The 72,089-nt window shown below is 35.5% G+C and overlaps 1 protein-coding gene across 4 annotated transcripts; it reads right to left on the bottom strand.

The window, feature by feature from the left end:
* Positions 1 to 17,972: 17,972 nt before the first annotated feature.
* Positions 17,973 to 69,927, bottom strand: POT1 (protection of telomeres 1). 4 transcript variants are annotated; one of them, XM_026051666.1, is made up of 20 exons: positions 69,873 to 69,927; positions 66,812 to 66,948; positions 63,729 to 63,801; positions 63,032 to 63,123; positions 59,719 to 59,829; positions 57,987 to 58,031; positions 57,185 to 57,299; positions 53,477 to 53,607; positions 44,027 to 44,317; positions 41,422 to 41,577; positions 36,738 to 36,898; positions 35,942 to 36,030; positions 33,864 to 33,908; positions 32,820 to 32,976; positions 29,679 to 29,884; positions 27,160 to 27,295; positions 24,720 to 24,814; positions 23,914 to 24,005; positions 20,113 to 20,218; positions 17,973 to 19,166 (listed from the first exon to the last, which is right to left on the bottom strand). In XM_026051666.1, the coding sequence occupies exons 2-20, from the start codon at positions 66,932 to 66,934 to the stop codon at positions 19,054 to 19,056; spliced, it is 2,337 nt and encodes a 778-aa protein (XP_025907451.1). In that variant the 5' UTR covers positions 66,935 to 66,948; positions 69,873 to 69,927; the 3' UTR covers positions 17,973 to 19,053. The 4 variants fall into 4 exon arrangements, with proteins under 4 accessions (XP_025907451.1, XP_025907453.1, XP_025907452.1 ...); XM_026051668.1 differs by having other exon boundaries at positions 23,914 to 23,972; positions 24,777 to 24,814; XM_026051667.1 differs by having other exon boundaries at positions 23,914 to 23,986; positions 24,779 to 24,814.
* Positions 69,928 to 72,089: the final 2,162 nt, after the last annotated feature.

Raw genomic sequence — 72,089 nt, 5'->3', positions numbered from 1 at the left:
TGCCTATTTTGATTTTCAATTTACAGTGCAAGTGATTGACTGATCTTGCTAGATAACGTAGTGAATATGTTTCTATATGTGTTTTACCTATGCAGTTTAGGCGGTATGAGAACTGCATTCACTTACAATGTTAACTGTTATGTGGAGTGTACACAGTCTGCATGGAAATGTGAATTGGAAAATAAATTGAGAGAGGCAGAGATAATTTCAGCTGTCACTATCAACATTTAAAGTTTTAAATACATATTTCTCCTATTTTAAATGACAATTTGGAGCTACATAAGGATAAAACAGAAGAACATTATTCACTGAGATTCATTTCCTCAAATACCACCTAGATGGACAAACTGATGGACAAACACAGAGTCAAGACAGCGTTGCTCACAACATGATGTGCATAGAAGATTTATGCTGTCTGCCCTGTAAGAAACATTTGCAATTTGCTCAGAGATGCTATTGTTGTAGACACTAGATTACCAATATACAAATGATGACTTCTCTCTTTTGCAGTTCTCCACCTCATGTTTTGAGGTCCCTCACTGCAACCACCCTGTGTGACTGACTTGCTGATGGTGCACAAAGATGAGATGGGAACCTCATCCTTGCATTGCCACATGCAAACAAATAGCCAGAATGTGGTCTGATATGTGGCTTGGAAAAAGAATGATATTTAGTTTTATATTTACATAAAAAGATTGTGACATTACCACCAAGAAACCTCTGCAAAGAGACCCTGTTGGCTCTGCCTCTGTAGAAGATGGGGAGTGCAGAGACAGTGTGAGTGGCTGGAACATGCCTCCAGGTTGCAGATCTGCAGGAAAGAGCATCTCGTCTGCTTTTATCTTTTCTAATTATCTCTTTTGATCTGGAGCACAGAGGTGTTTCACAAGCATCTTTAGCGTCTCCTGCATAGCTGAGCTTGCTGTGTTTTTTTCCAGCGCACTAAATGATTTTACACATCCTAAAATGTGTAGGGAAGAGCTCCCTCCCCTGCAGAATAGAAGGCATTGCTGAAAACTACAAAACACCAATCTGACACCCATTCACTAAGTGCTAGAGGGAAAATCAGCCTGTTTAATTGAACCGCACAAGTAAATTGCGTTTGTTTTTTCCTTTGTACAGGATTTCCTATATTTAGAGCATGTAATTTGTGAATTAAAGTCAGACATCTATGTTGTAACTTCATTTACAAATATAATAAGAGCTTTTAAGAAAACACAATAGAAACAGCTCATTAAGGAAAATTCTTCTCTGAGAATAAAAAAATTTGCATCACGCAGACTTTCTTTCTCTCATTGGAATGCTTGCATTTTCTTCCATTGATAAGAGGATAAAAGAAGTGTCTATTTCATAATCAGCATGTAATTAACATGCCTGTTAGTGCAAGAATACAATTACTATACGAATTGCAGATGCTGGGTCACTGCATCTGGCACAATAACTTATCTCTAAAAGAGATTTCATGACCAAAACTTCAAACAGAGTGTAAGACTAGCATAGACAGAGGGGAATCTCACCTGAAAGATCAGGACTTGATGCTGTAGCTTTTTGATGAATCTAATACCTAATGTGTTTTCAAGAAAACGTGAAGGAGTTTAAAAGATTAAACACCCTGCATAAAATGTATGATCAATGTTACATTCTAAGAGGTAGACTAACTAATTAACAGGATTGGCAAAAGCAAGGAAAAAGTACTTTATAGAATATTTTCACATTTCACCTGCTTAATTGCTGTTTGGAAAAATCCCTGGTAATTGGGGTCTTTGTATGTCAAAGCAATACAAATAATATATAGAAATAATATTAGTTTTGCCGGTCATATATATCTTGAAGATGCACAGCCGTAAGGTAGGTTATAAAGCACACTAACACCTGCTGAATGTTTCATTATTTTTATTTTGCAAATGTATTTTTGTAGATACAGAAAATGTGATTGTAAGGAAGCATTGCTTTACCCATAGAAATCTAAATGCTGGTTCTAAAAACATCTTCCTCAGAGCCACAGAAAAGGAAACTGAGTCTGCTTTATTGCAAACAATTAATAAATGCCAATTTCAGATCCTTGTGGTTAATTTCCAAAAAGAATCTTCCCAGTGTTTGCACACACCATTGTCAACATATGTTTAACGCAAATAGTGAGCAATACACTGCTACTGAAAAAAAGTGGCTCCAGACATATGCTATTTTATTAAGGAGCTATTAGATCTGTCTGTCAAATGTGAATGCCAGTCATTCTGCAGCATCCGATCTGCAAATTACCAAGGAATGCTTATGGCAAAAGCATATTGGTAGGCTTTTTTTTCTTGACCGTGACATATGGCACCTGGGAGCAGTAAACAAAAAATCTTCACTCTCATAACTGGTGAAACATTTGCATGAGGAAGTTAGCAGGAGGAGATTCATATATTTTGAAAAACAATAACAAGATAGTGATGAACTACAACATATTGTCTTTGTTGCTGTTTTCTTGAGAACTGGGCAGGACTCAAGACATACAACTCATTAGGTTTCCACCTGTTTTTACTGGCACGTAATATTCCCTCACTTCCCTGCTTTCTGAAAAATCTTTAGAAAAGACAAAGATACAATAAGATTTAAGATCTGACCAAAGTCATAACCAAGTTACTATTCGCAGAATCACTAATATGGAACTTTTGCACTTTTCCCTCTTTTCTTTCCTCTTTCATATGGCAAGTATTTTAAAACACACACTTACTTTTCAGTATTGTTGATACCATAAGTTGCACATCATATTTTTGGCATCTGAAATGTCAGCCACAATAAGGACATAGTTCTAGTAAGAATGATCTGGGCTGTGTGCTATCTTATTTTTCAAAGACATCACTTTAGCAAAAACAAAATAATGAGAAAAGGCACCGATACAGATCCACTTTATACTACAACGACAAAATTTGATAAGACGATTGAATAAATGAATGTCCATTTGCTTTATTAACTGAGAATAAAAAAAACACCATCCATAAGATAGTGGCATCTGCTTGCATTATAAGACTTACTGGTAAAATATAATGAAACCTACTGAAGATTTTGTAAGAAATGTAAGCTAAAAGAATGATTTGTACAGTTCGCACAACTTTACAAGGAGAGGCAATTGTAAGTAAAAAATGTTTTCAATTTTACTCCATGTAATTATAAGAAAATTTCAAGTTATTTGGTTGTAAAAATCTGATAAGATAAAGCTCTGTCTCTTTTGTTTAAAGAAAGCTGAAGAAGAGTGTAAGAAACAACATCAACGAACAATGAATACTCTTCCAATGTGCCTTGTGCTGATAGGGTTTTCTTGTGCTACATATTTCATACTTTTCATTAGTCATGAATAGCTTTGTTTGTTTGCTTATTTTCATCTATATGTATCCACTGCATAATTCCCCTCCCACTTCGAGCTATAAAGGAAGTATGACTCAAGGCTGTTTTAATTCTTTAGAAAAAAAGGTAAGAGTTTCAACAGAGGACCTAAAATCATCATGAGATGCACCTGATGTCTCCTGCAGTGAAGTGTCATAGTTGCAGTAGGATAATGCTTCCTAGCCTTGGCTAGGGAACAGTCTTCATTGCTCATGGCCATAGGAAATGAAAAAGTTAAGAGGGAAAGGAATAGGGCAAAGATAAGAATGATGTCACCTCTGATGAATTGTCTTAAAAAATCATTCTCTGAGACACCACAAAGAATTAGGACTCCATGCTGGGAATAAAAGCAGTGGTGGGTTTGAATTATTACAACACTTAGGCAACAGATCTCTGCCCTTTTTTTTTTTTTTTTTNTTTTTTTTGTGCATAAAACCTCCAGAAAGACTCTAAATGTTTATAGGAAAACTGAAATGTCTTAGAAATCTGCACAGTCTTTACACCAGAAAAACTATGTGCAACATTAATCTTAAATTGATTTTCAGTGTTTGAGCACTAACCTGGACAGTAGGCCTAATTAGTATCTGTAATTACTCAAGGAAAGGTATTGAGTACCTGTTTTTCAGAAGTTCCCACTTTGACTTGTTTCCCGCCTTTGTTATGAAAAATCTCCCTTCCCTTTTAAGAGATGATCTTAATGGAGAACTTAAACAACCACCACACCTTACTTTTGTTATTCAGACAGTAATAGTTTTATCTGAGTATTCAGTTGAGAAAAAAAATCATCAAAACAGAGATTGAACCAACAGAGAGAACTGTCTGCTGATAAACACATCTAATGGGAACCCAAAATCTTTTTTTTTTTTTTTTTTTTTATAAAGGCTTTAAGTTTGTTCTTGTTTTGTCCTTTGGGAATAAACCTGGGTCTCTTTCCTATTATTTTTGCACAAAGTAGACAGAAAATTGGCCTGAGAGTTATCGGTAGATCATCAGGACACCTGACACAGGTGTTATTCAAGAACAGTGTTTTTTTTTTTTTTTCTTAATATATATATAAGCAATTGCAGAGCTTGCCTTAACTGGTAAAATTAGGCATGTTACACCTTTTCATTATGTTATTGTGGTTGCATTTGCTTTGTGAAAGTCTTTTTTTTTTTTTTTTTCCCCCTCTCCCTCCACAAAGTGTTCCGGAATTACAATGGTAGAATAGTGTGTAATTTCAGCCTCTGTGCTTTGAGTGATATTCCTCTAATTTGCAATCACTTAATTAAGGCCTGACATCGCTCAGCTATTCTTTACACTTATGGTGGGTGGCCATCTGGACTTCACTAATAAATAAGCACTTTAATGGCTAAGCCACTTAATAACTTTCTGTGAGAGAAGAGGGATATTAAGTCATTTCTTTCATTATGAAAATATGCTGTGCCATTTAATTGTTCAAAAGCAGATGTCACTCAAATTCAATTAAACTGTTTAACGACTTGCATGCTTATTACTGTCTTGACTAAAGGTCTGACACGATTAAAATAAATACAAATGATTAGCAAGATTTTCACAGCTCACATATCTACATTTCACTTTTTTCCCAAAATATTCACTTCGATAACCGTTTTTTTTTTTTCTTTCGTTTTTACAATGCATCACAAATATGCGGATTGTGGTCTGAAATAAGGATTTAAGTAGAATTTTATCAAAGATTTTTCTTGTCCTCCCTTCTTAAGAAGTATTTTGTCTTCATGGAAAGTGTGTTAAATGATTCAGTTGTGAGGGATGTGATCCCTGATTTTCTTGTTTGGAAGGACAGAAAGGTTCTTCAAGCAGAATCTTTGTTTAAGAGATTTAGTTTTTTCTTCAGTGACAGAATGGAGGAGGTATTAAGTCTGTACTCCCTCTCTCAACAGTATCTTACACTATGCCATCTTGTAGGATATATGAATGAAGCCTATGTCAACTATAAATTCTTCCTTTATTAGGAAAAATAAGTATGAACAGATTATTGAAATAATATTATTCATTTCAATTTTTATAATTTGCTTCCATCTTCCTTGTTCTCATCATCATCATGTTTTAAATTAATGATGTACATTTACATGTATTTTGTTACTTACAAAAAAGTGAGAATTCATTGGCTCCATTATAGGCTCAAATCAGGGTTGCAGATTTCATGGCAATAAATACACCATGAGGTGACTCACCTTGTCTTTCCTGATAAAAATATAATATTGTATTGATTAGGTGTAGGTTATCCTGGCTATACAGGACTAAATCATAAAGGAATTCTATAAATGCAATGTCTCTCACAGCAACGTGCACATGGTAACTACTGCCTTTCTGCATAAGTTATCTTGCAATATTCACTTTCCGAGTCCTTTTCTCTACCTTGCCATAGGCATAAGGTCAATTACCGCTGGTCAAAGCAAACATCTGTAGGAATGGCCTAGACATAGCTGGTTCTGCCCGGGGGTAAGAGAAGAACTAGATGGCCTTTTAAAAAACGATTTTCTGCTGGATTCTAAGCAAATATCTCTTCATTATATGCAAATGAAGTATTGCAGATTCACTGAAAATTCCCAAATGATGATTTAAAAGCAAAAAGAAACACTGAAGTAACCCCTAAAGCAGATGCCACGGACAGAGGGCTCCCTGCTAAGGAGTGGGAAAGCTAGTCCTTGAGACATACGTCTTAGGTCAAGGCTTTCTTGATTTCCAGGCTCCATGGTGGGAAGCAGATAACCTGGGAGTCTGGAGACCCAGAGCTATCCACATGGTGATGTAGCCCTGAAGCAATAGACCCTGAAAGTCATGGTTCTTCAGCATCTGGTCCTGCCTGCTAGCTGGCAAACCTCCAGCTGCACTTTGTCCGTGTTCCAGCAGAAGGCTTTGAACACGGTGTGTTTCTGCAAAATATTGATGTTTAGACTAAAACAGACTTTTTCTTCTTATTAAGTAATTTTTAGCTTGCTCTTGCCATATCACAGCCCATATTTGAGTTGGGTCAATCCATAGTGCGACTTGTCTCCATTTCTCTGTGGCAGGATTGGGCTATGTGGAAAGCACTTCTCCACTTTCTTTTTCCTAAAAGTGTCTGTGTGTTTTGAAAATGGCCACCACTGTTGTTACAGAAGAGGATTTTTCCACTTGGGTTTTGAGATCCATACAATTGCTTTTGGAAATTGCCATAGATTGTTTTGAGTAGAACTCACTTCATTTGTTCTTTCCGATGTTCAAAGGCCATCCAGCTCCGTCAGGAAGTGAGTATATGTATTTTCCTATACACATACTAAAATTGAACTTGTATTTGTGCCAAGCTTTCAGTTTTGTCTGAGTTAAAATTGTGGAAAATGTGGAAACAAGTGGAAGAGTGGAAAATGTGGAAATGTGGAAAATGCAATAATATGTGGAAAATGTTTCAATCTGTAGAACCAATACAGACATTTTAACTCAGAAACATGTGAAATAGCATAGCCAAACCTGACCCACTGGATAAGCAAATATCAGAAATTTACTGGATACCTTCCTGAACAATTAGAAAATAGGATAAAATCAAGGGTCACGTCATAGAGCAGGACACCGTCATCCATACCATTATCATCACCATATATCATTTTTCTCCACCTTCTCACCTCTGTGGCTGCTATCACTTGTTGGAATTCAAAGGTTTTTCTGGAAAGTGAAGTTTAAGGCCATGTTTTTATCCACTTCATATACTGTTCTCTTTTCTTCCCATCTCGTTTGTACCATTTATACTCTGGTCAAATTCTCAGAGGTTTAGCTAATACAATTCTACTGGATTATTCTGATATACAGATGCTGTTGGTTTGGGGGTTTATTTTTTTATTTTTCCTTAAATTGCTTTTCATTCCTCGCTCCCTGTTATTTTTCTTTATATATAGTCAAAACCTAACACCTTGGTAAAACTCTGCATGCTAGAGTTCATTATAATGATGGCCATTTCCTAGGACACATCTTAAAAAAGATGATACTGTCTGTACTAAATACTGTAACTCTATATAAATGAGGAGTCAGTCTTTGACTTACGGTCTTGCATAAGAAGACACAAACTTCTCCTACCAGTGCTCAGAGTTTAATAAAAAACAGGTGAGATTATTATTACTCTGAACTTTATCTTGAATATTCCCCTGTACCAACACATTCACGTGGCTTTTGTCCACCTCTAACTACGGGCTGTGAAGTAATGTAACCTACAGTAGGCTTTTTTCTTTTTTCTTTCAATCTCAAGAGAAGGTGTGATATTATCTGAGAATATTCTTTTGAAAACTACATTGAAATATGGTGCATTAACAGGTGCAGCTCCATGCTACAGCTGCTACCAATATAAAGCTGGAAGTGAATTTGCTGCAAACAAAATAGCAATGTGTGTGGAAAGAGGGCTGCTTTCCCTTGACAGTTAATTTAGTGTCATTTACTGTGAACCGCAAATTTACAGTTAAACACTCTTTTTATCAGGTTGCAATGAGGGAATTCTCAAAATTCAGGAAAAAAGCTAACAAACAGGACATTAAGTAAGAGCTGCCAGGTTCTTACAGCCTCTGGAAGCGAGAAGTAATCCCATAGGTTTCACTGACAAATTAATCCAAAACATATTAAAGATTAAACCTCTTTCTCTGCTTATTTTAAGGACAAACTTACATAAATAAATCAAAGTGCCTAAGGAAAAAAGTCACATTTTCTATGCACTGAAGGAAAGTGCATAGATCTAGGTGCTATTTTGCCCTTCACTGCACAGTAAAGGAAAAAAAGACAAAAAAAGCAGGAAGAAAGGGGATTTAATTTGGAGAACCTGGAAATCAGGGGATAAGAGTTCAAAAGAATTTCAAGAACCTCAGCATCCTGGAGTGGGGGAATACCTGCAGACAGCGAATGAGAACTTGGATTATATGTGACCTTCTGCACTTTTAGTGGTTAATGAGTTGCCTAGGAATTGGGAAACAGAGTTTCAATTTTCTTTTCAACCAAAGGCATATCAAAACCGCATATTTCAACTGACTATGGAATGGTTATAGTTTCAATAAGAGTCTCCATCATTTTCACCAAAAAGAACTCATCGAGATGAGAAGGGTGCGAATGAACCTGAAATTTTAGCTTGTTTTATAATACATTCACTTCAAGGAAAACTTTACTGAACTTGTCTATAAACATTTGTTTTTCTGTCTGCAGGTCAACACCTGAATACAAGTATTTTCTTTGAGATTCAGTATCTAGATGTTTAGAGTGTCTAGCAGTTTTGCTTTTGGCCAGAGGACTCTCTGTTTGTACTAAACAAATCTCCCATTTCCATTGGGAGAACAAGTCCATTTTGACTCCATTTTCAGAAGTCTGATCTTAAGGTATATTATATATACCTTAAGATGCTGCATAATTGCTTGTGCACATCTGTCAGCAACAGCAGAAACACGTCAGTTGGCCATGGTGCCATGAAAGGGTAGCCTAGGACAGAGGTAAAAGGCTTGCTATAGGTTAAAACGTTCTTTGATTTTGAAAAGCGGATGTGTGAAAATTATCTCTACATCCTTACCCTCCTCCTCTCTCTCCCCAAAATTGCTTCAGCTACATCAGTGATCTGACCAGGCACATTATATGGTCCTACGGGCACTACTGCTCTACTACTACTGCAGAGGAGAGATTGGGAACCCATGACCAGAGATGAATGTAGTACTGATCTTCTGGGTGGCAGCATAGGCTTACTTGGGCTTAACCAATGTATGAATTTGCATTTTCAGAAAGAATTGTATCTATGCAAAGCCTGCTAATGAACAAGAGCTTCATGTTATGGATATATCTGTCAATCATTTTCAGGATCCTCTAATATGAGTGGTGATATCTGAGAGCAAAGAAGCAAGATAGAATCACAGAACCCAAAGGGGGCTTGAAGGACCAGCCACCAGAAACTGAATGTCAACTAAGCAGCATGATATCAACCCCAGACAGGAGAGATACTCTTCCACTTTCACAGAAGTAGCTGTCAGAGTAGAGCAGTATTTGCAACAACAGTTAGACAAACAGAACTCAGAGGATGCTCCACAGAGTTTAGTGTCAGGGCAAGCTCCTTTCACATTCAGGTGTACCAGTTCAATCAGTTTTCATTGTTATAGATGAGGCAATTGTATATGAATTTTCTGCAGCAGCACTAGATCTGTTAAATATATACACACAAACTCGTTTTTCGCCAAAAGGTAAAATGCAGTGGATGGATTATCTGCTAGAGGGACAGATCTATTACAGGAATCCTTTTCTGTGTACCAAAACAACGCATAATAAATCAGAGGATCTTAGATATAATACTTTTCAATACTGGGACGAATTGAGCTATAGTCTTTTGCCAATTTAGTAAGTTTAGAAATTCTTTTGCCTGTACTGCTATAATAACCATACTTTCTTTCTCATGGTGGCTTTGGTAACTGCGCCCCTCTAAGAAGTTTAACATCAATGATCATTAAAACCTTAAACTTGGTATTGCACTATTGCACTCGATAACAGATATTTCCTATTGACTTCAAAATGTTTCATCTGGCTACCAATTGGACATTTGGCCTTAATAACAACATCTCCTATGAATGCAGAAAAAAGCTTTAATGATTATGTTGGGTCTTTTTTTATATGCAGTAAATAAAAAGGTAGAGTACTGAGAATATTTGTGACTCAGAAGATCTCTTTCATGCTTTGTGCATGATGTCCTCCTACTTTGAGTCTATTTCTTTAGAAAAAGAAATAATGCACTGGAGCTTTGCAGCTCTGAATGAAAGGCTCTTATGAAGTCATGAGGTCCTTGCCAGCTTCTCAGATGGCAAGCTGCACAACTCTCAAAAAGGTACTCCTGAGAATCTACATACTTTGTGAAGTGGGAAAAAAGAAAGATCGGAGACCTTGACAAAAATCCTGCAGCAAAGCTAAGAAAGGCAACAAAATCTCTTGTGCTCAGTGGAAGTGCAGCAGAATGAAGTTCTGTCGGGGAAACAGGCCGTGATGAGTAGGCCCTTAGCTTCTATGCAAGTTTGTTAAATGGATGGTTACCTTGACATCTTTTATTTCACATCCCCTCATTCATCTGCTTATGTTTGGCATCGGACCATAAACTTGCATGAGGTAGGACAAGTATATTCCCCGTATTGGCGCATGGGGAGCACCACACAACAGGTTCCCAGCTCTGGCTGTGAGCCCTGCCTCCACCGTCTTACAAACAATGTGCATTACTGAGATATTTTATGTCCATGCAAATACTTCAAAAACACTTTTAATACGACCACATGATTATTCAGGCTGAGGTCATTTTTAAGTAAATTACAATGAAGTATGGTTGCTGCTGTGGTTGTCTAAAACCAATTTTTCTGACTAATATGTTCACTTTCAACTTGTGTCATATTTTATTTTTTCAATCTTTCTCTCAGTGTGTTTGCATATCACTTGATCTTCTCATCTAAGTTTGATGACAACAACTTGGAATTATAATCCTCCTCCCTAACTATGTTGACACGGATTAAAAAAAAGAAAAAAAGGCAAATAAAAATCTTGCTTTCCTAATAGGGCCATAGCTAACATACTTTTCACTCAGCGCTGCTATTGTTTATTTCATATAATAATAATATCTTCAGATATTGAGATTATAGTGATAACTTCAGATATAGATTCACCTGACCACTTGTTTCATTTATCTGGTCTGAATGACTATCTGATTTACTAGTTTACTTATTTACCCCTTGAAGCTTCTTGCTCACTTGTTTCACAATTGTTTCACAAATGCTTTGTGCAAGGTGAAAATATGGCTAGTGAAGTGAATGAGCCTAAAAACATGACTTAAAAATAAATGTCACAGCTTTGCTGGACAATGCTGTGGAAGAAGTCACAATAAACTTACTGGAATTGTACTTAAAGTTGTCTCTAGCTATAGACCTGAAACTATACAACCGGAACAATAAAAACAAACAAAAAAAAATTAAACATTCTCTAGATATATACCAAAGAGATTTCTATTACAGAAGGAAAGGACAATCAAGGACACAAACTGACATGAAAAGCAGTTATTACACAATATGTACAAATTATAATAGAATTAATGATAAAACAGTGACGCAAAAGTGAAAGCTGTAGAGAATTTTTCAACTACTTTTATGTGTTTAAAAATGAAACATGTTCTTCCAATGTGTACATACCCTTTTAGTGCTTCTGTAACTTTTCAGTAACATTAAAAGAAGAAATGTGATAATCATTTGCTTAATTATTTGAAGACCTTTTCATTCACTTGTATGTTGCTTAGTATTAGATGGATGGTGGTGCCACCACATAAAGTACAGATGGTAAGAAGTGGCAACAGATTGCCTGTTTTTAAGGGGTTGCTTTAGCCTTAAAATAACACTGCACTCTACAAAACAAAATGGGTTATTTATACAATTAGACCTTAAGTGTTAAGATCTTCTCTTGATTAGAGTCTCCAGGGTCTTTATTGACAGCCACCATTTGAGTTGTGCACATCTAACACAAGGAAACCTGCAGCCCTAAGTTCTTAATATGTTTTCCAGAGACCTGGAAACCGTAGGGTACTGCACATTTTGACCTCACATTATTTCAACTCCGTATTAACTTTGCTCTTGATTTTGAAATTGTCATCTATGGATCATAACCAAATATATATTTTTTTTACCACAACCTTATTTCTCATGAAAAGTGAATCTATAAGTGAACGAACTACAATTTTGTATTAATAACTTTTTATATAATTTATTAGAGTACACTTTGTAGTAATTTATTAGAGTACACTTTGTAGTAACACTTAGGGCAAGATTTTGATATCTTATACCCTGGGAGTTCGAGCTCTACCTGTATTAATCTTCTTTTACACAACTGGATATACAGGAACAACATACTACTGAAAACGATGTCCATCAATCTGTACCACCCTCACTTAGCCACTTCCCTACAAACAAATAAATTAACTTCACTGTCGTTTATGAGCATGCTCATATACTTTTCCCAGGCAAAACGACAGGCTCTCCCTTTCATTTCTTCTCTGGAGTCAGTGCAGATGTGCAGGTCTGGAGATCGGTACAGATTTGAGCACTCTGTAAGCAAAGGTGAACAAACTTCTTTGTTCCTGGCTTGGTTTAAAAACCCTTATTTCTTTGGAGTAGGAGGACACAATCAGAAAGAAATTCACTGTGATAAAATCCTGCTGTCTAAAATATAATAATAATAAAAAAAAGTCTCTTTATACTCATCTTTCCAGTGTCCATTGCACAATGGTGCCTGCAAGACAGCTCTACTAAATTTTCAGGTTGCTTTGCAATTACTGCAAAGCAGCAGTGCTGCTTGTACATCCAAATCCACCATTTTAATCACAACATTGACAAGCTTTGATTGTTTTTTCCTTTAAATAAAAAGTGATAACTACAGTATCATGTGAGAGTAGTTTGGAAGCAACTCCTTCAGATGGAATGGGAAGCACTGTTGTGGTCCTGGCTTTGAGAGAAATTTGAGAGAATAAGAGACTAAGAGATCATGAGCTGAAGGTTCACCAGTGTTCTGGGGGAATATTCTGTACACTTACTGCTGGCTTTCCTAACCTACAATAAATTATGTTGGATTGTAGGCGGGCCTACTGAAAATATAACTATTTACATTGATCCTGTCTGTTAGAGCCTAGTTCCCCATAGTATTTAAAAAAAACCCCTAAGCTCAGTGGCATTCAAACAGTGCCAGGTGGCAATTGCCTTCATCTGCTTTCTCCCTAAAAATGAGAAATGTATTTTTCTACCAAGAAAATTGGTTAAAAGCATTTTTTTTTTAGCCAAAGAGAAAACGATTTTATAGCCCTCAAGGCCAGTACAAATTGAAGAGGAGGAGTTAGGGGGCTATACCATCACAGTACCATCTGACATGATGCCCACTCTCTTTGTATCAGTTTCACAGAATCATAGAATCATAGCATCCTTAAGGTTGGAAGTGAACTTTAGAGATCATCTAGTCCAACTCCCCTGCTCACGCAGGGTCACCTAGAGCACGTGGCACAGGGCTGTGTCCAAGCAGGTTTTAAAGATCTCCAGAGAAGGAGACTCCACAACCTCTCTGGGCAGCCTGTTCCAGGGCTCTGCCACCCTCACTGTTAAGAAATTTTTCCAGCACTGAAAAGAGGCCAGCCCCTTCTTCCTCACTGTCTCCCTTGAGGTATTTATAGACACTGATCAGGTCCCCTCTCAGCCTCCTCTTCTCCAGGCTGAACAGACCCAGCTCTCTCAGCCTTTGCTCATACGGCAGATGTTCCAGGCCCCTGATCATCCTCGTAGCCCTGCGCTGGACTCTCTCCAGCAGCTCCACATCCCTCTTGTCCTGGGGAGCCCAGAACTGGACACAGTACTCCAGATGTGGCCTTACCAGGGCTGTGTAGAGGGGGATGATCACCTCTCTCGACCTGCTGGAGATGCTTTTCTTAATGCACCCCAGGATCCTGTTGGCCTTCTTGGCCACCAGGGCACACTGCTGCCTCATGGTCATCTTGTCGTCCACCATGACACCGAGGTCCCTCTCTGCGGGGCTGCTCTCCAGCAGGTCCACCCCTAATCTGTACTGGTGTCCAGGGTTATTCCTCCCCAGGTGCAGGACCCTGCACTTGCCCTTGTTGAACTTCATGAGATTTCTCACCACCCAGTTGCCCAGTCTATCCAGGTCTCTCTGGATGGCAGTGCAGCCCTCTGCAGTACCAGTTACTCCTCCCAGTTCGGTATCATCAGCAAACTTGCTCAGGGGGCACTCCATCCCTTCCTCCAGGTAGATGATGAATAAATTGAACAGGACTGGACTGAGGACTGACCCTTGGGGGACACCGCTAACCACAGGCCTCCAGCTGGACTCAGCGCCACTGATCATCACCCTCTGAGCTCTGCCATGCAGGCAGTTCTCAATCCACCTCACCATCCACACATCTATCCCACAGCTCCAGAGCTTGCCCAGGAGGATATTTAAGGGCTGGTATCAAAAGACTTCGCCTGCAATCGACTTCCATTTCTGACTTGATTTGCTGCATAGACTTTACTGCATGTGTTTTTGACGTGCAGTTTTATGCTCTCCTAACACATATTAGCCAATGACCTCAATGTTTGAAGCGAGACTGTAAGGACCTCTATTACCGCCACTAAGAAATGCGTTTAAAACACAAGCACTTGCTGCCTCATCACATCCGATCAGTGACCTCTTCAACCAGCTTACAAAGTAGGCCAAAGACATTCATATTCTTCTAGGACCTACAAAGGAGCTAAATGAGCTTTGAAAACTATTGCTATTTTTACAGGCTTGCTGTGAAAAGGTGCATTTTAAAGCAGCATTGTGCAATACAGTTCTTGACAGAAAAACGTGACCTACTGTAAACAGGACTTGGTGAAGTGTGAGATCATGTTTAATTCATGAAGGATAGTGTAATTTTGCCAAGATTTTTTTTTCACATTCAGTATTTAACGGAAAAACTAACCTAAGAATGAGGTCCTAAGAATATAACCTAAGAATTAGGTCCAGAAGAACTGTACTAGTGTGTAAAAATTGTGAACTACTATTCCAGCAAATCCATTATGTTCAGACAGTAATAATATTCAAAAAGTTAATAAGCATCAAATCATTTTAAGTATCATGGCAAAAAAGTGATTTGCACCTAGATTTTGAAGTTACAACAGCCAACTTTTTGCAAGAGCACTGTCAGACATTTAAGGGGTCTTTCTCCTCCCTAACTTCATGGTTTTATGTGTAGGTTCTGATATTTCCTATCCCTTCTAATAGTTTTTTTTACAAGTCTGTTTGCATCTTTTTATTGCTAGACAGACTAATCAACAGCACGCTACTAATAAATGTACTAACTGATATCTAGGGGGAAAGGATTTTTCTTCTTTCCTGCTTCTGAAGCTCGTTAATTTAGTTTGTGTGCAAGGCAAACCATGGAAGATGAATTAAAAAGCTATCATGTCCCCACAAGGTGCAGCTTTTTGAGCAGTTGTGACCTTACACATACCTCCGTATGTACTAGGTTACCTACACATAACGAGAACCCAAAGGGCAGCATATTAAGACTATTTTGAGGTTTATGCCAACTCCATCACTGAAACTACTCCATTTTTAATGGAATTTTCTATCTTTAGCATATTAAATGGTGACAGTATCTTTCAAGGTAGTGCAGTTATGCAGGAATAGTAGCATTAAATACTACCTGGTGCAAGCCCCTTACCCTCCCCCCAGAAGTAAAACCCCTCTAGTAATATACATCCTGCCCATGACTGATCATATTTGTCATTTGAAACATTGCTTCGGGGGGGACTTTGTATCATCTAAGGGCTCATTTGTTGACAGAAAAAGGATGTAAGAACTATAGTTATCTCTTCTATCAGAACATTTCATTGCTCTATTTTTCTGCTCTTCTAGTCACAAAACTGAAGCAGCATTTCTAAATTGCCATCATTCAGATAATTCCCTTCTGTGAAATAACACCTCTAAAATTCAGAGCTACCTCTTAGCTAGTCTTGAGAAATTAGAATTAAATGTGGACTGAATTGTGAGAGTGTAGCTTGTGCTTCACAAAGCTGCATTTTAAGCATCAGCAGTCCACATGCCATACTCATGCAGGAGAAGAAATTTATGCTCAGAACCTAGAAAGAAACAGAAAAGTATTGACACCAAAATATTTTTTTTTTCTTTTCTCCACAGAGAGTACTCCTTTCCACCAGGGAGCAAACTCCCTAGTTCACTTGTAATTATTCAATCTTTCTGTTTAAGTATCTAAATTGAGAGGTATTCCTAGAATTTCCATTTGCTGAGTTTATGCAGTTTAGGCAGTTAAATGTTGAATAGCTGAAAAGCTTTTTTTTTTTTTTTTTTTTTTTAAACAAAGCAGAAAGAACAGCACACTATAGCACCCTCAAAACTCTGTTCTTTCCATCTCTTGTCCCTATCTTGACTTTCCATGTTTCCATTTTTTTTAAACTTGTTGCTCATTACACTTCAAATTATGCTTTTTTTTGGAAATTTCTTCTTTCTTCTCCTAAATATTCTGCGGTGTCTCCATTCCTTTTTGTCCATCTGAAAAACTTAAATATATGTATTTGCATTTCCCAATTTATGCCAGTTCCACACACTAATGTAGGGGCTCCGGCCAAAAAGTGGCCTTTCATGAGTAAGTCCATCAAGATCTGATGAGCTGAAGGGTTCACGTCTGCTAATACACCATTCTCTCCTCCTCCTGCTGCAAACGCCAGCTTGTTGGCCACAGCTCTCCTGTCCTTTCTTCTATCCCAGTTCCTGCTGTTTAGCAGACATGGCATCAGTCTAAGCAAAGACTCTGTAAGACTCTGGTAAGACTCTGGTTCCTACAACAGTAAAAGCTGATGAAAAAGAACAATCATCCACTAAAACAGGAGACCACCTAACAAGGAGCGCTTCTCTGACTCTGCAATATTGGTTATTTATGTATCTTTTCTCTTTCAATATAGAATTCAAGAGAGTGTTAGGCATCCAAGAATTTAAATTCAAGTGACTTGAAAGAACTTCCAGTCTTAAGGATTTGAACCATTTTAAAACAAGGACTTCAAGAGGCCAATCATACAGACATTTTGGAAAATACAATTCCACATTTATTTTGTTCCTTTGCTGTTTCTGAAGCAGCTCTGAAGACTGAACACTGAAGACTGTTACCATGTCTATGCACTCTCCCTGTGTAATGTTTTTTTCCTGTGACGGTTTCATATTTCTTTATTGTTTAAATACACACACACACACACATATTTTAATTTTACAATGGGACCATTGCCTATGGTGATGCTGTTGTGTTGTGTTGCACTTCATGCAAATATGTCATTTACTGTACAAATCTATCAAAAAGCAGATTTTTGAGGTAGTTGCCCTGCATGCTGTGATATGTGAGGATAGAGGAAGATGAGGCAAAAGGAAGAAATATCTGCACTTTTCTACAGTTCTGAAAACTGCACAAAATTCTTTGGAGCTTCATGTACTAGTGTTACGCCCCACACCTGCATTCACGTGAATAAATTGTTAGTATCTCAAAATTTGGAACACAGATGATCTTTAGCATTTTTAAATATATTATCTTCCATTATGAATTAAAATCATTTTATGTATTATATTTCAAAAGAGTTAAGGATGCAATTTCAATACAACAAATCATTTAAAGTATTCTGTTGAATGAAAGCTATTTGTGAAAAAGCTTTCACAGTGTTATGAATTAAGAACAAAAAGTCAAATACAAGAAAATTCATTACTTGGAAATAAAATTTTTATTAAATATTTGAAGTACTCAACAGCAGAAAGCTTAAGTGATGTTTATGAAACTATAAAATGCCTTCAGAGTGTTATGAGACAAATCTCAGACATGAGATATGGTGGAACCAATTACATTGCATTTCAAAATGCATTCTTTTATCTATTATTTCTATCTTCTATACACTTTCTTCTATCATGATCTAAAAAAATGAAAACACTTCCCCCGAAAGACCTTAATTTATGAAATCATTTGGATACCTCCAGTGTTTAAAGTTTTGAAATAACCAATCATGTTATTGTCTTATTCACTGCTTTTCTCTTATGGAGATACTCAGATTTAGGCAAGCTTCTATTAGCCAACACTACTCTTACATAAACTACTTGTTCCATTCTGAAGTTTATTTTCTAAAGCAGCAAGAAACTCAACACTTTTAAAATTGGTTCTTCCTATCAGTGATCAATAAAGAACACAATCTCCAGGTTTATGACACAGTCAGCGCAAAAAAAAATTAGAGCTTTGAAAAATTATCTGAATTTTAAACAATTGCATAGTTTACTCTTACTGTACAATCCTGAAAAGTTAAATAAGAAAATGACATATATCAAAATAATAATCTACTCGCAAATATTGTCTTCTTAACTCCCATTAAAAATATTAAAGTGTTTTTGTTCTGAAAAGAATTTGACTTGACAGGAATATCTACATTAATTATCATTAAAGAAACATGCCTTGAATTTGTGTAAAACACACCTAAGTGCAAGTAGAAACCACAGAGTATTATTTTCTACTGTTAGCATTTTCAAACCATGGTATCACTAGATCAGTTTGCTATCTCCAAGTTCAGTAGTGTAATCTGATTATGGAAGACATAAAACACAGATCTGGGCAATATAATCGGTCAGTAAATTTAGAGAAGTATATGAGTCTTTGACAACACAGATCCAGTTAATAAGCATGGTCCCTTTTTGGGACACTTTACATTTCTAAAAATGTACAACATCCTTCTCAAATTGTCTGAGAACAGCAACGCACACTTACATGAGATAGTGTGAGAGATTAAAAGTTTACTCAAGAGCTCCTCTGGCCCGATTCTTCAGAACTCATTTATTTTAACAGGAAAAGCAACAAATTAAAATCATTCTGACTAGAGTCAGTGCACAGTAACCTCATCACTAGTTTAGAGTAACCTGGATAAGAGCTGAATACTAGACGATTTCATCAGCCTGAGCCACACAGCTTCCAGCAACAATCTGACCACTTCCACTTGCATCAGCTCACAAGCCTGTATGGCCAGGCAAGGAGCAAACACTCTGAAGTGCAATTTCTATACATTTTAACATACATACAAACCCTGGATTTCTGAAGAACAGAATGTTTCTCTTTTTTTAATGCCGTCTTTGTGGTCCAACTGAAACTGGACATCATTATACAACATCTTCAGCAACCGTAGTATCAAAAATCTGGTAATAAACTTGATGCTTCATTCCATCTGTCACATTATAGGACCTGATGAAACACTCCAGCCACGGCAAGTCATCTACAGGCAAAAATTTTTTTTGTAATTTTGTATTTTTAAATAAAAAATACAAATAACTAAAAGTGCAAAAATAAAAATATCTAATTTAATTTATTTTTAATTTAAGTATTTTAAAAATACATATTTTTAATTTTATATGAAAGACCTAGAACATGAGGGAGATCTTAGCTAGGTAATCTGAACATATCCAGCAGTTAACCGGAAGAAAAATGAACTGCTCAGTTTGAAGCTGAAATTAAGAAATAGCATTCTAATTTGTATTTTACAATTTTCCTGCACTATTTGAAATTATGTTCAATGACAATTCTCCAAATAATCTCAAAATTTGATACCAGTAGCTGTTTCACAATATAGCACACACAAAGACTTTCTAATAATAAAACTGGTCTCAATGACAGCTATGAGCTTTGAGATACTGCACTCCTAAAAAGCCAGAGCTGTGGCAAAGTTGCTTTCTACCACAGCAGGAATACTGTAGGAAAACCTTTAAGACTGGATTTGAATGGAAGCTTTTTGCCCACTTTCCAGGGATGTCTCCTGTAGCAAGAGGTGCTCCAAAGCAGCATGTGCACTCAACAGCAGAATGTCACCCAAAGCATGGGGCATAAGCTGAATTTCCTCTCAGTTTTCACTAACGTGCTGTGGTCAGGACAGAGGTGCTCTGGTTAACCTCCATATGAACACAGAGGACATGTGAGTGCCTGTCTAGACGTGACCGTGCTCACACATAACTGCACATTACATGAGAATTTACTGAACCATTAATTTTCTCAAAAGGAGCTTTTACTATTACAGAAATATATGAAAATTAATTAGTACCCCCATAAAGACTGATGCACTTTTTAGTTCCGAGTTTTACCATGCATGACTCTGAGACTCTGCACGTGCAATAGCAGCCTGAAGGACCCATTCCCTGTCCATCCCTTTACAAGCACAACAAACTAACCTAGTTTTCTTCCTGGAGGACAGAGTGTGTTCATGGTCATTTGCATCTTTTGTTGAAGAAAATTACTAGTTAAGATTTCAGAGGCAGGAATTTGGAAAAACTTTTCCTGAAAGAGAACAAAAAAGTCAAAAGTGGTAGAGGAAAAGTAAGAAATCATCAGCCAGAACACTGAATGCATATGTTCTTATCATTTAAGGAGCCTAAAAATATTCCAGGTATTTCAGATATTTAACAGAACAGAAAAAACATCAGATTTTTAAAATTATGTAGATAAAAAAAAGTAAAACCTGTATAAATAAATTACAGATCTGTATTTCAATATTCATGAGTATTCAAGAACTACAGTTAACCATAAAGCACCAGATGCTACCAAAACACCTACACACCTATATATACATGCACATAAATATATAAGTGTGTATATATATATATATATATATATGTATATCTATCTCACTGGCAGATATTCCTCATGAACGTCCATATTCGGACAATGTTATGATGAATTGAAGTGGTCAGTCTCCTCAGTCCTCCTCAGCAGCCCCTTACTACAGTGATCAAAACACTTGAGGAACAAAGTCATTCAATAACAAGAGGTCATTGGAATCTGGTTTCATACAAGTGCACTTGGTTTTTCTTCTTTTCCTTTTTTTTGATAGTTTTAGAAACTATGGAGAAAGGCTTATACTTTAAGATACACTTCTGAATGGAAGGGTAAAATAAAGAATAGAATAAGAAAATGTTATATACATATTTTTGTGTAGTTTAAACATATATAAAAAATGACTCACAAAACTCTCATTTTATTTTCTCCAGGTTTGTTAACTAAATTTGTTTTATTTCCTAAACTGAGCTCAGTCTCTCAATATTACTGCATTAAACAGCTAAATTACAGTATTTGATAGCGGTTTCTCCTTTTTGCTAAAATATGTAAGTGTAGAATAATCTATCATTTATATAATTTAATGGATATGATCAAAATCTAGAGGATGATCCAACAGCAAAAGGCAAATATAACATTTTTTTCTGACTTCTCAAATTGTTATTCTCCCGTTTCTAACTATGTAACTTTTCAGTTTTTCCTTTCAATGACTACATAAAGAAATGAAAGAAAAGAAATTGAGAGTATTCTTATAAAAGTGTGACTGGAAGCTAAAGTTACACTTCAAAGCACCCCAGTTCCTTCTCAGGTGGTGCTAAGGACCTGAGCTTAGACTTGGAAAGCACTGGCTTGTCTTTGAAGCACCACCAGTAGAAAAGCTGGCAACAGACACTTCAAAAATTTTTTTTCTTTATTTTATTTTCCTTATTTCTTGCAGTTCAGCTAAAGCAGTGGGCTATTCTGAAATACAAATTTCTGGAATTCTGAACCAAGAGATGGTTTAACATTTTTTCCCACTCCTCTTTTCTATGGTTTAGTTTTTCTTCATAAAAACAGAAGGTACAGAACAACAACAAGAGTAGCTGAAGTAGGGATCACAGAGTTGGTATTCCTTTGCTGCTTACACTCTGTGGTTTATTAATTTAAGAAAAAAAGCACAAAGCAAAGCAAAACAAGCACAAAATGCGGATGTATATTTTTGTTATTATTAAGTGTTAAAACTAAAACCAAGGAAAACACTGAGTCTCCAAAGTCATTTAGTATAATGTAGTATAATGATGAAAATATGCACCTATATACCCATTACACAGTGAAAGTGCAAAAAAAAAAAAAATTTTACTCTGCCCATTTTAGAGAAAATTTTAGCTCTGAAGTGCCACTACACTGGTTTATTTTCCCTTGGGTAGATGCATTACTCCAAATACATGTTCTCAGATTCTGATATTCCTAGCTGTAAATTGCTGGAACAAGAAAACACAACAAATGTACTTACATCATGATACGACCTAGCTGTAATATCATACAGGTTTATTTTATAATTCTATCATTCTTCTAATTTTGATTTTTCTTTTCTTTTCAAGATGGCCAATGTACCAACACAAAAGGCTAATAACCGAAATGTGTGTGTGTGTGTGTATGTGCAAATAACCGAAATGACACATCATATTTCTTCATCAAAAAAAAAGTTTGAAGGAGCAAAAGAATGAAGCAAAGGACATAGGATAAAGGAACAATAAAGAAGCAAAAGCAAAAGGAACAAAATTATCTTTCTCACTGACATGGGGAAAATCTTAATCCAAAAAAAGTTATAAAAACTTTTGGTGTTACATGTATTTGAAAATGTCAATGTATATATAAATAATAGTACTTCGCATTAATATTGTACTTTACAGTCATTTAATCATCCTCAGTTTCCTGTGAGATATGACATTATTCACCTTTGTAGTCAGGAAACTAAGAAATTAAGCCAGAGATCAACTTATATGTTCAAGATCCATAATCACATACTAAAATCTGTAACGGAATTCAGAAGAAGAGCAAACTCCTTAAGGCTGATGCTATAGATGAATATAATTCATCCTTTACCCTCCACTGGATACTTGAGTATTATCCAGTGTAATACCTCCTATCAATTTCTTAGAGAAACCACCTTTGCATATAGATTGCTAATCTAATAGAAAGTTTTTAAACTACAGTAAAAGGAAAGAAATACTAAACTTATGAGAAGCAGAAAGAAACAGTAGCTATTCAGTTATCAGCAGTTTAGTGGTAAATTGGGAGAATGTCTGAAGGTGATTATGCAGGGGATTGCAGACTGTCCTAGGTCTAGTGCTTTTCATTAGCAACAAGACTGATCTAAAAATCAATAGGCTTGCAAGGCTACAGACAAAAACAAATCTTGAAGAACTTTAATGTACTAGAGGAAGGAATTGAAGTTAATTCTGGAGAGGTATTAGCACAAAAAAAAGCATCTTTTCCACCAGACACATGTATAAGGGGCTGCATTTAAGCAAGGCTAATCAAATGCTCAAGTAAAGAATAAGGAAAAACGTCTTAAAACAAACATTCTGAGAGATGAAGGGCTTATAAAAAGTATGTAAGAGTAAGTAAAAAAAATTGAATGAACACCACAATGGATTATAGACATGGAAGCATAACATGGCAATACCTCAAGTGAGGGTACTAGTTTAGCCCTTCACAGAAGATGAGAATCCTCCAGAACAGCAACGAGAATGATGAGAGTTGATAAAACATTGCTCATGAAAGAAGAATATTAAGTTGTTTAGTCTTGAGTACTGTACAATGTCTTTAGTGTAGTGTCTCAGAAAGGTCTTAGGACCCCTCCTAGGAAGGCTGAAGATAAGGGTTGCAAAATAATGCAAACCTTTTGAATCAAAGACAAATATCTGTAACTACACATCCTGTTTAGAAGAGACCTTCCTTCCCCTCCTCCTCTCTCAAAGGTCAAACAAAAGAAAAAACATGAATTACTGAGAGGATAACTCATAGATTCTAGTTTTAGGTAAGAAAGGTCATGAGATTTTGAACTAATACAGAAGTTACCCTGATAAAATTTGAAATACAGCATCCAGGCTGCCTAACTTTGCATAGCTAATAAAAAAGGAATTCAGTCATAGAAAAGTACAGAAGCCTACAGAAACATAAAATGATCTATAAGCTTCATTTTTTTTGCCTTTACATTTTCATATGCTATATTCTTGTATTTTATTGAAAAAAAAAAAGACCTTCTCTGTATCTTCATCAATAGAGAGCATTAATAACATTGTAACAGTTACACTTGCCCCTATAAAAACGCTCAGAGTAATACAGAATAAATACATCTATAGATACATTTTTATTTAAAAAAAATCAAAAAAATCCATGTAATCCAAATAGATCCCCTTATCTAGTATACTTACATAATCAAAAAGGTATGCATTTAGTGCTCCTGTTCCATCGACCAGAGTAAACTTCATAATAAAAACATACTGGAGTGGCACAATACCTAAAACTGAAGAAAAAAAATCTGCTTCATATACAGAATATACACAACAAACCATAACAACTCAAGCTGACAATATCCCTCCTGTAACGGTAACTTTAAACCTTAAATTTAAAGTATAAATTATTAGATCAAGACTAGGTATCAAAATATGGTTCACATTTTGATTTGTGTTTGAATGTGAACTGCAACTAGACCATAAACCTTTTTTTCTCTAAAAAAAAAAAAAAAGAAAAAAAAAAAGAAAAAAAAAAAAGGAAAAATGAGGCTATGAAGATACAGGGCTTTTTTTTTGGATAAACATCACAGAATCACAAAATGATTGAGATTGGAAGGGACCTCTAGAGATCACCTATTTTTCCTGAACATGTGAACTGGTACCATAGCTTTGAGGTCCATCTTCCCTCCATCAATTGAACACACTCACTAACAAAAGCAACACACGGGACACACAGAGCAAAACATTTGTATACACCTTTTATTCAAATACTACTACTTTCAGATTCTTTGTAATATGCTTTGTATAAGGCCTACAGAAGATAAAAACCAAACTAGTACTCATGGTTAAACAAGATTTTCAGATTTCCTTTAACATTTAAACTGTGACTTCAAAAGAAAAAGCTCTTACTTCTGGCGCTGCATCCATCCAAAAGGAACTACTTTGTATATATTCTTATGAATCAAGGCACAAAAATATTTTGGGACATAAATCTGTCAGCTAACCTTCTGCTATTTCAGTTGGTTCCCATGATGGTCGTTGCTCTGCTGCAAGGGTACTTAGGTTCTTGATGGTCTTTGGAGTTGAGCACTGCTTGCACCTAGCATTCAAAACAAAATACTGAGACTACTGAAACACTTAAGTCCTTATATTAGTAATATTCTGCATATAAAAAAATCTTTCAGATTTCTCAATGGGAGTGAGCAATGCTGTTTAAAAGATTTATTTTTAAGCACTCAGAAGCTTTAGAGTACAAAAATCTAATGCTGCTTATGAATTATCACTAACAGACAAATCATTTGGGGCTGGAAAAGGCTACATCGTTGAAAAGAAAGGAAGAACAACTGTACATCAATACATGGCTAAATACAAGTATGCTGACACTTTATTTAACAGCACACATAACGCATCCGTTTGTCATAGTGGAAGTATATGAAGTTGTAGTATGCACTAAAACATAGCAGAGTTAGCACAGGAACTCAGCTTCACCTATAGTCAAACATATTTTAAGTACTAGTTATTAAAACAACTTTTTCTTTCTAGCACTGGAGTACTTATGTATAGTTATAAACTTTATACATTGTGAGATAGTAAGTAAAGGCTGCAGGTAAGTAAAAAATACCAGAAGAGCCGTTTTCAAAGTTGTTTTCATCTGCCCCAGGAAAAAAAACTAGAACACTACTATTTTTTTTCCAAAGTAAGCTTCTGTGCCAGTATATCATAGTTTGAATTTAAAACAGACAGGTATTGTCCTTTTAAGTTATAAGTAAAGCATGTCATACAAAAATCGGTAGTCCTAATTCTACTCACAAGTGAAAGCCCAAAACTAACAAGCAAAGCTTGGCTTTAGATTTTTATATTATTATAAAGAAAAACATATGTATCTAAATGCAAAACCTCAAGGCAAATAATCACGTTGCTTAAGTACCTATTTAGTCTATCTGATAGACTACACCAAACTAATAGTACCAAATTTTAAGCAGAATATCACAAAATAATTCCACATTAGAGATTTGAGCTCATTCTTAAAGCAAAACAATTTGCATTTTAGTTCTACTACAAATAATCTTTAGTTACAAAATATATGCAATTGGTAAAAGCAGTATGCAGGACAAGGTTCCGAAATCCCAACATCCTTTTCAAGTTCTTTTCTAAACTTGCTATCCTGTAAGGAGCTATTCCACTCATGGAATATCATATGGAGTACTGGCATTTACAATACAGCCCTTTGAGGAAGGAATAATCTCTGAAGATGAACTGTGAGTAGCTGGGGAAATATATGCATTATGAAAGCACAAGGGGAAATACATTGTCCTGTAAAGATCCACTCCCAGCAGGAATTCCCATATATTGCCTTTATTTCAAAAAGCCATAGACAGCTGTATCTGCAAAGGTCAAGACAATATATGAAAACCAGAAATACTTATCTGTAATTCATTTTCTCAGGACCTTATAAGAAACTTTAGTGTTCAGTAAAATATGCAATACAGTGCTGCACAGAGAAAAATTTACTACAGGACTGGAAACAGTGCAATAAAGCGAACTAATTAAAACTCTGGAGATGGAGGACTCCATAGCTTACCTGAAGCAGACTAATATTTCTGAGTTTGGAAACTGCATGTTACTGTGCTGTACTGGGAAAACATATTGATGTTGGCTCTCAAAGAGCAGAAATTTCTAACACGGTATTGCACAGCACAGACGCCAAATACACCTGGGCATATCGTATGTCACAGGTCTGAAAATTCAGAGGTCAGATTCTCCCTCTCCTCTTCCCTTTTTAAAATGTATTATTTATCTATTTTCTACAGTGACTGGCATCCACAAAGAGGTTAAGCATTTTGCAGTGTTGTGGATCTCAATAAACGTCAAATAGTGAGGAAAAATCTCTTTAAAAATCTTAATCTTCTTTCAAAACCCTATTTTGCTCATCACTAGGAACAGAGGAGAGAACGACATTTGGATTGATACCCTGAAATTATTTTGTGGGCCTCTATTTAAGCAAGAACCTTGGGGGGGAGTGGGGGGGGGGGGGGGGRGGGGGAAAAGMCCCCCACAGGTTTACACTTCAAATACACTTCAAATGAAGAAATGTTTCAGTTTAATTCTATAATTCTAAAGAACAAGGCCAGCCATATAGAACAGGGAAATATAGGCTAGGAGCAAGAGATTTAGGCTTCTTGTAACCTAAAAATAAATAAATTAAATAAATAAATAAATAGATAGATAGATAGAAGACAAATCCTAACTGTAGTCCAGCAGCAAGGATCCTTTGATATGAGGTATGACAGGCATTTCATGCCTGCTCTTACTACTGCTATTTGTTCTATGTATTTTGCATCATAGGATCTTGGAATAGTTATACCTTGATTACTGTCATTTATTATTGAAGTAAAGGATCTCTATTTAGTATTGAAACCATATAAACAAGTATTTTTAACCTACCCATAATATTTTACACTCCCCTGTAAAAGAAAAGGAGCAGAAAGATCTAATAATGCAAGATCATCTTCAGAGGATCTCACAGGAATAACACATTTAAATCTTCTTGAAAGCTTCCAGATTTCTTTTAGTGTTCCACCTATTAAAAACAGAAAAAGTTTTTAAGTTGCATCCAAGAGTAAATTGAACACATTTCATTTCTCGGGTACCTCAATGACAATTTTTGGGCCTTCAATAACAAAAATTATGAAAACAGAAAAAAATATCCTTCACTTTCTGACCCTTAGCACCAGAATCAACATAGAACCAAAGACTGCCAATTATCACAGCACTTACTTTAATGTCTTTCCAACAGTTATAATTACCAAGATATATATTTAATTAGCACTATCGTGCTAATTAGCATTATTATGCTAATTTAAATAATATGCAATTATCATATTCATTATGATTTTACTAGTTGTTTCTTTTTTTCAAAAAATAAAGAATACAGTGATTTGGTACATTTTTTTCTCAAAAGATCTGTTATTCATTTTTTAACCAATAGCTAAGAAAAAAATCATTACAATTAACATTAAATGCAGAAATATAAACGTGATACGAATTTAGGATCCATGGTTAAGAATATGGTAGAAATATTAAGACTGGAACCATTGGATTTTCCAACTCTAATGACAGGAAAAACCTCTGTAAAATTTATTATAGATAATACATCTACAGTAAGTTACCATGTCTTCAACCTCTGTTGTATGGACTGCAGAACTGATTATAGAATCTGTTCAACATTTTACCAGTTCAGTGGAAATGTAGTAAATTTATTAAAAGTTAGAAATAGTTTTCGATTGAAAACAACAACTTGATAAAAATAAATGATTTAATCAGCTCATGAACAACAGATATTAGAAAAAAAAGGAAAAATTTTTAAATAAATATTTTATATGATGATTGCATTGCTTACCACTAACTATAATTAAGATATTTCAAAAACCTTTAAGACAGTATGGCACTGGGCTGTAAAATATGCATTATACTTATTCATTACTTGTCTAGTAGAAATAATCAGAGAAGAAAATGAAATGAATAAAGCTGCATTATCACTGGTGTTGTAAAAACACACTACTGTAAAATCTTTTTAATAAAGTTACCTTCTAATGATTAAAAAGAAAAAGCAAATAAATGAAATAGCATAAATGTTTGAAATGCATTCTCAAAGTCAGAAAATAAACATCCTCCAAGCCTACTGACTCAAGCAGTTCTGAAATCTCATTTAAGAAACTAAGAAACTAAATCCAGGGCAGCCTGCGCTATAGCATTTCTAAAACACTTGCAGAATTTCAATGTAGTCACAATAAAGTCACACCTAGAGAATGTATTCCTGTTCCCAAGAAATCAGCATAAAGTGTACAGAATTATCAGTGGTTAACTGTGATGTGAATCAGAGGGATTTTACATGAAAGAAAACCAAATATATGCAATATATTCTACTTGTTAGCTGTGACATTTCCTTTTCCTCAGCACAAGTCATCTGTAGAAACCATTATGGGTCCCCCTCATCCCCTCATGTAGGGTCACCTAAAAAATCTGTCCTTTAAGTCTTCCATTTCAACCCTACAGAGTCCAAGGATTCAGGATGAATCTATTTATTCAGCATAATGAATACGGAGAAGAATATAGCTTCGGTTGTAAACAGCAATTTGCTTGTATTAGCAAATAAAAGCAGTTTCTAGATCACATCACTAACAACTGCCATAATGCATTCCCTTTTCTTTCTTTTGTTTTCAGAAAGATAAGATTATACTGAAAACTCATTTTCAGTAGGTCAGAAATCAGGCAGATGTGAGAATCAAAAACAAACAAATAAAAAACCCCAGAAGTTTTGTCATTGATCCTAATGCAAAGGACCAACTGACTGACTTCTGTTTATTCATCACAACGTTCGAGTACCACTGAGGACCTTGCTTTAAACTCAGAATAGTATTATGTGTAATTATTTATTAATCTCGTTCCATTCAAAAACTTTTCTTATTTGTAGCCTTACTTAAACTGCTTTGTTTAATGTTTGATGGCTCTTTCTCTGCCTGAGGCAAACATAACAGGAGGGAGAAAAAAAAAAAAAAAAACAGCAAGCTGTAGGAAGGTTTATTTATCTGAAACAACACTGACATCCAGAGGCTGGCAAAGTTCCTTGTACCTTGCATTATCCAACGCCTTCCAAATTTCCAAACCTTTCTTGTAAAAATACTAGAGTTTAGCCAAATAAGAACTGAGGAAAAAAAAAAAAAAAAGAAAAAAACCCAATACAGTAGGCACAGATGGAAAAAAAAAACATACTCAGATTTGAGTTGCAATTGAACTAACAATAATCTTGACTGTGGTAGATGACTTCCTGTTCACATAAAATTCCAGCTAAGTTTTTTTTTTTCTTTGAAGTTGCCTTTATGATCATCATTGTTTGTACTGAATATAAAGCAGAATGGACTCTGTGCCACAGAAAGTGGTATACTTGCAGTTGTTTATTTTACCTTCTATCATAAGCAAAGTATCTTCTGGCTCTTGAAGCATTTCATCATGTTTTACAAAATGTATAGCTATTTTCCTTTGGTTCTGATCTTGTGTAGTCCACATCACAGAATCATACCAGGATGTATTGTGTAATTCTGGGTTTGGGGCAGTAGCTGCAGATTCTTGTAAAATTAAGTTGAGGTCATCTCCATTTGGAATTTCTTTCCTGAAAACATGTCCAAAATGAGTAAGTAAATAATAACAGCTTTCGTAACGACATCTCTGAATCAAGAAGGCAAAATTCTGGATAAATACTACAAATAAGAGCAAGAGAAATAAAACATACACAGGAAAAATAACTTTGCTATCTTTGTTGAATCAGCGTATGAATTAAGGGCTGTATATCTCCTGTGTGGATGTGTCATGTAAATTAAATTAAGAGAATTCAGCCCATGTTATCACACATGCCAAGTAATCCAATATTACTTGGCAGCAGTGCCAGCTTAGTAACTTCATTCACATGTATGTAAATCAATGAAAATGAAACAAATCAGTTTTACTGGATTTCAAATGGACTGTAAAAAAGTACAACTGTATAGTACTTTATGAGATTGAATGTATAAGCCCATATAAATTTAAAATTTAAGTTCTAGGCTATTTCATTTTGCCTATTATGAAGGGGAAAAAAAGTAGTAGAATCAGAATAGCTTCACACCCAGACTTTAAAGGGAAAATCTACAACTGTGCATCACGCCATCTCCTTCCTGTCTGTGTACAGTAAGACAATAAAGCTTCTCCCCTCTATGGAAGAGCAGCACAGGCCAGCCAAGTCTTATGAATATTATCAACAGCAGGCAAAAAGCCAGAAGCTGGCACATCAGTTTTAACCACTGAAGTATTTTAGATCATTTTCTCCTATGCAAGACAGTCCTGCAGGATTCAGGTGGGATATGAACTGTGACAAAAAACAGAATAACTGAGAAAAAAAAAAAAAAGTTGAAGCTTGAGCTACTTTATAAAACACTAAAAAAAAAGTAGGTGGTAAATTCTACAGTGGATTTAAGGAGGAAATAAGAGTAATAATTCCTGAAGCATATTTTCAAGATCACTCTGTCCTCAAAACAGCTACTTTTAGCAGTGAATGGGATAATTCCTGCCAATGAAACTTAATTCCGATATTCTTCTGCTAGAGCTGCAAAATTAGCATACAAGAAGTCTTGCTGAAACTACATTTTCTTTTCATGAATGCAATGCCATTCACATAAGCTCTTTCTACCATATATACAAAAGCAATAGATGCAACATAATAGGTCATCTTCCCATTTAACTCTTCCAGGCTCCAAAATCTGCCTGTAGAATCCACACACAGCAAGTAGCAGAGGCAAGAATGCAATTAATGTTTTGAATCAAACTAAGCACCATGGTTATAACCTGTTCAGTATGGGCACACGAATAAAACTAGGTCCATCTGTACTGATATTCTGCTATTTACAGAGAACCTCTCACTCTAAGCACAGGAGACAAAAATACACATATCTCTTATGAGAATATGTGAATCTTAACGCACTGGGTATTAAAAGACTAAAACTTTGCAAAACTTTGTTCAGCCAAATTCTACAACATATGCTAAAATAGGAAATAACTTATCTTTCTCCCCTGACAGAATATGTAGTAATTTTTTGGGGAATCCTTCTCTTAATTAATCCCTTAATTTACTCAACCCAGGCTGCAGTACAGTTCCACTATATTACACCAATTCCTTCCACATAATCAACAGCGTTGAAAAAAAGAGGAGCTAAATTTACAGAAAAGTGCTGCAAATAGTCCTGTCATCGAAGTGGGATAGTAGAATGACAACGAAGAAATACGCTAATTGAAGCTTTACAAACTTTAAAATCTGTCCTAATTCTATAGCCAAGACAAGGGAGCAAAATGTGAACTAGGAAGAGACTCAAAAGAAGTGAAAAATATGACAAGGGAAAAACATATATAAAAAGGCTATGAAAGTCAAGGAAAAGTGTGGAGTTGTGATAAAGGTCATAAGAAACATACAAATTTCTATCAGTAGACTCTTTTCACCATACACATTAGGCAAATACATTGAAGAAGAAACACAAGTGCAGGGACGGTTCATCATTATGTGCCTTTTGCATTTGATAGGAAAGTCCATGCATGTACGGTAGTAAAGTCACTTGCATTTTATGAAGATAATGAAGCAGTTTCTCATTATGTTAATATCTAAAAAATATTATAATGACATGTGCTATGGAAAAATACTTCTAAAGCAGCAAGCATGATAGTTTGTATCCAAGACCTTTAAGAGAAAGTTAGTATGGTCATTTTCTTATCTTAATGATGTATCTAGGAAAACTTTTGATTATGTGAGAAATTCCCAAAGGCTAGGAGAATGTGAATGAACTTGCCATGCTGTAAAAACAGCAGTTTACACCAACAACTACAAAACTGCTAGTGCAACAACAGCCCTAAGCAAAACCAGTCAGAGGGGAGAAGAAAAAAAAAAAAAAGTGGAATTGTATTTTGATGATCATGAATAGCAGTATAATTCACGTCACTCAATACTTTCATTGAAAACAGGCCATGTCAAACAAATTTACTTTCATTTTTTGATGAGAATACAGAGTTAATATTTATAACTCACAACAGATTTTTTTAGTAAGATTATTTGACTGAGAAGTATATGATCCAATGACAATATAGAATTACAGGTAAAATAACAATATATTGGAATGAACTGAGTTGGTCAGAAAAAAGGACCAAACTAAGAAGATGACCTGTATTTCTCCAATATATTTGAATCAAGATGAAATACTTTCCCTGGAAGGTGCACTTTAGTCAAAGTTATTTTACTCTTCAAGACCATAAATTGGGAGACCATAAGACCTCTTCTCATATTTAGAAAGGCATTATGGAAACATATTTACATAGATCTTCAGTACGGAAATAACAAAGGGTTTGGAAGCATTGAAAAGAATCCTGAAAGCATCACCCATTTCACTGATTTCAAATGTTGCTACCTGATATCAGTGTACCTCAAACCTTTGCTTGAAATGAGAATACATAGAAAGGATGCAAATACACTGCAAATCTAAACATTTTAAAACACACAGAATAATTTCTAAATTATTGCATAAAGCACTTACAAAGAATTGCATTTGGAACAATGAAGTTTAACAGACTGATGGAGCTTCTGAGGTTTAAAAGTTCTCAGCTTTGCTCTAATGCGGTACTGTTGAGGAGCAGGGCTGTTCAGAATAGTTCTCAGTCCTGTGTTATTCAAATCCTGATGATCTGTTAATACTGTAGAACAAAAAGACCCCATGTACCCTATTAAAATACATGGAATTTGAGGAACAGATATTACAGGCGCACAATTAAAGCGTTTTCTCTTGTCCTCTTTTTCTCTCCAACCCTTGAACAACTTACCTTAAATCCTACAATTATGGCATCACAATGCCCTGATTTCACCATCAGGTGAGATATACAAATATAAATAGTCCCTTTTTTCCACAGGAGTAATTTCTGAGTGCACAGAACAGCAAGATGATCAGGAGGTCACAGTCAAACACACGTCATGATCCTATGCTAAAATGCTACGCTCACCTTGTAAGCCTTGCTACAGACCAAGTATGAAAATAACATAAGAAAAAAAACCCTGCTCTTATAAAACTAGCCTGTCTTCTTTAGTTACAACTGGCATTTTGGTAACTCAGCTAGTAGCTACCATGCAAATTAAGTTACTACCAAGTTAGATTTGCACGCAATGGGTAAAATGAAATGGTCACGCAAAATATTTGAACCATTTCTGTTTGCTTTTCTGAAATGGGCTGCAATATCAACTATTAAATAACTAAAAGAAAATCCTGAAGACTATACACAATTGCAGTCTTAATTTCATCAATATAGATTACCACAGCCTTTTAGAAAAGCCACAACAGGCTGTAGGAACAATGTGTATTTGACAGTATGGGAATTTAACATTCTGAAAAAAAAAAAAAAGTACAATATATAAAGATATTTTATTCCTTAAAAAATGGAGTGAAAACAATTCAACATTCATAAACTTAGAATCATAGATGATAAAATAGATCTTACTATGACTTCAATCCTTTTGAGTTCATGACAAAATCTTTTCTTGTTCTGCAATAAAAATAAATAAAACTCATCTTAAGATCAATGCTTCTTACCTGTTACTGATAATTGCTGACATCTCTGTAAGTGGGACTGAAAATCTAAAAATCAAGAAGAATTTTCTAATTATTTTACTTCTTTATCATACAGACACACGAAAATGCATATGTGTACTAAAAGAAGTTATGCATAAGACAGTGTAAATCCTAATGATGTAGGGAAATAATGTAACAAGAGAAAAGAAAGCAAATGGGAAAAATAAATATGTTAAAAGCTCACACATTTGAGGAAAAATTACTGCATGTATTACATGGCATTCCCATTCAAAATGAACACTTACTCATGGTTGCTGTTTATCTAAACTACATTCACTCTCAGCAAGCAGCCTTCCTGGTTAATAAGGTAAATACATTACTTAAGGTTATCTCCCAGGTCTTTCAGTATAACAAATATCAGTTGCAAGTACCTTTATTCATATAAAATGGCACGCGTCATAGCTTTAAGTTTGATTTCACAGACCTGCACCCAGCACAGACTAGTACAACTATCAACTCCAAAAGGAGTCTAGTGAATTTTTCAGAACCTAATCGATTTTCTTACCCCTGAATATTTTTCATTTCATACATCTTGTAGTCCAGACAGCTTTCACAGACAGGCCTCTCTGTCTGTGAAGTAATGCCATATAGCCCAGTATATAAGATTTCTCTGAAGGAAGAGCTTTCTGTTAATTACCAGAACATTTGTTCTTTTCATTAGCAGAAGCTGTGGACACTAACTCTAGGAATAATTAATGCATCACTGATGTAGTTTTTGCTCTCATTCAAAGGTCACAAATTAGTATAATTTCTTCAACGAAGCAAGTACTTTGTGAAAATTAAAAGAAATCTTGGATGCCTTCTCTGGGTCTGTATTCATTCGAGTATCTTGTCATTGCAGTACAAACTGTGAGCTGTCAGGATCTTCTAAATATTTGTTTTCCTATGGCATTCTATTCACTACAAAAAGAACTTGTTGTGTGAGATAGTAATTTAAAATGTATTTTGTAGGTTGATCCAAAATTTACTCTAAGTATCTTCCTTCAGGCAATATTAAAAAAAAAAACCAAAAACAATAACAAGAAGTACAGCAGTTCTTAAAATCACGTAATCTGAAAACATAAATTTTACCCTACAAAAAGGCAGGGTTTTGACTAATGCAAGATTTATGAATTAGTTTCCAAAATAAAAAAGAAATAACATGGTATGAATAGAAAACAGAACTGAATCTAGAACTACATTTTTTCAAAGCAGAGGTGCAGACCATTATTTTGTTACTATTCCCACCACTTACCATAGAAAATGGGTAGTTTTTTCTTGAGTAGGCTTTCTTAAGCCAGAATTCTGATTTTATCAAGAATCTTTTTTTTTTTTTAACTGAAGCCTTCTTAATCATCAACATAAGACAATAAATAGTCCTCAAGTGTTTCCTTGCTTTTTATTACTGTTATTCCAGTGCCTAAAAGCACACATTAAAGACTCCCATTATATGTTCTGTTCTCTATGCAGACAGAGCAGAAAACGTGCCAAAAAGTTTAGCACCTAGATGCTAATACCTCTACAGATACTGTAAAATCAGCTTCTTAAATATCATTAGAGGATTTTTTTCAGGCAAAAGAAGGGACTAAGATTGATACAGCTTTTATCTCGTAAATGGCCCGTGAGTTACTATTTTTCCATTGCACTGCCCCTCACTCCGCCATTATAACATCATTACATCCAATCGCTTCAGAAGAGTTCCACAGCAAGCAGCTGTATGGAGTTTTCAGTGCCTGTGTTCAAGGAATCTTCCTTTAGACATAGGGAGCTTCATGACTCTGTGCTGTGATCTAATATAGTATAATCAAGAATAAAGTTTGTGGTTAAAATTTTATTCATTGCCTTTTATGAAAAAGTTTTTATCTGTAAGAAAGGATTCCATTGTGAAAAAAAAGGATAATACTAGATTTCTGTCCAATAATCCATAGGAATTCTGAAATGCTTTTCATGAGAGAATAACATTACACATCATCTTCAGAGAAGCAATAAACATATCCAGATCTTGACTATATTTAAATACATGTTAGAAGAAAGAAAAATCAGTTTTCAATTGCTCTTACCTCCAACATTGCAAAAAATGCCCTCTAATTCCACTGAAGACATGCTTTCCAAATTCTGGCTGCCTGCCAGATCCACAGATTCTAAAAATCTAAAAGTAAATCGATGAATGGATGAAATATCATAAAACTTGTGAAATGTCTCACTAACTCCACCCCAAAATCTTGGTTACTAATATACAGGTATAATACTCAGACAAAATAGAATCTCCAGCAGAGATACAAAATTAAATTAAGTCAAAAGTTGCAGGAACTTATATTAATGGTACAAGTGACACACTGATTTCCAAGTCACTTTTGGAACTTTAAACCCAATATAGCGCCAAAAGACACCTGAACTGCTGGAAACTAAAAGTTCTGATAAAAGAAATGATTTTGGTTATTAAGTCATTCCTTAAACACTGAACTTAGTTCAATTAAATGTTTAAACTTCACGCTTCATTTCAAAGAAGTTTTAAGTCTCACAAATTCCAAACAAGACATTTGTACATACTTAACAAAAGCTTAATTCGTTGCTCAACTGAAACTTTTATCTTTAAAACATCTTAAGGATTATATGTCACTATAAAATAGAATAAATATGTTGATGCAGCCAGGTCTTGTTATAAGACAATTAAAACAACAATATTAAACCCTGCTGTATTTTCCACTTGAAAATGGAAAAATGATTTTTCACCTTTTCCACACATCCTTTTCCAAATTTCTGGTTCGTATATACATTTACAATTCTTAAGTCTATACCTGTAACATCAACCTGAAGTTTTCTGGGATAATCTAAAAAAGTATATTTTGAACTCACTCTTTTAGTTCTCTCACATCTTGGTTACTTTCTGGCAAGACTCCTATTCCTCGACCATAACAGGTGCCTCCATGAAGATGGAATTCTACATGTGGTACATCTTGATTGTCAGCACTTGCTTGCTTCGTATGAATACTGTAAATTCTCAGAAAACTTCCAATCTTAAACACGGTGGAGGGAAGGAAAAAACAAACAAAAAAAAGACTTGATAACACAATAACACAGTGTTAGCTATTTCCTTGGAAAATTCTAAGCATCCTAAACCTCCCTCCCAGTCTTCACACAATGGCAAGTCACTGAGGGACCTCTGGAGATGACCCTGGTCAACGCCTCGACTCAAAGTAGGGACAACTAGGAAAGATTGCCTAGGCACATGTCCATGCAGGTTTTGAATCTCTTTTGAATCTCTCAAGGACGGAGAGCCTCTCTGGACAACCTGCCAGTTTGCTTTATCCAATCTCATTACTGGTGGCAAAGGCTGCAGTCAGAACCAGGTTAACTAGAAACATCTCAAGACAACTTAATAATACAGATCAAGAAAGCCAATATACTATTCTCCTGAGGGCATGGTTTATCTTCTGTATTCACAATATGACCCTCCAGAAACTGCTGTGCTGTGATTTGCCCAAGCATGATAGCACTGAGCAGCTGATCTCATGATTCAGCGTATATGTATTTATCTATACACAGCATATTTGTATTTATGTATACCCACAAATGCATCTGCTGAAACACCTTTTTAACTCAACTTACATTCAGACAACAGATAAAACTACTTTGCAGCACTATAACAAAAAGAGAAGACTGTTTAGATCTTCAATAACAGAGTGAGGAATAGGGTTGAAATCTGACTTTTGCCTTGGCTTTTCATCCTGTTTTGCTTAGAATTAATTTCTGCTTTCTGAAACAGTTTTGCCAAATTACACCAATAAACTCGCACAGGTAGCTACTAAAAATCACGATGTGGTGAGAAGTGGTGAATAGATACTTTAATATTCTTCATAACTATACTAAAGAGATGTAATTAAAATCAGCATTGCAAAATATTGAAAAATTCAAGCAGGTTGTGTATGTGAGTCGAGTAACAAATCGACTATGCAAGATGGACTGCAATTTCCAAAAATTCCTTCGGGAGGCAGCATTGCTTATTGTTAACAGCAGCAAGCAAAAGCTATAGCTGCTACAGCTAAAAACGTTACAGCATTTTTGATCAGTTTATTGAATGGCTGGAGGAGCTCTTTAGAGTAATTCTATTTACAAATTACCCATCCTATTCAATTAAGGCAAGTTCATTTAAAATGGAATTAAAATAATAGGCACTCATTTCCGGCAATGCTATAAATATACTAGTTCCTATTTTCAGGTGAATTCAAATATGAATATTTTAAAAAACAGATATTAAGGTTAAAAGACAAAACTAAAGAAATCACACCTACAGCTTCCAGTAAGTAGTTAGAGCTAAAGAGCTAGTAAATTCTCATAATTGCTTCAAAGCAAATGTGGGTTATGTCAAAATTTGTTTAAGACACAAATAGAATATTAAAAGTCATTTGTTACTGGCAGTTTCAGTGGATACTCACAACAAGTTTATCTACAGATATCACGTAAACAAATAAACCTCTACAATTTTTCCTGGCTTTGCAACTGTATTTAAAGCGATTTCTTCATTTTATCATGTGAACAGTCTATTTTGAGTAAATTACGCACAACTGGCAAGTGAGAGAAAGTATTTAAGCATAATCCTTGTATCCAAGGAATAAAAGATAAAAGAAAATTCCAACTTAAATCTATCAACAGATTTGGGGATTTTCTCTTTGTCTTTTTGATAATTATAAGGACGGAAGTGGGGGCGATACAATAGATAGGTGATAACAACACTACCTAGTTCTGAAAAATAAGAAACGAGATACTGTAACCATGCAACTTATGTAACCAGCAGGTTGGAAATGTGACTTGGGCATTAATAAATAGGCAAAACTTAGTCCAAAGCAGCACTGTCAAAAAACATAGAAAAGACATTGAATAGCACAGGAGGCACACAGTGGAAAACATTCAAATTCTGCACCTAAAATATATTTAACAAGGTGTAAACACTCTGAAACTAACGATTAGAACTTGCATGAGTGCTTAAGGTTAATTACTCTTATTGTGTTAACTAAAAAATACATTGTAACACAAAATAATCAACAATAATCACGAGAGGAACTCACAATGCCACATATACAATGTATGACTGTTCAAAAAGGAGATCTCTAGCTTGAGTTCAAACTGTAGCCCTCCTCTCTTAATCACCAATACTTATCACAACACTTACTATCTAACAAAATTCCTCCAGGTAGAGAAAACCATGCCACCCATTCTGGAATTACAAGGTTAAGGTGAATCCTGAGAACCACTGGAAGAGCTGGATTAAGAAAGACACTTAAAATAAAGCAGCAGGTTCACTTTGTTGCTGGAACACAGCGAGAGATAGAGGGAAAAGAGATATTCTGGAAGATGCAGTGAAAACCACTGCCTTTCCTTACTTGTAGCTCTATTTCTTTATGCTCCAGGATATGACCCATTTCCTGTGGATCTGAGATTTCCAAAAACTCTGTATTTTGCTAAAGCAACAAATGCTGAAAAGTAACAATCTTACCCACTGTGAAAGGGAGGCCAGTAAAAATATGTGACAGAAAGTCTACTTAGAGTATCAAATGTAACAAAGCTTTAATATTACTGAAGTTCTGTCGAACACTGTAAATATTAGATGACATGGGAAACTGGATAAATTATACTCATATTCAGTGCCTTTTGGATAGACAACTCAAACAAGGAATTTTTAACAAAACCTTGCAGAAATATTCCTGACACTGCTCTAGGATTTGACATAAATTGACTGTAACAAACTACTCATTATCTCTAGACTGTGCAGTGTTTACTTGGTTTCTTTGACTGAGCATGGTCACATAGATACAATTGTAAAATAAAAGCAAATATTTCTGTTTTCTCAATCTGCACATCTTGATACCAAGGCTGTGTAAAGCAGATTGTTTCTACACCAAAACATAATTTCAAAGCTGCGACTGTTACTGCAAATGGTACAAAACAACACTGGAGAGTGTAACTTAACATTTTATCAGCAATTTACACAGAAATAAAGTTCTAAAGTCCTTTTAAAAAACAGAATGTCTCAAAGAATCATGAACTTGTTTTTGAAACCATAAACTGGCAAAAAACACTGGTACAGTTTCTACTGACACTGTTCTTATGCCTGCACTCAGGAAGATATTCTGTACATACGTTAAACTCCCTCCAGTTTTATGTTTAGGCATAATTTTTTTTTTAATCTTTGTATAATATCTCATTTAGTTCAGGGTTTTGTTAAATAGATTAATAGACTCACAGAGTATTTCAATTACCTTTAGATTATTATGTGAAGTAAAATATAAAACTAATTGCATAAATTACAACCTTACTTTAATAAATCTTCTAGAGTTCAGTTGCTAGGTTATCAGAATTTTTTATTCTATAATTCCACTAAAATACAATCTACCAATTATAGCAACAACTGAAAAGTAGTGGTTAAAAATATTCCTTTTCGTTTAGAATGATCAGTCCTGATGCAGCTTTGAACACAGTGGAAGGAAAAAAACTTGTCTTGCTCAGAAGGTCAAAATGGGTTTCTTAGGTGTTCCTTTTGGCATCAGAGCTTATGTAATAGAGCATCTAGCAAAAGTAAGTGTATAATAGAAGAAACGATATATGAGAAGTTAAAAAAAAAAGAACTGATGGATATGTAACATTAATTAAATTTTCCTTCACTTTCACAATATATTGCTTCACTGAAACATCATCCTTTATTCAATCAACACAAAAGTCAGTTAAGATAGCAATTCTGTGCGAGAAGCTATAAGAAATGAAAGACTTCTGTGAGCACATTTGCTTGTGAAGTTTTACACAAATGCCATCTATTTTATTATTTGATATTCATTTAGGTATATGTATAAATATATCAAATTGATTTTGTGTCTCCTGTTAGTCCCAAACTAACAACTACAAATAAAGTATCAGTAATTTTTATTTTCTGGTAAAGACACAATCTTAAAAGTCATACATGTGAACAGACGACAAGCCATAAAATGAAAGATGGATATTTTTGCTAAATTGCTGTATTCAGAAGCAAGATGGCAGTATTGCTGAAGATCAAATGTTTAATTATGTTGTTGTTCTATCTATGTACGCATAATCAACATTACTGACCCACTAAATGAGGATATGCATTTCAAAATGCCTAAGTTTGTAGCACAGATCATTCATTAACTTCAGACTTGCAGGCATTTAATGGGACTATAAGCTTAATACCAGCTTATATCATTTGAAAGAATAATTTTTAAGCAATAGCATACATTTTCTGTGAGCATTATGTTCACAGGATTATGCACGATGTTACAAAGTCAGGAAAGAGCTGCCTAATTGGAAAGGGTTTTTTTTTCTTGTCGATTTCGGGGTAATGAGACTGTTTCACACATGTTGAAGGAATTCTACATTCAAGTAAAAGGAGGAGGAAGACAGTAAAAAGAAAAAAGTAACATCTGAAATCATTTAACAGCAGAACAGGATTGTTACTTTTCTGAAATGAGTTCTAAATAGAGAGCAGGCCACAGAACACTAACAACACCACAGTATTAAAACTGTGTGTTACCTTAAGGGATTTTGCCACCTGTACATGGTTGTCATAGACAAGAATGTCCACTGTGAGATTTCGCAGCTGATGAAGTAGACCTCTCTCTCCTTCCAAGTCTCTTGATTCCACAGGTACCTTCCACGTTGGGTAGGGGCATTTTGTGCCATCCCAAACCTGCAATGAAAATAAACCACTCCAAAATGCTCAAGAGTCTTCAGGTTGATTGGTTGAAATAACACTTCTTACTCTTCGGTTGCTTGATAAAAATTGCTAGCAACAAAACATCTTGCTTAGGATCTACATTCTAAGTTCCTTAAACTACTCGGATAGATTTTAAGGCACCTTTTTATAATTCTTTACAGAGAATAAAATAACCTCTGTGCAGAATTGCATCAATTGTCAAAAATCAAAACTTGCTAATATTAAAGAAAAAACAGCCCTGTCAAAACATCACCTGCTTCTCCAGTGGATACAATTAAGGAGACTTCGTTGCATGCAGAACTTCATACTTTAAATACCTGAATCTCAGCTGAAGATTTAAAACACTTTAGTTGTAATATGTGCAGACTGAGTACACAGCATACACTCCATTAACTACTGATGATTTCCAGCTTGAGTCTACATTCCTGGTTATGTGGACCATAGCACAAAAGGAAAATTTCACATATACTTAGTGATGAGATTCTACAAAGTGGTTTCTTAGAGCTAAATCACTGACAGATACTTAAGTACTAAAACATAAACAGAACTATTTTTGAGCTACCAAAATTCTGTGGAAAACTAAGATTTCCAGGAGACAAAAAACAGCAGATGCAGTACTTTGATGTGCAGATTTCTGGGGTGCAAACTCCAAACTTTCAGTTATAACTGCTCTGCCAAATTCTCTGTAAACTATGGCTTCATGAGTTTACAATTCCTAAAGATGTGCCTTTCTTAAAGTTAAGAGATATAATGATTTGGAGAACTGATATCAAAAAAGATAGACACAGAGGGATTTGAGACTAAGATTGAAAAGTTGCGTTTCACAAAAATCCATGGATACTGGTCCAATATAAGCTAATTTTTAGACAATTCATGCTGCCAAAATATCTTATTCCATGAATTTGGCACTGCAAAAAACAGTACTACCAAAGGTTACGTTTTTAAGGGGTTTCTACCTTTTCGTGTCATCAGGACAAGCTGAACTGCTGAGGATCAAAGGGTCCACAGTAAAAACAGCAGTGAAGACGTGTAAACACTCTGAGAACAACTCAAGCCGAATTAGAATTAAAAGGGAAAACTGTTGACAGGGAAAAAGGCCCATAACATCAAATTAACTTTCCCAAATACGAGTATATTGTGAAGGGTCTGGATAATGAGGTGGTACATGCTGCCACGGTTTTTAAAAAGCCTGTAAACATGGTATACTTTAAAAACACCTTCGATTGACATGCTGACCATTACCTAACCTTCCAGGCCTTTCCAGAACTAAGAGAAACAGATTTATTCCACTGGCTATATGCTATGAAATCACTATATTTGACAGAAAGAACTGTAAGTTTGTTGAGTTCTCATTATTTTCTAACTAGCTTTACTTGGGAAAATTTGATAGCTCTATACTTAAAATGCCATTTTTTGGAGGAATAAATTGTTGAATTGGGTTGAAGCCAGGACATCTTTTGAAGAAATGTATAAGCCCATAAGTTCTCCTCTGAAGAGGAAAAACACCCTTAGAAAAGTAGCTGGTTTTCTTTTTCACTTGCAAAAACATGAGCACAGATCAAGTTCATTACCTCAAAAACTTACCAGCTTTTATGCAAATTACAGAAGAGATTAAAAAAACAGAGGAACTAATGAGCAATTTACTTACAGTCCACAAAGTTCTGAGGTTTAACAAGGTCTCATCTGACATTCATTTCACAAGAGGCAGTTTAAATTGAAGTATTTGTAACAACTGCAGAGCATATTATAGGGTGACGCTTAACGTTTGTGTAGTACAAACATCATTATGCACAAAAAGAATCTTTGTTACTTCATTAAAGGAATAATGCAATGTATCCTTCCTAACATGCCAAAACAATATGTAGTACTACTAGTACCAATGTAGTTGTACCAAGGAATATTATGTAAGACATGAAATGGAAGAAAAGCTATTCATCACTCAGGTGTTTATGCAATTATGTACATAATAAGTTATCAAGGCTACCTAAAGTTAATCATAAAGGTAATATACTAAATCCATTCATTTGTTTTCCAGTGAAGGCTAGCTGCATTAAACTATAATCTATAGTTAAAAAAAAAAGTTGTTGATCAGAAAAGTTTAAAATCATCAATATTTTTCAGCTTTAAGCCCTGCAAAATCATTTCTGCAAAAACATTTCTGAAACTACATTCCAGAACAATGCCATCTTATAAAACCTTTCTAAAGAAATTAGACAATTTTAAAGAAAACAGGGATTTCTATTTTGTTTCCATAAAATGGTCAAAAAGTACTTATCTTATTCACTTAACATCCAAATATTTATCTACATAATTATTATAAATTAAATTATAATGTAATGAATCAATATGTTTGTTTTATCAAAACAGAATCATAACGTCCTCATACATAAATGATAATACATTATTAAAAAAAGAGGTCTACCTTTAGAAGAAAAGAAGAGCCATCCACTCTTGCTTTCCCTACCAGCTGGCAAGTGAGATCAAAGAACATCATGGGCTGAACACCAGATAATTTCGCTGTGGGTCCGGAGATGGTTAGGTTACTAACTGCCCAGGCACGCAGTTCTTCTATTGTTTTCTGCTCTTCATCTAAGAAGGTGTACAATTTACTGGAGGCTCGAGGAACTATAGGTGCACCTACAGTGCCATCAAATGTCAAGGATGCAAATCCCCCACTAGTAATTCCCTGCATCTGCCCATTGTATTCTCTGATCTGTAATAAAACACAAGGAAAAATATGAATCGCTGCACTGCATCACAATACACATAGATTTCAGTCTTATCACATTCAAAAAGCATGGCACATTGATAATTTTTGTTTGTGGTACTATGAGGGAAAAGAGTCAAATGAGAACAAAACACAAAGAGAAAGCTACCATAATGAAGATGAAGCCAATAAACAAAAAGTATTGCATAATACCAATAATTTCTGAAGAGGCTGACTAATATTTACCTGCAAATACACAGCATTAGTGCAAAGCATTTTATTCACCAATCTCGAAGTATAAAACTGGAGAATGCACCACTATTGCTTCTTTACACATGGGGAAACTGAGACACCAGCAAAAGTTTTTATTTTTAAGGGTCACACAGCAGAGTATTGGTAAAGCAAAGAAATTATTGATTTTTGTTTCTGTATCTCATATAGACTGTAATATTACAGAAGTGGGGAATAAGATATTAATTCTAGGAAATTATTTTTTACCTAGAAGGCAAATAGGGACCAGTTTTCTTCTCCTGAATTATGAACAGAACTTTCAGTATTACTTTTATGTCCACTGCCTTGCACATGGCAGGTCCTTTGTATCCTGCTGATTTAGCAGTGTATCTGCTACCACACAAACCCGTGTGCACACTCCATGGTGTTCCTCCAAGGAACAGGTAGGCTCTTCTTGTTCCCTGTGACATCCACATGAGTTAGGAACCAGAAATCTCAGACCTTGATTTAAACAGCTATTCATGTGCATCCCTTTTTAATTAAAATTTGCTTCCCAGAAAAGGAAGAGGACTTCTTTCTGTATAAGCCAATTATAAGAAACACTAGTCTAAGATTCCCAGGGTTGAGTTTTCAAATCATAAAAATACTACCGATTAAAAAGTACAGAACACAAAAGATGTAACAAGGAAGTTCTAGATAGCAACATTTGACAGAGACATAACCAACACATAATCTTAGTGAATTCATAAGCAAAGTAGTTCAGGTTTGGTAATAAAAAGTCCTTTAGTCTCTGTCACATTAGCATAGGTCTTGCCTAGAGGCATACACGTCTCCAGGATCATCTCTAGGATAACATTTTATGTACTTAAGCATTCTCCAGATCTGACTAATGGATTTTAACCTTTAGATTTAAACTGTGGAAGTACATTTATATTCAGAAAGTACAACAAAAGCTGGTGGAAAAATCAGGAAAGTATACAGTTTTTCATAACAAAGTATTTTGAATTAAGAATTACTCACAATCTGGAAAAAGAATGTTGCAGTGCAAGGGCAAAGCATTATCAGACATAAATGTAAAGTTTTATCTTTGAGCTGCTGTCACTGTCAATACATTCCACGTTTTTGCAAAATTACGTAGCAACCACAGAAGAGGAAAGTCCTTTTATCAATTTTATTTATTCACTTGCATCAAAAGCTACTTGAAGCATATTTTAAGTATCGTCTCACACATCAAAGTGCTTAATTCCAATTGTATCTATTTATTCATTAATTTAATTGCTTCACCAATTTATCTAATTACTCAAAATACTATTACTTTCCATTAAAAATTCTGTTCTTCACCTCCAATAGAGATAGTCATGATGGCTCTTAATTTCCCAGGAAGACAGCTCAAGAAACAACATTGTCTCCCCAGGCTCCCACTATTACTTGACCACAATTTCCTTCGCATTCCAATGCCTTGATGGCATCACATTGCCATCACATATTTTCAGTATTCTTAAGTCTATGTTTGAACATACTGTACCTATTACATTTCCTAGTACCTTCTGATTTGATATCAGCCTGAACATAGGACAAGGCACTTGTAAAATAATAAAGAAAATAAAATATGTAAAGCAGTAAACCATTGGGTCATGGTGAGAAAACGAACCAGCAGTTCCGAAGCACAAAGAAGTTTCCTCAGGGTAAGTAGAGAGGCCAATGAGTGGTCTCAAAGGTAGGCAGAATGCAACAACGTTCTTTAGCAAGCCACAGAATAGAAGAGGATGTACAATGAATTTCAAGGGAAAATATTTCATAAGTGGCAAAGAGAAACATGTCAAAAGCCCACAGAACAGAAGATGTTCAAAGAAACTCTCTCGACTTGTACAAATTGCTGCTACAGTGATGAGGAATCACTAAACTCTTGGGCAAATGTTGCTCCATTACAGCACTCTAAGATCTCAAATCAAGTTAAGCAATGATACTGTAGATTAGTTATATTTTCATACTTAAATGATTTGCAAATTGAATTAACTTTAGGAAAAAGGCTAACTTGAGACTTCTATGTAAGATGAGAATTTCCCCAGTGTTTTTTGTGTAATTACTAGACAGCTATAGTTCATTATTATTGGCGGAGGGAAAATAGCAATAGAGGAAAAAAAACTGAATTGAGTGGGAACAACAAAAAATGTTTGCTAAACACCAATTTTTTTAAGATAAAAAAAAGTAGATAACATGCATTTTCCTTGCAATCAGTAGGCAAGTAGGTTCCAACATAATCTGCAGGAGCCTTTTACTAAGCTTTCTTAAAATAAAAAATTGAAGTTGGATTGCCACTCTAAATTCAATGGAAAAACTTTCTACTGCTTTCAGTTGGAGAGAACTCTTTCCTGCATATACTCATGTCTTGAAATGCTCTATAAATAGATTTACATTAACTTAATACACTTGAATTCTATTTTAGTGAGGCCAGTGTTATACAGCTCACTCGGTGGAAGAGGGAAGTGTGATATTGAGTAAAGCATAAAGCATCTCCAAGGTACCTTTCAATCAAAACTGATTATTAAACTGTAAAGGCAAGTGCAATACAAAGGACTAGTACAAAACTACTGGAATCACAGTTCACCTCAGAATATCTGAAATGCTTTGCAAAGACAATATATAATAGATAGAGATTTCTCGGATAAAAATATTTTCAGATCAGATCCATTTAACAAATATAGTGCAAATAGCTAGAAGGCATGGTTTAAACAAACAAACCAAAAAAGGTCCTGACCACAATCATCAACATTGTTTGAAATACATTGTCTAAATTTGTATTCCAGTCTAGGTATACATTCAGCTCTCACTATAACATATATTCAGCTTTAGCAGTGATGAAAACACACACAATCCCCATTCATGGGGATTCATGGTTGGCAATAAAATAATAAACTAAAATAACAGAAGATCAATGTTCACATTTTGCTACCTACCGTCCTCTTAACTGCAGAATTCTAGTCTATGTGAGATGCCAGTGAAGAGAAAAGAAAGGGTGTGAGATTGCCTGTGGGCAACACATCTTAAGAACTAGTTACTACAGTGAACAATTCTTTCCACCTAGCTAAACACTTGTATACAGATGTATGGCACTATGTGACCCACACAGGGTGCAGCTGACAAAGAAGCAAGATCTCATGATCTTAAACAAAGACAGTGATGGAACAGGGATGGAAACTCCACAAGCTCTCTGAGTTTGTCTGCTTCAGCAACACTCTACTTTCCTAGCGAAGAACCGCCTGCGGAAACGCTCCCTTCGCCACACTAAAACTCATCCTCTCAAGAGCTATAAAGCTTCCCAGAATAAATTACTCCATATTTTGACTGTACTGCATATTTTAAAAGACTTCTGGAAAGTGGGGAAAAATGCCTACACAGCGGCATTTTCAAGTGAAAATTTATACGGACACATACACAGGAACTTGGGATAAATCCACAAAGATAATAAAAAGTACTATGTGTTACAAACTTATTTGTTCCTGTCAACGATGGCTATTAACAAGCTTTCTTCATAGTAAATGTATAAAAATTTTACCTTATGCTAGGTCCTGGGGACCTGGTCACAAAGGTATGTCTTTCAATCCTCTAAAACGCTCACCATTTTCCACAAAGGTTTGCAGGCATTTGCACTGCATTTTAACTGGAAATGTGGTCTAGAATAATTGGAGCACAGTTGATACGAAAAAAAACACAAAGGTATTTCATTGTAAAGACAAAAATTTAGTTTGTTTGACCAGATATTTAGCTTTTTTTATGGGGTTATTACCATCTTATTTTTGGCAGGGCAGCTATCCAACACATAATGTAGAAGCATCTAGGAGGCCCTGGTCCAGTAAAATATGGGTCTAACCTACCTGATCTGAGTCATGCAGCTTTCAAAATTTGGAGGCAACTCATCATAAATACCGCTTACCATTTGAGCACTGATGAATTATACACAAACGTTGCTTTCTCCTACTAAATGCTATTGCAGTGCTTCTGGCAACTTAAATAAGCAACAAAACAGGAGCAGGCTGAAAAGGTGCCTTGGTAAGTAATCATGCTTTTATGTCTCAGACAAGCATTTTGACCAGACTAGGATTTTCCTGAAATCCTTTATGCTATGAAGGGCCTGATAATATAACTCCTAAATGGTCTTTGCTATTAGATGGGGATGCTCCCTTGTATTATGGACTTCTCCAAGAAAAATCCAGGTCCTAGGTCCATTATGTTCTGTGTATCTTGGAGACTGCAGACAAATGAAATAGGCATTTTTCAAAAACCACATTTAAGAATACTGACAGGTAATTTCATCAGTATTTTAAATACACTGTTCCACCATTGCTGATACTCTTCCCAATTTTATTAGAACTTGCATGGAGATAAAAAGAATTCAAGAGGATTATGGCAATTGGAGTTTTTTCTTACTTAACCTCTCCAGACCTGTGAGTATCAGAACTTTATATTTTACAAAACTAATTAGAAAAGTTATATCCTTAAAGTCAAAGACTAGCTCAGACTTATGCAATGAGCTAAGTTTTGAACCTACATAATCTTTTCTTTGCAGAAAAGTCACATGGAGACTACATGTTTCAGGAATGTGTGGGCCCACAGATAAGAAACAGGTTTTTCTTTCATTTGCAGAAGAAACTTCAGCCCTGCAACATATCTCCTTGTTTGTGAGCCTTTTGTGAGGAAAGGCCTGAGGTAAAAACTAACTCTAGCCCAGTGAGAATACATAACCAAAGCTGAACATGGTCTCATTTTTTTCTCTCGCTTCCCTAACCCCCAAACGGGCAGTCGGTGTGGGACAACAATGAAAACCCTTAAAAAAATGCAAAAGAAAAAAAAAAAAAAAAAAAAAAAAAAAAAAAAAAAAAAACCAAACATCAAGTAAATAAAGACTGGAAGACAACAGCCATGAACCCACAACAGAAAATCAGTTATGAGCACGAGCCAGATGAGAAAGCAGGAAACATTTGCTTTCTGTTCTGATATTCATTCAGTGCCTGAGATGAGATACGATGGGAGAGGATAGGGGGAAAAAAATAGGAAAAAGAGAGATGAAGACAAATTCTCTCTGAAAAAGAAAAACAAAGCAAAAATTGCAAAGTGATTTGCACAACCCATGCTGGAATATGCAAACGAACAGAAACACTGATGACACTACAACACAAACAAAAATTATGAAGCTTTCTTGAAATTGTCACTGATTTACTAACTTAACTAACTTATACTGCACAAAAATGATAGACAACAGAACCCAAGACGCGAAACCACACAGCATTCTCAGCTTAACTTCAATTTAGAAGTTTTGGTAGTTGTCACAGATTGTATGGTTATGAAAATAGTCTCCTGTCTCTCCAAAAAATCCCAAATACTTTTGTGATGTTTTCTTATATTTTGTAAGTTTTGTTTTCTCACACTAAGTATACTATACCACAGCCTTCCTAAGTTTGGATAATACATCTTGAGGCTACCTTCTCATATTTGGATGTTAATATTTTAATCATAATATACACATAACTCCGTCAGTATGAATAGAGAAGTGGTAAGAGTAGACAACCAGTTTGAAATAACTCACTAAACAATTTGTGTTGCAATATAAATTACAACATTTTGAACACTGAAACAAGAAGAATGAATTACAAATAATAGCTGAAGGCACCCTCTTATAAAAGTGATAAAATAAGGAAAGTAAAATCTGTACAAAGATTTAAGCTATTATGAGTAAGTATTAAAACTTTCCTTTACCATTTCTGAGACCTGCTGGCATCAAAGCACGAGTGTCAGAAATTTTTGCCCTAATGGATTTCAAAGATGAAAATGAACAGAAAATGCAATAACTATTTTTGTTGACATATATACAAAAGCATGTATGTTCAAATCAGACAAAATAATTTCCCTCTCGATCACTGTTAAACAAAAGAAGGGTGGCGGACCTTTGATATATTCTTGTTAATCAAGAACTGCAATACAGACATTTACAAGAAAAAAAATAAGTTAGCATTCCTGTGCTAAAAATACTATGATTGTTTAGTAAATAATTTTGCTTCCTCTCTTCTGAGCAAGAATCTGAAAACAGGGTCCAAGTATAGCTGTAGGCAACATGTTTTTTCAACAGCCTTTTCAATGGATTCTCCTGCAACTTTGGACAACTTCTTGTTGTTATCCTTATCAGTCAGACAGCTATGGCCAGGAACAAGAATGCAGCAAATAGCTATTTCTTCTCCTGCACTCCTCAGTAGTTTCCATTTTGCAGTAAGCAGCAAGGGAGAGGAAGCAACTCTAATGGGACAAAACTGGACAAGGCTAAGGTAAAAATACACTGATAAAAGAAACCCTGCAGCTGAACACAGAAATCAGAAGAGAATTGTTCCCAGAAGTAATGAAAACATTGGCCTTAAGATTGGGGATAAAAACCTAGTGGGACAAATGCTGTTACTAGGTTGATGAGCGTAATACTCAAGGAGAGAAACAGGATAGGGCTAGTAGCAATAGTGAAAAAAAGAGGATGTGATTGACCCTTCCATGTTTTTATGATGCAAAGCCTCATATGATTAATATTCAGATTCCCAAGTATCAATCTTCTTTGAAAAGGCAAACAGTTTTGAAACTTGCATAAAAAACATTTTATGTTTTCCAAGTGACTTTGGCTATAGAGACAATCACTGCCTACGTCATGGATATAAGAAAGTTTTGCTCAAAGGAGAAGTGTGCTTATATAGGCAATCCGAACATGACAACATGCAAATAACTTGTTTTCTTCCTGCTGCCTTTTTTTGTGTTTGCTCTTCTAAAGATCTATCAGACTGCTCCCAACTACAAAATTAGAACTTTAAAATTACAACAAGCAAGCCTTCAAAAGTTAGTAGGTGCCGCAGCTGTGTACACGCTTGCACATATTGCCTGCGCAAACACATTTCAGCTCATGTTGCATCCATACTATGATACTCTGTTTCATTACCCTATTTTTCCAAAGGATATTCTCCTATTCAATGGCTGCCTCAATGTGTAGTGATGAAACAGAGCTGTGTAATGAAGCAGCCGTCACTGGTAGGTGTCCTGCCTTATTCATTCCAGCAACTGCAGCCTATGTACTGAATAAATTAAAGCACAGAAGTAAAGAAGGACAATAAGATCAAGATTAGTATAATAGAAAGCCAGGGAATTAAGTCTTTGATCTTTGTAATTGCTATGGAAATTGTGTTATACTGAGGAGGTCACATAAGCAAAGTTTATCAAGAGAGGTCACACATTTGCTCCTCACCTTTCAAGAATTCAACTTGAACCCCAGAGGCACCAAGTTGCAGGAGCACTAGACCTCTCACAGATACAGCTGATGTCAATGAATACTACGCTTTCAAAGTGTAGAGTGCTCTATAGGACTATGTATTCTTGATACAAGCTACAATAAAACACATCCTAAGTAGTGACTGTCTAGACAGTGAGCACAAACTGAAACATGGAAAATTCCACTTGAACGCAAAATACTTGTTGTGAGGGTGGTTGAACATTGGAACAGGGTGCCCAGAGAAGCTGTGAGTCTCCATCCTTGGATCAAAACTTGACTGGACATGGTCCTGGAAAATCTGTTCCTGCAAACTTTGCTTAAATAGCGGTGTTGGACAAGATCTCCAGTGGTCCCCTCCAACCCCAACTATTCCATGATTGTACTGGACAACACAGAGAAGAAAATTCTGAACAAGTTGAACACTTAATGCTTTATTTTAATGTCACTTTTCTCTAATTCCTTAAGAGTAAAAATGGAAATCAAGAATATCAATTCACTATACTGGAAGTGAGGATATAAATTCTCATTTGTGAATCACTTAGAGGTAATAATGAATACTAAGGAAAAGTCAAAGAAAAAAAATTAACTTTGACTCATTGTGGCAAGGGTTTGAATAATACAACGGAGGTAGGATAAAAGCCAACATAACAATAAAGACAAAATATTGCAGCCTTGGTCAGTACTGGCAAGATTTCTCTTCTTGCTTTTTTTTAACTTAAGTATTATGCATTAAGCCAAAGATATTAAAAGCTTCCATACTCAACCAGAGAAGCTCCATGAAAACACCATCCTCTAGTACAGTACATGCACATGATTTCCCCAAGAGTTGTCTTTTTGGTTTTAACCTGTTCTTCTCACTTCTCAGAAAGTTCACCAAAAAACTACTCCAGATATGCAATTTTTAAATTCTTCTATTTTGATCACTTTCTACAACTGTTTTTTTTTTTTTTTGCAAGAATTGCAGTAAAACAGACATACTGTAAAATATGCATTTTGATTTCAAAAGAAACGCATTTCTACCTCCATTGAATTTCAGAAATCAGGATATCTGTGAAACATCTATCTCTATTAGATTAGAATATCTAATAGATTCTCTAGTTATCTCTATTAGAGAGAATCTGAAATGTACCATAAGACTTCCTTATTCAAAGTCAAATCAATGAACTTCGAAAACTGACAACAATTGGTTGTGGTAATCAACATGTGCTTCAGAGTCTAAATCTAGTCCAATTTTACTGTAATTACATAATAAGAGGCCTGAAAGCAAGTTTTATATTAATCTTGAATAAGTTAACTAGTTTTCCCTCTGAACTGCAAATACATATACATATAGTACCAATCATATACTTTAAAAAAACTATTTCAGACTATTTCAGAAAGATCTTAACATCTTTCTTAGCAATTTCAATGGGCAATTTTCAATTTCCATTACTGGATAAATCTTAGCACTTTTCAGTTAGTGGCACACTTTCTTCTCTCCTATTATAGACTATCAAAACTGACATGCTCTGTACCATTGATCTTTACCCCTTTCATCAGCATTTCACACACTCCTAAATTGCCTAGAACTCTCAAGAGTACTTACTTCAAGCTTTGTTATTGCTAACTTTTTTTTTTTTTTAAAAAAAAACAGTACTCACCTTTATTCTGTGAAATCGAACAATATCTCCAATTTTGTAAATTTTTGGAAGGGAATCTAAATTTCCACTAAACAGAGTGCAGGTTAACTTTGCATTTGATGGATCCACAACTGTTACAACTGAGCAGTAATCTGAAAAATATAGAATAGTTGATAGAAAAAAGAAAATACAGTGTTTGAATTAGCAATAGGCATTATGGAGTGATTAATAACCACATATTAAAGTTGGGATGAATGGCCATATAGCCATGTTTTTCTGCTATGATCAACGTAACTCTTCCAAAAATCACTTTAATTACAACAGCCTAACGATAGAAGCTTGGTCCTTTGTACACATCATTAGCAGATATAGTTGAAAATGAAAGGGGTGATTAAGCACGAACATGTGACTGAAGAACACACAACTTTAATCTTCTGTGACACACATAGCATTTTTCAAGTTTCTATAAAATCAGAAGGATAGGTAAATGTCCAGTTTTATAATCCTTGAAATTTTTATCTGCCCTGTCTTCTGAAAAGACAGTGAGCTCTGTAAGTTCTAAAAACAAGTGAAAGAATTAATTACTTATCTTTCACTTCACCAAAATGTACAAGCAAGATACAAGCTGCAAAGATGCAGCCACAAAGTAGTACTTTGAAGGTATAGTGAAAATACGAAATGTGCCTTTTTAAAGTTAAAGTTCGGTAACAAATTTTCAATTTAATCAGTAACCTAGAAGATCAACCTGAAAACAAGTACACAGTCATGACAAAGCAAATGACGCAGAATACAGTATATGTATCGTTGTATTTTACAGTTCAGGTTATAGAATTATGTGTGTTCAAATATCTTACAAACATAAAAGGGAATGACAGTGCAAAGTGACAGTGTGGGTAGACTAAGAACAGACCTGTCTAAGAACTTCTCAAATAACCAGCATCAACTTGGCTATACATTTAAAAACAACTGCAAATCCACTCATAGTTACTTTTAAACCTGAAGACAAGGGTGTTTTTCAGATGGATATTTATTATGCTGATTCTTATTCAAACCTAAAGTTCTGAATCACAACTTTTAAACAGATCTGCAGTATTTCTGCAATGACAGTATTTTATTTTCCTCCTCACAATTACTCTCATATACCTCAATAATGATATATTCTAATCTATGGTACTTAGGCACGGTTAAATGTCATTCTTTTGCACATTACTGGAAAAGACTTCAGAAAGGTATCAGATGATCACCTAATCTGCTGCTCTGTGCTTAGATAAACACACATGAAGACAGTGGTTGACCTGGAACTGCACCTATCTACTGTGGCAGTACAAACAGGGGTGGGTTTATTCCACTGGTTATGGATTCAAACTTAAAAAAATAGTGATACAGAGATGTTACCCAAATGAGCAATAAAGAGTAAAAGAGAACCCAGGTAGTCCTTAGATTTATATTCCTGAGAAGACGCGGGATAATACACTACAATGCAGGGATGGTACCCAACATAGAAACCTGAAGTGGAATAACAGAAAAGCTGTGATGCTGTGATTATATAACTTGGTCAGCAGGTTTCATAGCCATGCAGATGCCTATGAAAAGGAGGGAAAATTCAACACTGCCCCTCCATTTTCTGCACAATTAGCATAGTTGAAAAGACCAATTCATGCTAGACAAAGTAGTATAAAGTATTGTGTTTGCTGTATAACCAGAGAGACTCTCCTACACAATATATAGGCTCCCTGTTTCACTGATTATATATTTTCTTCCTCAACTATGACCTCAAAATATCACTTTGATAATAAACCTAATTAAAATGAAGCTCTTCAAGAAGCAGCATAAGGATGATTTTCTATTAAAAAAATTCTCATCCAGCAAGTCTTTTTGAAGGTTAAAAATGAAAAGTCACCAAGAGTTCCTTTTTCAACTGCAATATGAAAATTGCTTTCTGTTCTCCAAAGCAGTATTATAGTTCAGTGATTGAATTCACTTTTCTGCATGGATAAAAAGCATCCAACTATAAACAGCACTCCTGAATTAAAAGAATTTCCCAGTGTTACAAGAAACTATAATATATTATTGCTCAAATATTTTATTCTTTTTAAAGTACACGTTTCCTTAAAGAAAAAATTCTCATTTTTTCAGTTTAGGAAGATAATTTTTTAAAAAATTATGAAAATTTACATATTAAGAATAACTATCCTTTACGAGATAAATTTGTTCCACTGATACTTTTGTAATGAAGAAAAATATTACAGCTGTTTATTTTTACTTGTAAAATTTATCTTACAAATATGACAACAGCTGTACAGCTTAACATATTTACATACTATAAAGAAGTTTTTATGTTTTTAGTCATATTGTCTTGTTCAATATAAAATTTCAAGATTAATAGCCTTTAATGGTTAATGGAGATTTATCTTAATTCCTCCAGCTTCTTCAATGTAAATTGCAATGGAGCTTTATTATAGAGATTAAAGATAGCTATCTTTCCAAATTAAGTCCTTAACAAAAGGAGACAAGACACATAAAATATAACCTGCTAAAATATATAAAAGTATTTTACTTGTATATTGTACAATAGTCAAATTGAAAGTATTTTATAAGGTAATGCATGCAGATCTGAATTAAAACCAAAGTATTGACAACGGTTAGCTAGTAGAATTCTCCTAAACAAATTGTTATGCTCCTTCTTAAACAGTAGCAATAAATTAAGACTTCCATGATTCATTACTTGTCTGGTAAATATATGATCTATATATTTATTTCATGAACAAAACAGTTTTAGAACGGGTAACTTATGTACACTTGCAGTTTTTTCCACAGAATCTAACACTGAGTTCAGTAAACTTTAAGGTCACAGCATTACCTTTTTAGTAACTGAAATTATCTTAAAGTTAAGTAATATTGTTGTAATATTTAAATTTTCACTGAAAAACACTTTTTCATATAAAAGTTTTCCAACACACTGATTTCAGATTCCTGGTTTTAGAGAATGAATACCTAGACAAATTCATCGCTATTGAATTTATTCAAGAAACTGGTATACAAAAGGAAGACCATACAAATGAACAATCATTAAAACAGTAAATTTCTTCTTTGTTCAATTAGAAATACCATCAGGAAAAAATATTTAATATTTCACAGTAAATTTATAAAGATAAGAAAAAACAATTTGCCCTAGATCAAATAACAAATACTACAGTATAATCTAAGGCAGCGGGGATTGCATCTGTCTTTGTGTCTGCCAAACGCTTAGCAAAATGGTGCAGTTTCTAGCAAAATCAGCACAATCCCTAAGCTTTTACCTCACAGACAAAATTAATCATTCAGTTGTTGAACAGCTGCTCTAAGAAACAAGCATGCTGGTATCACATTGACAACACACTGTAACAAGATTCATTGTTACAGTCTCAAGGTAGAATTACAGAGCTACAGAACAATCCCTTCCCACAAGGGACAGTGCAGGACTTCTGTACTTTCAAGTCCCTTCCCCTGTTTGATATTGATGGGATTAGCTTGATAAATACTTTCTTCATCTCCTGTATCCAGTAGTGTGTCTAAACTGAATTAGAGGTCCCTTACCTGTCTATTATTCTGTTCCCTGGATGTTAGGCTAAGAATTGTGGTCAACATCACCAGAATTTTTGTAGTCCTTGTTTTAAACACAATAAACAACAACAGGAATTCTGTTTGACAGAAAGAGATATTAAGTCTTCTTTTGGATTAAATACATACCAGTTCCTTTGCTTACATAAGGAGGCTTGAAGAATTTCACAATTCCATACAAATTCACTACTGTTCCACCTTTAAGATGATTCAGAGGTGTATACACATATTTTGGTGCAACAGACTGGAAAGACATGATAAAATTTGTGAACAGAAAGCAATTTATTCCATCAAACCTTCACCTAAAATTCAGTCCAGACACTCACCATCGAATATATTTAAAATTTTACTATTATTACTATTTTTAGTCTAATTTTTCTAGTCTAGTCTAATTTTTTCTTTCAGGTGTACTGCGTAAGATTTTATCCTACCCATTCTATCTGCTCTGAAGATAAACAGACAGATATGCATACATTTCTCTTGCCACAGACAATGAAGATCTAAGACAAATTTGATTTCCATTTCATTCTGTAATTACTTTCTTGCTATAAACTAAGCAGCCAATTCAACTTAGGCTGAGCATTTCTGTTTAGGTGAATAAAAGTCAAATATGTCATGAAAAATCATGAATAAAGAATGCTGGAAAGTAATTTTTACTGATTCATTTTAACGTCCAAAGGGCTTTTAAAAGTTGTAGCAGTACACAGATAAATGATTTCACAGCATTGTCATTAAACAGAATCTTACACTCATTGTACAATTGCATTGTACAATGTATTTGTGTGTATTAAATAGCACATTCAGAGCACTAAAGAAATTAATTCAAGGTTGCATGATATGCTGATTAACTTCTTTAAAAGCTTAGAAGCTTTTTGTATTAGAAGCTTTTAAAGTCTTATGTGGTTCGAAGATACGTAGAAGATTAACTCACCACAGATGTCATTTCTGAAGCCCTTGTGCTCCTTTTAGTATAAATCTGAGTAGGAATAAAAATGCAAACTCACTGGTACAAATTTGAAGGCAATACAAATATAACAAGATTTGATGATGCTAAAGCAAATATTACAGAGACTCTTTACTTGTCAATTTTTATATCGGAAACAGCAAAAAATAGACCAAATACTTTTGATATCTGGATCAACTGACACTATAAAGAGTAAAATTTTATCCTATGGAAAAAAATACCTATTTACATTATATTTGGGTAACAGTTACCTTAAATAACTTATACATTTTATAAATCAGAAATGTTGCTGGTTGAACATATCAGATTAGTAAAGTCTGTATTAAAATTGTGGCCAAAAATTCCAAGTGTTATTAATGACTTGCTTAAAACAGAATGTAAACAGTTTGAGGTTTTGTCCATTTCAATGCTTAGAATAAGCCTATGCTCAGTGTTGACTCCTGTTCAAAAGGTCAAGCTAATTTCACAACAGAATGGCATAAACTTTCCTCCAAGATTGTTCCCAGGTCTGGCTAGAGCATTGCTGGCTCTAAGAGCTTATCTTCAGGGTAAGAACTTTTTCAGAACAAGCAGAGGTGACTGGACCAAAGCCTTACCCCAACACAAACCCACCCTGGGATGAGAAACTTTGGCCTCTGCAGCCCTACAGATGCAAGAGCCTGTTCTACCCGTCATCCCCATACCAATACATGTTCCCAGAAGAAAAAAAAAAAAAAAAAAAAGTCTAGATCCTTCACTATTCAAACCTCTGTAACTTCTGATAAGTCCTACAACTCTTAAATAAGTATGATTTACATTTAAAAAAGGGTGGTAAATGTTTCTTGACGGTAAAGACCTGACAGTCACAACAAACATGTCGCGCTGTATTACCAGGGACAAATGGAAGCAGTGGGAGAATAGGGTAAATATAACCCCCATATCCCAAAAGACCGAAGAATTTAAAATCAATAGTATTTACATGAAAACAGTACTAAAAAACATATTTTCTTCAGAAAATACGGGATATATCTCACTTAAAAAAAAAACAGGATTCTAGGAATCCATGTATTTAAGCAAAGTATAATGATACAAATCACAAAATCACCATCCCAAGAAAACTAAAATATGATAGACATGAGGTCACTCTTGCACCCTTAGTCTGTCTGCACTGCTGGTGTGTTAAGCACAAATTGACTAAAACAAGTCTAACGGGCTATCAACTGCTATCTAAGGCATATCTAAATTTCTGCACTCAGCATACAGAAACACTTGGAAGGCCAGGGAAATAATCCAGGTCTGGTACCACCCTGAAGCACTCCAGTATTGTATGCTTTGCTATAATGCACTTCTCCTCAGTTATAATCATATATAAAGCTCTCTCGATTTGTCATCTATTGCAGAACATTATACTTGAGGGTGGTCTACTCTCCACAGAATATTCCTCTTATGAGGAAGGATTTTCTCCTCCCTCATCCAGGCCTCTCAAGGTCACAGGACAACACCCATGACTAGAACAACAGGAGAGAGATGGCACTTGCAGCTACATCAAAATGAAAGGAGACAGGTACAATGGGATTGTACACACACAAGCTGCGTAGTTTCCTTATGAATCTGCAAAACTTCAAATTCTACTAGATTTTATTGTTTCTCTTTTCAAAGCAAAGAAAAAAAAGATATTTGGAAAAAAAGAAGATAAATAGAAAGCTGGACACTCACGTACATAAACGGCTGATCCAGCTTCTTCAGACACTTTCAAGTGGTAAGCATGTCTGCCATCTTCTTTAGCTGTAGGTGATTTTGCCACCTTAAATCCAGCAACTACAAAGGTGTCCTATGGAGACAGGGTGATAAAAGCTTTAAAAAAGATGTCGTGTGTGAAAAAAATCACATTTCTGATCATATTTGGTTTGGATTCTTTAACTGCTATTTTCAGGTAAAATTCCATGCCTAAGAAAAGCTGCCTTGACCTTAATAAACAGGTGAACTTATGGAATTTGGGAACTGAGCCTTATTTTTCTGAATAGAGAGCTCAGAGAGAAAAAAAGGAAATGTGTTAGTCTTGCTGTATAGCTTCAGGAATTATCATAAGAAAAGGCTCATGCTCATATAATTTGAGAGTCTGGATATTAATTTTGGTCCCAGAAGTATACAAAAATGAGATTTACAGGTCTGGGGAAATTATAGCATAGAGACATCCTGGTATTTCCTGGAGAGACTTCAAATTCTGATTTTGCCACCTTAAATCCAGCAACTACAAAGGTGTCCTATGGAGACAGGGTGATAAATAAATAACAAACACCATATAACAGATGACAAATACTTTATACAGTATCACACACTCTCTTTTAGAAGAGGATAAGTTCCACTCCAAAGGTGCAAGACATTCAAGAAGAGAAAAAAATATACATGTTCTAAACACTAACACAAAGTTTCTCTAGGTAGTTCCCCTGTCCATGAAATAACACTAGAAATTCTGATATAATGTAAGTATCCTTTGTAGTTTGCTTTTTGGTACCAGGATAGTTCACCAGAGGTATTCCATTATGATCCACTTTTTGCAAAAATATCTTCAACATTCATGCAAACTGTCAGAAAACAAGTTATTTTATATTTGGAGCCTTCTCTCTCCTTGACTCTGTACCAAAAGCACTTCAATAAGCTTTTACTGCATGACTTTTGTTCATGTGTTTATTTGATTACAATAAATAAAAGAGTTTTCTGATTAAAGTTGACAGTTTTAGCCTAATCCTGCAGTACGGTCATTCTTTTTGCTATTTCAGCAATCTGACAACGCTGCTGTAAATGATGTAAGATGCAAAACCTTCACGTTTTGTTCAAGGAAATCTGCTAACTTCGGTGATGATGATATATATAGTTATTAAACAATTTAGCAAAAAATTGCTCTGAAAAACCTAGGTTCAAACAGACAGCTTAATACACAATAAAACTACTTAGAGCTTGCTGATTTTAATATCATAAAAGGAAATATCTCATATTTCAGCTGCCTAAAAGATAATACTCAAGTCATTTAAGATGTACTCTGAACTAAACAAATAAATTAAATTGACTCAAACGACTAGACAATTTAACATGTATTGCATACAAAACACTTCAAATGCAAATCAAAGTTGCTTTATTCTTTTCAGATAAAATCAACACACAAAACCCCCACAAGTTGCATTAAACTCAGTTGTCTTGCAGAAATCAGGTGCAGTTTAAGCATGTGCTCTTGCTGCTGCTATTCATGGTATTCCTCTAAAAGCAGAATCAACCCTAAGCTCAAAAAAAACATGCCCTGCCACACAGTGCTCCTATTTCAGCACTTTTAGTTTAGTGGCACAAGAGATTCTGGAATGTGGCTGCTGAGTCAGGATTAGTGCTCTGAAGAGCTGACTCCTTGTTCTCATTTGTCAGAAGAAACTTGAGAATTGCACACTCAAGTGCTTACACAGGCTGATAATCAATGGATTTTTTTTTTTTTTTGTAAATAACATTAGATCATTGCTTGCTACTCTTGTGAAATATGAAATGTGTAACATGACATTTAAAAGATGTGTAAATGGACTGCGCAATTTAAAAGAGAGGAAGAGCACTAAATTCAAAATTGATACAGTTTTGCATGCAAAAAGGTTGGGTCTTTTGAGACTTCTCATTAATTCTCTGCCAGCTTGGACAGACTGTGACTTGCAATTCCTAAATCTGCTAGAAATTTACATGAGGTTCCTATAGTGGTTTAAAATCTACTGCTATGTTACTCTCAAAAATATAACCCTTCCATTTCACCCTGGTCATGTATGATGCCTGTAGCTAACAATAGTTTTCAGAATATCGCTTATTATTATTGGCTTGGAAATCAAATTAATTTACACAGAGGTAACTTTTCGTGTGAAAAGCATTATATTGCATGCATATACAAACAATATGATTCCAATTTTTATATATTTTATAAAAATATTACAGCATTTACATATATATTTATATTTTATATATAAATTCCAGATCTTTATATATATTATATAATTTAATAATTAAAATCTTTATATCTATAAATCTAACATATTTATATATGTAAAATCTATAAGAAATTCTATTTCTCTTTCAAAAGAGAAGAGCGATAAAAGAACAGCAAACTTTTTTTTACCCTTTACCCTGAACCTATCCTTTACCCTGAACCTATCAAACCAGACTCGTATCTCTGATGAATGACTACGCAGTGACAACCAAAACAGAAAAACATATGTAATTTTGACTTTTTATTTTTTAGACTACAGAAAAAGCAAAAGTAAATGCACAACTCCCTTAACCGCACATGTATAATCGCTTATGCACACATATACATTTCCTAAAGCAACAGTATGCTAAATTCACGTCTAAATTGCCAATATAGGCAATACAGATCTTATCGGCATCATCAGTCTAGAGAAGAATTTGGCTGACCAGCTCTTTAATACTTAAAAACTAAATCTGCAATTATTACTGATACCTTAGAAATTAAATGTAACGCAATCAATCATAAGCAAAAGTATTACATGCAGTGTTACATTAAAACTAAATGTCGGCATTAATAAGAGGACACTCTCCTAAACGCTCAGAAGTTCATTACTCCATTTTGCAATCAAAAATTCACAATTATTAGTAACTGTCATTTAAATCAACTATAAAATCCTTCTTCAATAAATGGTATTAAGACTTACAGTCTATAAACATAAATAGAAGGGTATCCTCTCTCATCATTCATATCCATCACCTTTTATTTGCTATGTAAATAAAAGAGCACTGACAAATGGTTCTATTTCAATATTGTTGTTAAGAAGAATTTGCACAAGCAAACATTTTATTTATATTTATATTTATATTTATATTTATATTTATATTTATATTTATATTTATATTTATATTTATATTTATAGATATCAATTAATTGAACAGATTTTCTAAATTAGGTGACATCATACAAATACAAGATAATAAGTTAATGTAGATCCATGGAAATAGTTACTAAAGTCAGAAAAAAAAAGAAAAAAAGGTTTTACCCCAGGACGTATAACTTTTGCACAGTCCTCTGCCATTTTTCCATGTATTAAAATATTGATGCTGTTAATTCTTGAACATAAGTCATCTGAATCTAGGAAAAGATGCAGAAATTGTTCCAATTACTATAATTTTCTCGAACCAAAACAACAGTGGAAAGGAGTTACAAAAAAAAAGTATGGAGTTCAATATTTTTTATTCAAACAAGGAAAATTCTTTAAAATAGTTACACAATTGCTTTGGTGTGCTCACATTAGCATATCAGGTAGAATATTCTCCATAAAATAATTAACTCAAGAAACTGAATTAAAAGTCTTTAAACAGATTTCTAGCTGTTTTTGTTTCAGAAAATGCTTAAATGTGTATTTTTGTCAGTTGTTTAGGGTAAGAGGCTGAGAGACATACTATTAAAACCACACACATATATAATGCATTTTCAGGACTATATTTTAAAAGGTTTTGCAACAAGAAGCCTGCTGAAATACAAAGACCTTGCTTCCAATAACTTATCCGATATAAACTTAAAATAATACATTTTTTTTTAAGGAATTGACAGAAGATTTATAGAATGCAGGATATGCCACAGAATATTTAAACTGCATACATTTTACTGGACACCAAAAAAGCAGGTACTAGTGATCTAATAGCATGGCATTAAAAATGGTGCTCAACAAAATTATTTTTAATGTAATGCAATACCTTGAAGAACAACCTTGAAAAAGTCTGTCCCATCTCCGAGTTTTGTTATTGCGTAGGAAAGAACAACTATTCCCTAAAAAGGAAAAAGAAAAAAAAAGTAAACTAAAAAATAAACTACATTTATATATCTATGCCTGTTACTGAAACACTGCCTACAGTTGAGATATCTAGACATTAAAAAAAAAAAAAAGAAAAAAAAAGTGTTCTGGTAGAGATAAAAGAGGGACCATGTGTCCATAAATACTAAAGTAGCATAATGAGAACAGACAGATAAATTACAGAGGTATTACAGAATACATTTTCCACAGAACGCTAGATTTAAACAGAAAAAATGGAGACACATATTTCGACACTCTTGTAGGATAGATCTATTAAGGTTTTAACAATCAGCATCCACATAAAAAGCTTCAGAAATGTTCTGAAATCTGCTGATAAATACTTAAAGTTTTTCTGCCCGTTTACCAAATTATAATTTTGTTTAAAACATACTTCAGAGCACATACTTCTTGCTGAGATTGTTTCTCTTGAGCAGTATTCCTGAGTAAACAAAGTATTGGACAATTTTTCTTGTATGAAAGTCTAATAAAAGAAAGTCACTTCAGCAACATTGTTAACTTTTTTTTTCTCTTTTCTGGTGAAATTTCAATCTGCACAGGCTTGCAATTTGAAAACAGAATACACTGAGGAGCGAGGGGCTCTGCTTTCTAACCACTGGTAGTTGTTCATTTTCTCTCCTACGTTCTGCTCTTTTCCAACCTTGGGAACATGCTCTTCTCTATAATAGTCTGGCTCATCTTGCTTTCCTCAGTATCCCAAACACCTGCTCCCTAGTTCTCCTCCTCATTAGGAAAAGAAACCCAAATTGTCTAATCCTTTCTCGATACACTTTTAGTTTCAGCAAAACCTGCCTTAGTCCCATTGACTCCCCCACAAATTCTGCACTGCTCTTTTAAAACCACAGACAAACTTCTTCCAAGGTCTTCCTCCTTCCATATGCCACTAGTCTCATGCCCAGACTGCCCAGGTACAGTTGTCCTAATGACTGCCTCCCTGCTTGCCAGCCTGGTTTCTCCCCCAGCCCAGCAGCTGACCAGGCAGCTGCTCTGGGACATTGCAGCACATTTGCACATTGGGTTCAGCTGCCAGAGCTCCTCACTCTAGAGGAGGATGAACAAAAGACAGGAGATAGCGGCTTCAGCCAGAGCAAAGTCTAATGGAAGACTCGTGCACTTGGCTTATGCCACATTCCCACAAATTGAAATGAAATGTTATATTCTCCAAAGGGAGGGCAGAAAACAATGTTTCAGAAAAGGACCAAAAAACACATCCCAGGCAGAAATTCCCCAGATTTTTGTTGTTTTATTTTTTCCCCCCTCTAGAACTCATTTCACAAAATCCTCCCCTCCCTTCCTTCTGACTCCAAGCAGGACCTGATTACTATTTTGGGAACTCCTGAGTGACAGTGTGCTCTGCTACCACTAAGATTACCTAACATCAGTGCATTTTAAGGTCTGCTTCAAGCCCAGCCTGCAGGACTGGGGTCTCCAAAGTACTTAATGATGCATTAGCAGTAAGTGCTTTATCAGCTCTTCAGCGGCCCTGTTTTTATGCCAGGCTGTTTTAGTCACTTGTTTATCCATGTTTGCAGAAGCAGGAGGTTCTCTTCATATAAGCCAAAAGAAAAAAGAAAAAAATATATATACCTATAGCAGTAATATATTTTAAATCATAGTCAGGCCCTATTTGTTCTGCTTTCCTACTAAAGACATTGATTTTGGCATAAACATTTTCCAATTTAGTGTCTGGTTTTGTCTGCTTCAACATTTTTTTCTGTGATCAAGAATTCCTCTACTTCAGCATCAGCAGTGCCTGAAGAACTAGCTCTTAAAAAGAAAGAAGCTTATGTGCCCTGCAGGTGAATGAGGATAGAAAACTGAACCCAAAGGAATAGAAATATTCTTTATTAGTTGTATTGGTTATTGATGTTTCCATTTGTCCCTTTACAAGGCCTAAGGGAGGCTGGGTCACTCTTTTTCATTTATGTCATCAAGCCACCATCCATCATACTCTTTGCTTCCAAAAAGGGCAGTTCTGCTCCTTTCTTCTTTACACATTTGCACTGTTCCTGGCATCTCTCTGATATCGCACAAACCAGTCCAGGCAGCCCGGGCAGCTAAAATCTATTCTCCGCACGTTACCACCAACAGTCTTCTGCCAAGTTATTTCTCTGACTGGACTCTTCACGGAGTCAGATAAGCACTACGACTGGAACTGGGAATATACAGCTGAAGAAACAAAGCTATTCTTGTTGGCTGCAACATGTCATTAGACTTTCATAAGCTCCTAGTTTTAAAATGTGTATCCCATTTTTAAGGGCTAAAGCTACTCTAATGTTTCCTAAGGAATTTCTTTTTTTTTTTTTTTTTTTTGGGTAACAGATAGAAGTGAATTGGGATTGGGATGATGTTGATCTCCTGCCCTGTAAGCACCAGAGATGACAAACAGAATTTTCCACAACATTGACAAAATGGTTAATGGATGTAAAAACCATTTAAAGAATTGACATCGTATTTTCCAGAGTGTATCCGTTTTGAGGATGAAAAAAATACTTCTGTACTTTACTAGTACACTATGACTGTACTTGAAAATATATGCCTAAGTATCTCTTATACTTATTCCAATTTAAAGTGCCACTGGGTCGGTGAAAAATACTAGCAAGAATGCACACTTAGCCATGATAAGCAGGAATCGAAACTTGGCATATGCAGCTGCATGTTAATGTGATTTTATATGTGTCTGTAGTTTAGAAAGTAGAACAAACACTCTTACAAAATTCATGTCTTTAGCAATGTAAAACTGTGTGGAGAAATTACAGACCAATGAGGTCAAAAGCAGAAATTCAGTGAAGTTCTATAAGCTCAACATTTTGCATTGTTTAAATAAATGTAGTTGGGAAATATGCATATGCACAAACACATACACACAGACAACAAGCCTTCAAATGAACTAGAATGTGGAGATTCCTTGTAAACATAGCAGGAAAAACTGTAAGATAAATCAAAATTCTCTTGTTAGCAAGTTACCTGAAAGTATTTGTTGGTATAATCAATTCCTTCTCGCAAGTGTTTTAATTCCTCTTTCTGCAAGTGACTTGGTAGCGGAACCTCAGATTCTCCTTTAATGATCTTCAGCAACTGAACAGGCATTTTTGCTGCTTTCTCTGAACAAATATAAAAAAGAAAGTCCTGAAGTTGCTCAACTTGCTCAAATTACGAGCTACTAGACGTTCCAATTTTACTCAGAAAGGGACATCCATTTAATCACAAAAGAGTTCAACTATTTCAGATTAAATCTTTCATAGCCCTCAGCCTCATATCTTATTACCATGAACAGAAAGGAGAAAGTAACTTTTGTTGAAGATAGACCTCCACACAAACTATTTTATTCTGCAAACATTCCATGACACTTCAAAAGGAGACAAAATACTACATTACACATGCTTAAATGTATACATGCACAAAGTAAGGATGAAACTGAGAGTAATGTAAGGAGTGTGACCATTATGCATAGAAACGCCTATTAAAAACTGAGCAGATACTTTGAAAGACAAAGCAGATATTTTTGTCTCCTTGTCAGAAGTTTCTTCCCAAGCAAAATCTTGAAGTACAACTGGAGCTGAAGCACAGTACAGCATACAAAAGCATGGAGAAAAGGAAGCAGTGCTGATACGCTACAGAAGTCCCTGACTTCTGAACTTGTTTGCACTCTAGTCAAAGTTCCCTCATTACTCCTCCACTCAGCACACAACAGGAAAAAAGGAAAAGCACTAAGGCTGTGCTTACACAAGGCTGTAAGAGAGCTTTTGGACAAGGAAAGCTGTTAACAACCAACTTAGTTTGTTAACAAAGCCAGTCACCTGGCAGATCATGGAGATGAGGACTCCTATAACCGCATCCACAGCGTGCTGCCTTGACAGGAGTTACTTGCACCAAATCCAATGTCTGAAGCAGGGATGAGTCACCCTGGTGGCAGGAGCCTCTGCAGACCTCCAGAAACACTCCCTGGGGCTCTTCAAGGGCACCTACTACATTTGGGGTAGTAGTTCCTAAAGTAGGAATACAGCCGATACAGTCCTGAATGTCAGCTCCCACTTCACCTAAAGTAACACTCATCTTACATCCAAAGCTAGCTTGCACCCAGCTTATCATATCAAACAGTATATAATTTTCCTCATGATAAACAGCCTACTCTTTAACAACTCATGCTCCCTTTAAGGCAATCTGGGTGCTTCGAATAAAATTATGTCCAATTTCAACTTATATGAACATATAGTGCTTATACAGAGATTATTTCATATGCTGATCAGGAGAATCAAGATCAAAGTTTTAACTTCATATCTCACATACTTCTGAATGAAGTTGCAGGGTATTGTCTATAATCTCTAAAATATATCCTACATAACACACTATAGGGCACAGATCAGTGACAGGAACTCAAAGCATTTAGAAACCAACACTCAGTTGACTGGTGAATAAAACGTGACACCTTCAGGGCTTGAAAGCTTTACCAGACAGCACGGAAGCCCCATGACAGCTGGGCACATCACACCTCTCAACTTGCCAGTGTTAGAATAGTTGTAATAGACAGAGCTACATCTCTAACAGCTCAATTAATGAGTAGTAACAGATTTTACCACTGATAAAAATCTTGATGAGGACCACTCTGAGTTTCCTATTATACTTCTACATGACTTAATTCCTGTTTATTTCTTGTTTTAATTTACTAAATTAAAATAGGACTAGGATTACAACATCAAGGATAATATTTAGAAATGTTAAAAGCAAAATGCTGTCAAGGCTTGACTTGTCATTCATACACTTACTCAACAGAGTTTCCACAGAATTTCTTGGGATGCAGTGCACTGGAGAGACAGTAATCGGGGAATAAATTCTCACTAAACCAGGTATCTCAGTTTTAATTACCAGCATTCATTGTACTAGCTTTCATTTTCTGAGTGAAATATTTGCAGAGGAGCTTAGCGCTTGTTCATGTTAGTGCCAATGAAAACCAGGTCTCGCATAAATCACTAAAAAAAAAAACTAACAAAAAATTGATCTAGAACTAAGGTTTTTTTCCTCACATCTTATCTTGTAGATATGAACAAACAGGTCACAAATCTTTAATTGCTAACCATCAAAGCTCCCAGATTTTGATTCTCAGCAATGAAAAACCAGACCCTGGTATCAGGTCTTAGAGCTGCAAGTTCCAGTTTTCCAAACAAGACACAACACTGGCTTCCCAAGCGGACATCTTCAGTGCTGTCCCTGGTGCTCGCAGCCCTCCTGAACAGCAGCTAAGTGACAATAAGTCTGTCAAGTATCTCTGTTATTCTCAAAAGGGCCACTGCATAAAACTGACAAGAATCATTCTAATTTCAGTTTGCTGCTCAAGCAGTCTAAGAAGCATAAATACAGCTATTCAGAGGGGATGATGCCATAAAAAAAAAAGAAAGGACCCTGCAAGAACAGTAGGCAGCATCGTGGAACTAGGCTGAGAGCTAAATAAAGCCATTTCCCAAACCACGGAGTATCTCTGGAGAAAACGTCACCAAAACGGTGTAACAAACAAAGAGCCAATAGCATATACTGATATGGTCAGTCAATATGATGGATTTCTGAAGGTCCTATAAACAAATATATTCATCAGTGTAATATCTGGGGCTATGAAAAAAAAATAAAGCAATTCCAAATTAGACAATGCTTCACTTTACAAGTGTTCATACTGCAAACAGTGGAAAAAGTGATCTTTGACTTAATGAAACCAGTAGGACTAGTCATGAAGAAATATGAATTTAGAATTTTTAGAACACAATCCAACAGCACAGTGTGTGACCCCTAAGGAAGGGAACCATCACGTCAGTTAACTAAGACAGACAGACCAAGATGCTCCCTTATGCACAGGCCTCCAGCTTGGGGCTGATACAGCCCACTAGGTCCCTATCTGCTCACCAAAAACTTAAACTTATTGTCCTAGTATCACCAACGGTACTTCCAGATCCCTCTTACCCACACACCTACAATTAAAAAAAATGAAAATTAAAATAAGGACAGAAAGAGGACAAGAGAGTACCAAAGACTCACTCACTTCAGTTTATTAAGTTAGTATAAGACGTTATAAAGCAGAGGAAAGGCCGTGGCTCCACACGACGCGCAGAGCGGCCCCGAGGCTGCCCTCGTGCCCGGGGAGCCGCGGCGCGGCCCGCAGCCGCCGCCGAGCCCCGCGCCCCGGGCGGGGAGCGCGACGCGGGGCCGGCCCCTTCCGGACGCTGCTGCCGCCAGCTGCCGCGGGGAGGGCAAGTCTTTGAAAACAAGAGCCCAGGCACACCAGCAGAGATGCAGCAATAATAATGATGATGATAATAATAATAATAACGGTGATAACGAGGCGCCGCAGAGCCCGCGCGCCCCACGGGCGGCCCAGGCCTCCCTCCCTCCCGGCCACGCTACCTCTCTCCGGGTGCCCAGGGGACCCAGGCCTCGGCTGCACCCCCCACTTCCGCCCTCACTGGTCGCCACTCCCCACCACACTTCCGCCCGCACCGGCCACCAGGAGCACGCCCGTAGGCGCTGCGCATGCGCGGGCGGCCGCTGACATGCGCAGTGCGGATGGGGGGGGGGCGGCGGCGCACTGCCGCCGGAGGGTTGTGGCTGCTCCCAAGGTGCTGATCCAGACATGGAGCGGCCAGAGCTCGGGAGCTGCTTGGAGAGGGACTCACTGGCACTCGTTGTCATCGTCACCGGTGACAGCCTGTGCTGGAACATGTTGCTTTGCACTGTTACCGTTCTCTGAATTCTAGTTGTGTGCCTTCCATTGGGCACCAGTATAGTGTGCTGCTTACAAGGAACAATAATGCTAGGACCTGGTTGGGCAAGCATGACAAAAACACAGACTGCCATCTTATCTGGCATTTGCATTGTTTGTTTACGCCATGCTGGAAGGGAAACCACGGAGTTTAACAGTCTGCGTCTTTCCAGAGTGCTTGTCGTGCACTATGGACCGGATGCAGAATTTCCATGTAATTTTGTAGGGGCCATTTCAATTATACAAAGCTAAAAAATCCGACTTGGGAGAGATATTTTGGTGCATCTCAGGCAAAAGTAGACTTTGCATCTGGCTGCCTGTTGAGCTTGAGCTGATATAAACTGGTTACTTGCAAATACTGGGGAAGACAGAGCTAGGATGCAACTGGTACCATCCTCTGTACCCTTGAGGACTAATGATGTGTCCTCCCATCTGGGGAGATCTGTGAAGTACGAGGCCAGCTATCCTGCCAGAGGAGGTGGCAAAATTGGTGTGACCTACTTTTTTTTATAGTATCAATCCAAGTCTAGATGAATGTGACTTTTATGTGTGCTGTCCTATAAACAATCGACAGAAACTGAAGTTGTAGAAGTAGAATCTTAATAGAAGAAGACATGTGTCACCTGCATCCAGAGAAAAGGTGTTGGATATTTTGTAAATTTATCCGGATTTTAATCTGATTTTCCTAAATTTCTACATTATTTTTAATGATAGGCATCCCTCTTTTCATTAGTTCTGTCTTCAAAAATTGTTCAGTTTCTGCCAGAAAAAATATATATGTGAGGTTAGTTGTACAGTATATTATATTAAATTATATTAACTTATTTTTTCATGTTCTAGCAAGAATGTACAGTATGTTTCATCTCAGTAGCAGCAATCATGAAACGTGCTGCATTTACTGATACAGTAGAAAATTATACCTCTAATAGATCTGCAGAGCAAAAAAGAACAGAGTTCTGTTGTTGATACTGGTTTTCTGTGTGACTTTCAATCAACCAAACTGAAATTTTCACTAGTAAATGAAACTTCATAAATAAATAGTAATTTGGCAGTCTTGTAATTTTTTGAACTTCTGTATTGAAAGGTGGGATCACAAAAATAGTCTACAGGTAAGTGGATGTTTTAGCCTGGGCTTCTAAACATGTAGGAATTCCTGAAAGTCCCAATGGAATTGAAATGCTGATTCCACTAAAAATACCTAAACGCATTCAGTCCCGAGGCAGAGATCTTTCACAACACACCTTAAATAATGTAGGATGTTATTAAGTGGTGCATAGAAAGACTCATCCTGAACAGGTGCCAATTTTCCTCGTTACCTAAAAATAGGAGAATATCCAGGAAAAAACCAAGAGGCTAAATGTTGGCAGAGGTATGAAGAATGTGTTTGCTATTGTAATACGATTCTGGAGGCAGCTTTGCTTGTGACAGTTCCATGTTTTGCTCTGTGATTGTGTTCTTAACTAATATATTTATTAATAGCATTTTATTTTCTAATGGTGA

Source organism: Nothoprocta perdicaria, unplaced genomic scaffold, assembly GCF_003342845.1.
Source record: "Nothoprocta perdicaria isolate Ctin4 unplaced genomic scaffold, notPer1 scaffold_79, whole genome shotgun sequence".
Taxonomy (NCBI): domain Eukaryota; kingdom Metazoa; phylum Chordata; class Aves; order Tinamiformes; family Tinamidae; genus Nothoprocta; species Nothoprocta perdicaria.
This window is presented reverse-complemented; position numbering and strand designations above follow the sequence as displayed.

Excerpts from the sequence above, each read along its gene's own strand:
- POT1 (XM_026051666.1), bottom strand. The coding sequence starts at position 66,934 with ATGCCTGTTCAGTTGCTGAAGATCATTAAAGGAGAATCTGAGGTTCCG. Across the intron at positions 53,608-57,184 it reads TTATGTAAGCAAAGGAACTG|ATTACTGCTCAGTTGTAACA; the intron begins GTATGTATTTAA and ends TATATTTTTCAG. Across the intron at positions 20,219-23,913 it reads ATGCATACCTTTTTGATTAT|GAAAAGTTTTTCCAAATTCC; the intron begins GTAAGTATACTA and ends GTTCTCTTTCAG.